Source organism: Vipera ursinii (assembly GCF_947247035.1).
Source record: "Vipera ursinii genome assembly, chromosome: 3".
Taxonomy (NCBI): Eukaryota; Metazoa; Chordata; class Lepidosauria; order Squamata; family Viperidae; genus Vipera; species Vipera ursinii.
In genome coordinates, this window is record NC_139516.1 from 53137134 (window position 1) to 53191120 (window position 53987).

Below are 53987 nucleotides of genomic sequence, written 5' to 3' on the forward strand. Positions count from 1 at the left end.
CTAACTCCACCTAATTCTATTCATTGGGTTTCTGGAGCACAATGTAGCCCAACACTGAACAGTATATCACAATGCATTAAATTAATGTCCGGAATCCCAATTATCCAGCATGTATTGATTATGCAACAGTGAAAAACAACTAGTTTATTCCCATAGAGGCAAGGAAACGTCAGTGGGGAAATGTCAAGATGTCAATAAAATGATAAAGAATGCCCTACTTTCCAGAGACTTAGCATTTTAACACTCTTTCTACAATGTTTCCTGATGATTTGGTTTGCCAGTACCTCTGCATTTGAAGAGGTCACAACATTTTTATTCATTTCAGCAGACAATGGATTCTCTTTTTGTTCTTAGGGTTCAGATTTGACTTCAGACTACTCAGGTAACCTGGAGAAATATGCATAATTATACTTTGATGTCTCCTTTTCCACATGTTACCGTATATTATTTAAGTAAGCCTACTTCTTATGATGTATTATAATCTGAATAGACAATAGAGGTAGCTAAGTTCATATTTCAGTCAGTTTCTGACCTTTTTTAGTCTAGTGATAAAGTATCACATTACTATACAAGCTATTTTATCTGAGTTCTGTAAAAGCAGCAATTTTGCATAAAGAAAGCCATTTTCTGTGATACTTCTACATGTTTCCTAGTCAGAAATAAATCTTTTGGATGTGAGTCAATATAATTCCACTGGAATCAATTAAACTAAATGACTGCTATTGGAAATCTGGTCCAACTTCTACATATGAAAGGATTATAGAACTGGGATAGACTTCATAAATAGGAATGTGTGCCTTTGAGATAAGGTGAGCATCAAGTCTGATCAATGCTCAGTATTGGTCATTCTGGCTAGGGCTGATGGGAATTGGCGTTCACATATATCTGAAGATTCATTTTTTTGATACAGGAAACCTAGTATCTCAGCACCAGCAGTAATCTGCTATGAAGTCTCCCTTAAAAATCTTTAATAAGAAAGTCCACCACCTTCCAGGACATGCATTGGTCCCAAGCAAACAGCTTACTCTGTCAAAGGGTCTTTTCTAATTCTTAATCTTCCTTTTCCTCTTTTTTAAAATCAATCTCTTCATTTAGATCCTATATATAGAAGAGAAAAAGCACATTAGTGTACCACCTGTATTACGGCCCTTGAAATATCTGAAGTTATTGTAATCTCTCAATTACAATAACTTACATTAAGTAAGCCACTTGCTAAAGAAGCAAATGGGTGCCAATGTACGGCACTGTTTTTCCATTTCCACTACAAGGTTGGCCAATATACTCCAACATCCCTTCACTCAGTTATGCAGATAAATTACAACAGGTCAACGATACGAATCAAATAGTATGCAGAAGCATTTTAAGACTAGAGGAACATTTTTTCACTCTTCCAAGTATTATCATGTTAAATTTCCCTATATAGTTCTATATTCTAAAACATGAAAATTTGAAAGAAGACAACAGAAAAACTTGATTCAAAGCAGTTAATGATCAGAAGGAAAAGAATTATGGCAGCTTATGTTTTTGACGATCATATATCCTGATTTGGTGATTATGACAATTGTACAATGAATGTTAAAAAGGCAAGTAGGCTTTTTTGTTGTTACTTCAGGCCTAACTAATTTTTATACATGACTGTGCGCTATAGAGTTTTGCATGCTTCGAAAAAGATTTGAAAGAAGTGCCCAGAAAGAAGTAAAACCCCAATACCTTTAATTCTATTTCTTAAAACAGCCCCAGCTTTTTTTAAAGGCCCCTAGATAAGTTTAAAGAACAGCATCTTTCTTCAGGTTCATGCAGAGCTGAAAAAGCTGGGCTGCTTTAAGAAATTATAGTACTGTACTTGTCTGATTTAGAGCACTGTATCCAATCTGTTTTAAAGCCTGCACAGTTCTATAGACATTAGAAATATAGTTAGGGAGGTTTATTTTTGGGATACAAAGAAAACCACTTCAGAAAGATTGATTAAGAGAGTAATTATGCTAGAATCAATTAATTAGAAGCAGTGCCGCAGTTAAAAATGGTTCAGAGTGGCTTTTCTCTTGGAAAACATTTTTTGTGATGACTGTTTTAGAAATTATTAAGGGTATTAGATGGTTAAGATGTGAAAGACAATCAAGAATGGGCTTGTGGGTTTCATTAAGCCTTCTTACTTTTTCTTCCTTATACTAGAGACACTGACAGCTCTAGGGCAAAGTTTCTTTTCAGAATAGTGTTATAATTAATTGGTTTCAGCAGATTTTTGTTTCCTGTTCTTTGATTCCTCTTCTGACTTCTCTGGATATTCTTGACAAGACTATATGCGGAGATCATGTGAGCTTGTGATATGAGCAATTAAATGGACTGTTTTCATTTTTATAAAGAGATTGTAAACCTTACATTTTAAAGTGAAGGAGATACCACTTGATTTTTGAGGGTTTCAATTTGTGAGTCATGAAAAGGGAATGAATCAAGTAGGGATTAAAAAAAATCTCTGCTAGAATGTTCCATTTCTTTTTTTTTAATTTATTTTGATAGCTTTTTTGTTCTGACTCCCTTAAGGAAAAAATATATAGCTCAGACCCTATCGTCTAGAGATCATGCAAAATGTGAAAAGGCAATCACTGAAGAAGCTAACTGCTGAATACAGAGTTTCCTCTTCCTGTCCATATTGTTCTCTCCTGAATACTTCTTCTTTTGCATGGAAGGAAGTTGTCAGAGATTCCCAGAATTCTTGATTTGATCTGTGCACCTTGGGACATGTTTGAACTGCCATTGGACAGACTGAGCTAATTTCATGTAATGCCCCTTTACTGGCTTCTCAAGGAGAAGCTGTCTAGGGAAGTTTTTCCACAATGGATCCATGACATTTCCTTCCTTTGTGTGTGTGTGTGTGGGGGGGGTATGAATAGTGGCAGTGGGAAGGCAGAGAAACATATATCGTTTGTTTGTACATAAAATATATATATAAAGAGAGAAAAAATAATCTATAGATTCTATTTCTATTGTATATTTATTCTGTAAATTTTGGTGTAAATTCTGTTAAATGCGAAACATATTCCAAAGTGATCAGTGAACTATTTTCATTCTCAGTACTGTACAGATATATTTTATTGTACATTTGATATATTTATAATTTTTTAGTGTCTGATTAGTGACCACATCCTGCTGAGCTGCCCGTGGGGCGGGAGGGAGGGGGTGGCGCACAAAAGGGCACTCCTGTCATTATTTCTGTGAAAATATGTAACAGTATTTCATTGTGGCATTTTGCTAAGCAGCAACTGGGGTGTGATGGGAATAAGTGTTAGATGCCTTGAGCAATTGATCCATTGAGTCTCCCTGTGTTAAGACTCATATCTGCTGTTGTGCTTATCTTGTTCTACTAGAGTTAGTTTTCTTCCTATAATATAATCCGTTTCAAGACCATTCTGTTGCTTTTGTATGGATATTCTATGTCTGTGGACTTGGACCAAGGTAAATGTCTGGCTTATTCTGACAGGAATATTTACTGAAGCATTACATTAATTTGTGTCCTGTGGTCAACTATATTGCCAATAGAATGAGCCCCAAATATGGTCATGTACTGTATGCTGCTAAATTAACACACAGAAAAGGATAGTGGTGGGTGGGGACATCATCTTCTGTCAGCGTAGAATAATGTGTAGGGCCTGTTGCTTAACAGACGTAGGATCACATGTGCCCAATCTTTGTAAAACAAATAGTCAATAGAAGATAATAAATATGCTATATCCCTGCTCACTTGACTGAATGAGCCTCTCCAGCTTGATGCCTTTTGGATTTATCAGAGTTAAATTGCTGTAATCTCAACCAACATTGAACCAACCAATCTCAAAGCTGGAAATTATGGAAAGGGAGATTTAACCCAAGTAGAGTGCTCCAGGTAGGAAAGGCAGACTGTTTTCTTTCATTTATCACTGGGCTACCCCTTAGCTAAGACCTTATCTAGCCACTTGGGATAGGCAAAAAAAATTATAGCACAAACTACTGCTTTTGTAAATACTAGTATCTAGAAGAGAAATGTAAACCATCTGGAACATGTCTGATAAAGAATGAGTCCAATAGTCTAAGAAAATGCTTTTAGCGCCAATACTGCTACTGATCTTATGTGCTTCCAAAGAAAAAGTAGGAGACCATGAGAAGATTGAAATGGCAGGCAACTTCATGTAGGTTCTCCATAAGATTCCAGGAATGAAGCAAGGTCTTTACAGTTTAAAAGTCTTGTCTGAAACAATATGCTATACAGTACATTTACTATATCTTGGTCCAAAATCAAATCTTATCTAAGACGTATAACTACCGGTATTGTCTTAGAAACAAGTCGTGCCCTCTAAATTTTGGGGGCTTCCACTTTGATCAGCCTTTCCAGCATTGGAATGATGTAGTTTTCTTATCAAAAATACCTGATGGGCAATATGCGGACATTGTAAACCACCCAGAAAATGCTGTAAAGCATTATGGGATAGTATTTAAGTCTAAGTGCTATATGGAAGCATGAGTTGCTTGAACTATACTCATGCTTAAGGTCAAAATGGATCCTATAACTATTCCTGGCTCACCTATGACATCATAAATTGAGTCCAACCTTTTGCCAACATGAATTGATCCTTCTAGTCAATGCTGCCGAGATATACTTCACTCTAGGTTCTAAAAAAGACTTATAAACAATGAAGGAAGATATGATGAATCCCAGTATGATGATATGTGGTTAGATTATTATTAGGAGAAATGGAATTATTATGAAAGAAATATAGTAAGGAAGGTGTGGCAATATTATCTGTCTGATTCTATGCAAAGATAGGCATGCTTAGTTACCATATATGACCATGAGATGGCACCATACTTGCCATCTATAACCCATCTAAATTTTGTTGCTCAAATATGGTAACCTTAAATGTGCATCAGATTATTCTGTAAAACGAAAACATAGTGGGATTATTCTATAGCAGTCAGCACCATTGAACACTAATGGCAGCTCTTGAAATTAGCTCAGCCTTCCTCCTGATAGTACCCTTTAGATGAGATGTGGCTGCAGCTACTAGATTCTGTAAGCCACCACACTGTAAACTGAGTTAGTTTAAGATGGTTAGTATTTTCCGGCCCAAATGTTATCAGTCTGAAATTTCAACATCAGAACTGAATCTGGTGCTCATCAGTTCTTCAATAATTCTGTTCTGGATATTCTTTTACCAGTTGATCATTTGTACTTTGCCTCAATGTTCTAATATTCCAGTCAAGCCTCATTGACTGTAATCTTGAAATTAAGCATTGCTTTCAGATTACTGAAACATTCTGCAGTTTTTACAAAACATCTAGCAAGAAAAAATTCTCAACAATATAGCAGGAAGTCGAACAGTGAACCTACGTTCTTAATGCATAATGTTCCCATACAGCTCAGGTGGCTTTATGAAGAATATTTATAACCTATCAAATTTTACTAGGTATTCTTTTTATAGTATTGAATGTTAGGCTTTTTAAAGTGCTACTGGGTCCTATAGGCAGCTACAAATGGTGCCTACCATAACCCTGTGGTAATATTTAACTCTATGGTATAATTTATTGGCTCCCACCAAGGAATTTCCATCAACCTGCTATAGTCCATAGCCTTGTGTCACACAGTATATAGATTGTAACATAGAGTATATTAGACATAGAGAATTAAGGGGGGAACCTTTTTTTTTAAAAAGGAAGTCTCACATATGTCATCTTCATTTACAATAAAAAAACCCTGCAATATTATTGAAACTGCTGTCAAAGAAACTTTGATTGCCTGAATTGACTGATGCCATTCAAAATATCTTTGGGACAGAATAAATATACATTGATTTTGCAGTAATCCAGAAAGATGGAGAAGAATTAAATGCTATACTGTATTAGTCCATCTCATGGGGAAAGAGTCAGGATGAGGATAGTGTAGATTTAAATTTATCTTGCTGCAGTGGATTAGCTGGTTCCCAAATTTGCATCTTGAATCCATGCTAAGAAGGCTAAGCATGAAATGAGGATGCTGAACTTGAGGAGGGAAGCTGCTGGGTCTTCTGAATTGCCTGTATAGAAAAAACTAGAAAGGATCTAACTGATGAAACTGGATTGGGGGTGGGGGTGAATGGGAAGCACAATTTGTAGTGACTTATCTCGTATACACCATAGCCAGTGTAACTATTATCCCAAGCACCCTGTATCAGCAGGAGAATTCTGTTGTATGGGAGAAATACTGTATCAACCCACAGCAGCCTGCAATTAAAAGAGTTTCTTCTTTAACTGGCATTGTCTTCTGGGCTTTTTTGTGTGTCCCTTGTTTCAAAAGGCTTAGGGACAATATTCACAGGTTCTCGATATAGTGTGTAGTGCCATGAAAGTTTCAATGGTGTATTTCTTCTGTCCAAGTTATAAATTAAAGTTGGTTACCCACTCATCAACCCAATCTCAGGAAGCCCATTTGCTTCCACATTATACTATCCACTTTGGCTTACATGAATGTTTCAAAGATATCTCTAAAGAAGCCTTTCCCATCCAAGTGCCTTTCCAGAATAACTAGTGGTTGGCCCAGTGGCTGGGAACCATGGAGGGCATTTAGTTGTACACATGTGCCTTACCAATGGACCTCTATGTTGATAGAAAACCATTTTGCCCTCCCACATCAGAAGGAAAATACTATTCATTCAGTTTTTTCATAAGTGGCATCTGAGATGAGTAGATTAAGATTCCGCAACTAGTAAGCATAAGAGGCTGGCAAAAGACCCTATCGGGGTGGATGGCAGCAGTGTACACAACCTTGATGACAGCTGGGCACACATGCCCTATGTGTCTACTTCTGGTCCCCTCTGGATGTTGTACTACTATCTTTAACAGAAAGCACGATTTGTTCTGAGTGCCTCATATAGGTAGCAATGCTAGGTAGTTGCCTAAAATAAAGTTGTATAGGCTCAGACTGCACAGTCTGGAAAATGTGATACCATTCTGAGATGTAAATAACCAGAAGATGTCTCTCTGCTCCCAGGATGTTGATCAAAGCTCCAACAAAGCTTGTTGATTTTATTCCTTTCTAATTGCAGTTTTGTGACTTTGGCATAACAAATGCAAAAGACCATGTATTTTGTAACAGAAGAGGAGCAAATCTTCTCCAAGATATTCTAATGTTCTGTTGAAGAGTTAAGACAATTAACAACAAAACAACAATTAGCAACAAAGATGATTAGGGGGCTAGAGGCTAAAATATACGAGCAAGCAACGGTTGCAAGAATATCTGCTCTAGTGAAAAGAAGGTCTGGGTGACATGATAACAGTGTTCCAATATTTGAGGGGCTGCCACAAAGAAGAGGGGTGAGGCTATTCTCAAAAGCACCTGAAGGCAGGACAAGAAGCAATGGATGGAAACTAATCAAAGAGAGAAGCAACTTAGAACTAAGGAGAAATTTCCTGACAGTGAGAACAATTAACCAGTGGAATGGCTTGTCTTCAGGAGTTGTGGGTGCTCAATCACTGGAGTTTTTAAGAAGAGATTGGACAGCCACTTAGCCAGCCAACCTTGTTCTTTTCAAGGATAATTCTGTCTATTTCCCTTTTAGTATTTTTCATTCCTTCTTTGCCAGCATTTTATAACTAACATATGCAATATTTGTTGGGTTAATTCCTCCCTAGGGTGTTTTTTTCACCCATACACACAGAAAAAGAAACTTTTTGTAATGATGCAAAACTGGGGTACCTTACATTTGTGCATGGAATTTGCATTGATAGGATCCTAGTTGATAGGATGTTTGATAATCATATCCTCTACAATGGAAGAGAACCTCAGAAGTTTTTAGGAATTAGATCTGGGACTGTTACTGTTGTTCCTCAGCATCTGCTGCTTGAATCAGTTATATTGATTTGCTGATCAAGAGGGCTGCCCTTGACTACCAACATTTTGCTTCGATTAAAATCTTTCCTGCTCAGATTAATGTTTGTCTGCTGTTCTGCTTCCAGAAGCCTATCCCAGAAAACAAGAGAAGTGTTGTTCTAGAATCTTTCGTCTTTGACAAGAGATGCCGTATACACAATCTGACTTGTGTAAGAAAGAGGATGCACCTGTGAGATTTCAGGAAAAGATTAAGGTTTTTTTTATGGAGCTGCTAATAGGGGTGACTTGCATCCTCACAGGCCCTCCTAATAATCTTTTCCTGTTCAAATCAAGATTGAGGTGCAGCTCTACAAGATAACAATTTAAAGCCCAGGGAGGTCAGTTTCACACGCTGCTAAAGTACCCAAAGTCCTCTCATGCTGAGACTCTTCCAAACAATCTCCTTTATGACACAAAATAAATAGGACACAGGTGGGCAGGTAAACAATTGTAGCAAATCTTTACTGCTAGGACAAGTATGATATCAGAGCCAACTGAAACAGGGAGAAAAACAAGCCAATGGGAGAGACTGCAAGAACCTACAAGACTCTGGATGGTTCTCTTGGCCTCCCATAGTGATATGTTCCTGCCTAATTTGAGACAAAAAGGGTCTGGATTCTACTCTATCCAGGCCAGTGTTTCTCAGACTTGGCAACAATAACACATGCAGACTTCAACTCCCAGAATATTCCAGCCAGCAGAACACCCCATGGCAGGCTGGAGAAATCTGGGAGCTGAGGTCCACAGATCTTAAAGTTGCCAAGTTTGAGAAACTCTGGTCTAGGCACTCAGTCACGTCTTACAATAATTACACAGAAATAACCAGACTGAAAAAGCAGCAGCAACAGAGGAAGCTTGTTTTCTCCTGGCTAAGTGGGACATGTTTCACATTTCAGGATTTGTTTATATTTCTGAAGATTAATCAAGCAATTGGCATTTTTGATGGATCTGTGCTTAATCACTGTCATCCCAATCTTTTCTACCCCAATAACCCTTCCATTTTATTAATCCCCTTCAGCCACAGCATGTCTCAATAGAATTTTTCTCATTACGTATACCTAGGCTAGGGACGCGGTGGCTCAGTGGGTTAGGACGCTGAGCTTGTTGATCAGAAGGTTGGCAGTCTGGTGGGTCGAATCCCAAGTGCCGCATAACAGAGTGAGCGCCTGTTACTCGTCCCAGCTTCTGCCAACCTAGCAGTTCAAAAGCACGTAAAAATGCAAACAGAAAAATAGGGACCACTACGGTGGGAAGGTAACAGCGTTCCGTGCGCCTCTGGCGTCTAGTCATGCTGGCCACATGACCACGGAGACGTCCTCGGACAAGCGCTGGCTCTTCGGCTTTGAAACGGAGATGAGCACCGGCCCCTAGTCGGAAACGACTAGCACGCATGTGCGGGGGAACCTTTACCTTTTTATACCTAGGCTACTTCTTATTGACTTGTTTAATTATAGCCTTAAATAAACCTACCTGCTCCCATGTGGCAAATAAATTCTCCAGTGTCAGTGATGTGAAGTTGGTTAAAAAGATGAAAAGTTCCTCAATTTGATCTCAGTCTCTGAAATTCATGTCCCCTTATTAATGTTAAACTTCACAAGACAGATTACAAGTAGTCCTCGACTTACAACAGTTCATTCAGTGACTGTTCAAAGTCACAACGGCACTGAAAAAAGTGATTTATGACCATTTTTCACAGTTACAACCTTTGTAGCATCTCCACGATCACTTGATCAAAATTCAGATGCTTGGCAACTGGTTCATACTTAAGAACATTGCTGTGCCCCAAGGTCATGTGATCCCCTTTTGCCAGCTTTTGATAGGAAAAGTCAATGGGGAAGCCAGATTCACTTAACAACCGGGTTACTAGCTTATCAGCTGAAGGGATTCACTTAACAACTGTGGCAAAAAAGGTCATAAAATGTGGCAAAACTCACTTAACAAATGTCTCACTTAACAACAGAAATGTTGGGCTCAGTTGTGGTTGTAAGTCAAGGACTAGCTGTACTTACTGAGGTGAGTATCAATCTAAAGTTCATATAATTTTGTATCTAAAATTAAGCATATGTACACAAGCAGAACCCTCTACTTTTCAAAAGAAATAATCAAATGTAGTATTATTCATTGACTTAGAACAACAGAAAGTAACTTATGATAGTTCCCTGTAATAATTAAATTTATAGATCTGAAATGTTGCAGCTAACAGCTAGCTATGGCCAATCTCAAATCAGACACCATATAGTCAGGAGGTGATGTTCTGTGGCTACATCTTATGTGGTTGCTCAAAGTTATCTATATGCTCACAGCAGCATTAAAATAATGCAGTACTCTTAGTTCTCAAAATATATAGAAAGGAATCAGCCATTGGGTGTCTGCAATGACCTGCTTTGGGTTAATCCAAATGATGAACTAGTTTACGATACCATTCTGGACACAGTTCATCCAATTCAAAGTTTTCAATTTGCCAAGATTTAGAAACGCTGCCATATCATATTGCTTTTTACCCACACCAGAGAACTCACTGAGTAATTGGGCCTCTCTAACACCAAGCATCTTTGGGTTATCTCAAATCATGCACTCACAGGTCCCGGAGAATAAATCTTGATGTGATGGGACTCATTAAAAGAAACACATCAAAGTTGGGTATACATTGAGTCAGTTAGCTTGGGAAAATAACTATCTATGACAGATAAGCTCTGTGCCCAAATCACACATTCTTTTATAATATCTGTTCATAATACAAGCTATCCTGCACTATTGCATATTTGCAACTCACCACAAGGAAAATTGGTTCCAGCTTTATGAGCCAGCACATTTTAAGCTACACATCAATTTCTATGGGGAAGGATGAAATGGGTTCCTTGGATGATATGCTCCCAACACATATCACTGCCCAATAAAATATGATTATTCCTTCAAGAGCAGTTAGACATGGCTACAACGTTGGCTTTGCCTTTGAATTAGTCAAGGTTCTTATAAATAAAGAGAACTGAGCACTCTGAATAAAAAAAACACCCAAAATGAATAGATAATAATAGTGTATTACCACGGTTACTTCTCTAGGAAAGTCTAAGAAATTTGGTAGGGAAAGACTTATGCTGAGAATTAGTACATAGTGAAGAATATTTTCTTCTGAGAATTTCAATAGTCACTAAACAGTCAGCTTATTGGTAGCCTTTTAATTTAATTTAATTTAATAATTTAATTTGTATACTGCCCTTCTCCCGAAGGACTCCGGGCGGTGAACAGGGCAATATATAATAAAAAACAAGGTACAAAAATTAAAAAGTAATTAAACAGCAATGCCCGTAAATAAATTACTACATATTAAAAGTTAAAACCCAACCCCATCCCATCAGACCAGGCCAGCTTGTTCAAAAAGGAAGGTTTTGAGATCGCGCCGGAAGGAGCGAAGGTCGGGGGCCGTCCGGAGCTCAACCGGCAAGCGGTTCCATAGGTCTGGCGCGCCCACAGAGAACGCTCTCCCCGTGGGGGCCACCAATCGACATTCTTTGATCGGAGGCACCCTGAGGAGGCCCTCTCTGTGGGAGCGCACTGGACGGAGGGAAGTTGACGCCGGCCGCAGGTGTTGCCGTAGGTAATCCGGACCCATGCCATGTAGGGCTTTGTAAGTCATCACTAACACCTTGAACCTCACCCGGAGAGCAACCGGCAGCCAATGCTGCTTGTGGAGCAAAGGTGTAACATGGGAGTATCGGGAAACCCCCAGCACAACTCGCGTGGCTGCATTCTGCACCAGTTGAAGTCTCCGAGTGGACTTCAAGGGCAGCCCCATGTAGAGAGTATTAATGCTATTTTACTGCCAAAGTTGCTGTATCACCCAATTAATTATCTATATTTCTCAACCTGTTGATTTTCTTAAAAAATATGAGTAAATGTAAATACAAACTATATTAAAATATCAAGAGTTAATATATGTAGGGCATTATTCTAAAACTTGGAATTATAATGTCAGGAATTCTGAAGTGGGCTGAACAATTACTTGGGGGGGGGGGGTAGTGAAACACCTTGCTTCCTTAATAGAAAGGTCACTGTATCCTATCACCCACTCAGCCAGAACGGAACACAAAGCGACAGAAGAGCCCACCTCTCTTGGATTTGCAGAACATCTTTTACAGACGGAGCATTTTTCCTAATATGCATCCAAAATCTGCTCCTTGAACTTAAGCCCACTGGATCAATGCTCCGACTTCGTGTGTAAAGTAATTTCCTCTGTGCCATAAGCATTTGTTGTCTGCGAGTCACTGTTTTTTTTTTATAACATGGAGTATTCCATCTGGGGCAGGAATATTAACAAGTCAAAAAGCAACGAAACACAAGGTTATCAAGCGGCGACAAGGAATCGCAGCCGTTACCAGGCAACGCAGACAGCGATCGGCTGGATGGGCCAAAAGCATGGACTTCCAAATCCACCTCTCGTGTTCTTTTTTTTTCCCGCTTCTTCTCCCGAAACGATTCCAGATTTCTCATTTTCTGCATTTGATCGGGGGGGAGGATTAGGATCTCCTTTGGAACTAGCGCATTTGTGCTACTCAGCCCTAGGAGGCCTCAGCGAAATAGGTTTTTTTCCCCCCATTTTCTCCACTCCCAAGAGGCTGGCTGGTTTTGCTCGATAAAATGCAACAAGAAACACGCGGCGAGCTCGGCCCATAATCGTCCGCGCGCCCGGACAAGGCATATAAAGCATCTCGCCAGCAGCTGCTGCTGCTCGACTTGGAAGACGGGCTGGGCAGGGCAGGGCCGGGCCGGGCATAGACGAGCCGAGTATCCGGGCAACAGGCAAGCGCGAAGTCATTCCAAGGCAAACCGGCCAAGGGCTACCATAATTCCCGCCGCCCTGCAGCCGAGCGCCCTCTCAGGGCCGCCAAGGGGAAAGCGCGCCCGCTTCTGTCGGCTTTTGCGCCTCCTGTGGCGTTTCGGGCTCGGGATTGTTTTGTGGCAAGAAGAGCTGCGCGCAGAACTCCCCTCCTTCCGGCTTTCCTGGCGCTGCAACTTGTGGATTGCGCCAAGCTTGCCCCCTCGCCCAGGGGTAAGGCAACCTCGGCTCTTTTATGACTCGTGGACTTCAACTCCCAGAATTCCTGAGCCAGCTATGCTGGCTCAGGAATTCTGGGAGTTGAAGTCCACGAGTCATAAAAGAGCCGAGGTTGCCGACCCCTGCGGCCTCGCCGGCAGCCCTACCCTTCCCCTTCCAGCCCCTCCCCGTCCTGGAGGAGGGGAAGAAGAAGAAGAGAGGCAAGCGAGAGAGAGAGCCCGAGTCGTCCGAGCGGTGCGCCCCTTCCACTCCCCTCTCGCCCTCCCAACAGTTTGAAAATGCCACAGCGCCAAGCGGGCTCGGCTTGCTCCCGCTTCCTCACAAGCGCACCTGACGCCCGACCAGCCCACCCGCCCCCTTTCGCCTGGGCCGTGGAAAGCCCGTTGCTCTCCCGCTTAGACCCCAGGGTCTCCGACGGGGAGCGGATCCTGTCGGAAGCCTGAATCTTCTCGTCCGAGCCAGCTGGCCGGAGACAGCCAAAGCCCCCGCCGCTGCCGCCGCCGCCGCTCGGAGAGCCTCCCGGCCCTCGGCTCTCTGGGATTGCTACGGCGGAGCCGTTCAGCCGAAGAGCCGACTGCCGAGGATGCGCCTTGTGGCGCCGGCTTTTCTTTCTTACCGGCTCCTCGCCTCGGCCAAGGAAACGGCACGGGGGCTTTCTGTTGCGCTGACGAGGTCGGTTGTTTTTTTTTGTGTGTGTGTTTGTGCGCGTGTCTTCCGATCGTCTGGAAGGGCAAGGCGGGCCATCGAACCCGGGGTTTTGGAACGAGAGGGAGGCAAAGCGAGACCCGGCGAATTGGTGGCGTATCTCGGCTGTGCGTGAAGGAGAGAAGAGTGTTTTTCTTTCTTCTTCTTCTTCTTCTTCTTTTTTTTAATCCGAGGAGGTCTTCCGAAGTTTCAAATCGTCTGGAACCGTCACGTCGAGCTCTCTCTTCTCTACTTTGCAAAGACCGGGTCTGTTTACTACCAACCTGCTGAGCCCGGGCAGCGGCGGAAAGCAGAAGAGGCGTTTCTTCCAACTCCTCGGAATCAATTCTCGGGGAAGCGGGTGGGTGGGGGGGCGAGTATTTTGTTCTCCGGTTCCTTTTCCCTTAGCCGGGAGCCCCGGGCCGTAGATCCATTGCCCGCCCCGCCGCTTCAGTTCTGTAGCCATTTGCTTCCAGCCCGCCCAAAATATAAATCCTTCTGCTATCTTGGCTGGCCAGACGAGGGCCGTTTCCTTTCCACCTCGGGGCTCTTGCTCCCGGCGCTAGCGAAAGGCACTTGTTGCAGCTTCACGCTGGGGTTTTGGGAGGCGCGAGAAGACTTTCCTTTTTCCTCCCTCCTAAGTAAGGGCGGCTGTTCAGCCGAGCTCGATCCCGCCAGCCCCCTCAGGGCGCAGCTGGTGCAGGGCCTCTCTCTCTCTCTGCTTCTTTCCCGCTCTTTCTGGGCCAGGAAGGAATAAAGGTTCTTAACAGAAGCGCTCCTGGCCCACCTAACCTAATCTATGATCAGCTCCGTGTGTGTCTCATCTTACCGTGGGCGCAAATCAGGGAACAAGCCACCTTCCAAAACATGCCTGAAGGAAGAGATGGGCAAAGGAGAAGAGTCGGACAAGATCACGATCAACGTGGGGGGCACCCGGCATGAGACCTACAAGAGCACTTTGCTCACCCTGCCTGGAACCCGCCTGGCTTGGCTGGCCGACCCGGATGCCCAGAGCAATTTTGACTTTGACGGGCAAAGCAATGAGTTTTTCTTTGACCGCCACCCGGGCATTTTCTCTTACGTGTTGAATTATTACCGCACGGGCAAACTACACTGCCCGGCGGACATCTGCGGGCCCCTCTTTGAAGAGGAGCTGACCTACTGGGGCATTGACGAGACAGATGTGGAGCCCTGCTGCTGGATGACTTATCGGCAGCACCGGGATGCTGAGGAAGCTCTGGATATCTTTGAGAGCCCTGAGCCTGGCAGTGGGCTGGCTGGGGAAGAGACTGAAGATGATGGGGCCCGGGAGATGACCCTTCAACACCTGGGCATGGAGGATAGGCCCCCTGGGGCCGCAGGAGGAGGAGGAGGAGGAAGTGGCTGTTGCCGCAACTGGCAGCCTAAGATGTGGGCACTTTTTGAGGATCCCTATTCGTCCAAGGCAGCCCGGGTGAGTCATTAAGAGAGGGGCAGGGAAACCGGAGACCCGGTTTCCTAGGGCGGATAGGTGGGTGGGTAGCTGTGTGCCCCCACTTCTAATGCTTAGAATACAATTTGATGCCCTTCTGATACGTAGGACTACAAATCCCATCATTCCTAGGCAACATTACCAGGGACCAGTTTGGGTGAAAGCACTTTTATTGTAGCATATCTGATTGAGGAAGATTGAATTAGTCACTTGGGGCTGGGGACCTGCAAAACAAAAAGGGCCCCCTTCCCCTCTATGTTTTTTTTTACAGATTTAATAGGTGCTTTACATTTCAAGCTCCCAAAGTTTTCACTGGAGCTCTTTACCTGAGAGTGACCTCTGCTTGCTCTGTTGCTTCTCTTATTTTCCCCTTTATTTGCCTTTTCTGATACAGGTAACCTGTCTTGCTCTTGCTCTTTCATTGTGTATGTCTTTTATTGTGCATGGTGAATACCTAGCTATATTATATTCCCAAGTTATTGATCAGTACTACACAACTCTCTGCAGAGAAGAACAAAGCTTATATTTAGGGGTCTCTTTGGAGGTTTGGAAAACTGCTTACCAGAACATCCTTTTTCCTCCCATTGAATCCAATATTTGAAAGAATTTGGAGAAGCCTAAAAAGATTTTTTTTCTTTGTATATTCTTTTTTTTCTAGCTGCAGGATTGCCAGGCAGAATTTACTAGAGGTATAAGATCTAGTGTACATGAGAACAAGGATAGTACTGGTAGTTCCCTTGGTATTAGTCAGACAATTCTGATTCTCCATTGTTAAACAATAATAAGAGTAAAATGATTTTTCTGCTGAAATTAGGCAGCTAAAATACAAGTAAGCTTTATGCAGTCATGAGTGGACTTTTGCATAAAAGAACTGTACTCTGAGTTTAATTCAGTACAGAAGATTTCCTCTTAAACTGAGAGACATCCAACAGGGCTCCACCAAGAAAGCTTTCGTTCATCCAAATCTGTTCATCTCTAGCAAAAAAAAGTTCTATTGTGTTTGCCCGTTTACAGAACTCCACATACACCTGCACAACGAACGTCGAAGAAACTAGACTTAATTTTGTCCTACCTTTTTCTTTCTATTGTGCTATGTTTTCCTATGGTTTCTCCATATCAGAATGAATTCACCCTTAATATTTTCAATAACATGCAAACAAATCAGCAATACCTGGATGGTAGAAATTGAGGTCTAATAGCAATCCCTGTGTTAGTTTTCTATAGAGATTCTGTTTCCTTTCTTTTTTTTTTAAGTAAACACGTCGTTTGTGCATTTTAATAGAACTATTCATTCCCAATCTGTGATTTTTCTCCATGGCTGGGAGATGAAAAGTTGATCACAGATGAGAAAGGAACAATTCTGCTAATAAGGATCACCAATATCAAGCAAATGGAGAGTGAGGACAGCCTCTTTCCAGCTTGTTATGAATCCATAAAAACGTGGCTATTTCATTTCAGTTTTCCCTCAGTAGCTAACTACCTTTTTAAACCTTCCATTTTCTTTTTTTAATAAAGAATCAGTGTTATTAGAAAAATATTTCAACCTGTTGGAGAAGATAAAAATAAGTGATCCAATATAAGGTCAGATAAAGAATCTGGAAAGGGCACAGAGCCATTATATAAGAACATCCAATATTGCCTAAATTAAGGGACACAATATATATATTAACATCTGGCCAGCCTGTCCTGGTTGATTCCACTACACTCTAAAAGAATCGACAACAGTTGGCAATTGAGGTTCTATTCTTCTTCATTTCCAGGCTTCTTTCCAACTATGATAAGGATTTTAAAAAATCTAGAAAAAAAATCAGCAAAGTTATCTCAACATTTATCAAGTACCTATTCTAATATCATCACTGGATTCAAAAAGAATGTTTAAACAATGAGTAAAACATGAATGGGATATCTTGCAAAGTCCTTTTATAATTAACTAGTATAGAAAAACCCTTTTTCCTAAGACGTTCTATTGTAAAGGAAAGGCATAAGAACACTTTGTTGTGATAGCCTCATCCCCAGATTATATCTATTTGATCATAAACTCACTATGGCAGTCTACCTTCCATCCATCCTTCATTAAACAACAGCCATTTTGTTGATTCCCACTCTCTTCCTCTTCCTGTAGGGCATTATTTTTCAAACTTGGCAACATTAAGACACTGGACTTCCAACTCCCAGCATTCCCCAATTACAGTTGATCTTAATGTTGCCGACTTTGAAAAGCATTGCAGTAGATAGAACCACCGAGGGCATAATATAACCTGCCAGACAGAATCTCAAGAAGTCTCCTTCATAAGCCTGATTGTGGGATTTGTTGTTAGTTGTGAAGTCGTGTCTGACCAATCATGACCCCCTGGACAATGTTCCTCCAGGCTTTCCTGTCCTCTACTGTACCATCTTCTGGAGTCCATTTAGGCTCACATCGATTGCTTCAGTGACTCCATCCAGCCACCTCATTCTCTGTCGTCCCATTCTTCTATTGCCCTCAATCTTTCCCAGCATTAGGCTCTTCTCCAGTGAGTCCTTCCTTCTCATTAGGTGGCCAAAGTATCTGAGTTTCAACTTCAGGATTTGGCCTTCTAAAGAGCAGTCAGGGTTGATCTCCTCTAGGACTAACCGGTTTGAACGCCTTGCAGTCCAAGGACCTCGCAGAAGTCTTCTCCAGCACCATAGTTCAAAGGCCTCAATTCTTTGGCGCTCAGCCTTTCTTATGGTCCAACTTTCACAGCCATACATTGCAACTAGGAAGACCATAGCCGTGACTATACACACTTTTGTTGGCAGGGTGGTGTCTCTGCTTTTTAGTGTGTTGTCTAGATTTGCCATGGCTTTCCTTCTCAGGAGCAAGCGTCTTTTAATTTCTTGGCTGCAGTCCCCATCTGCGGTGATCTTGGAGCCAAGGAAAACAAAATCTTTCACTACCTCCATTTCTTCCCCATCTATTTGCCAGGAATTGAGAGGGCCAGATGCCATGATCTTGGTTTTCTTAATGTTAAGTTTCAAGCCAACTTTTGCACTCTCCTTCTTCACCCGTAATGAGAGGCTCTTTAGTTTCTCTTCACTTTCTGCCATTAGAGTGGTATCATCTGCATATCTGAGGTTGCTGATATTTCTCCCGGCAATGTTAATTCCAACTTTTGATTCATCTAGCCCTGCCTTTCTCATGATGTGCTCTGCATATAAGTTAAATAGGCAGGGCGACAGTATACAGCCTTGATGGACTCCTTCCCCAATTTTGAACCAATCAGTGGTTCCTTGTCCAGTTCTCACTGTTGCTTCTTGGCCCTCATATAGGTTTCTCAAGAGAGAAATAAGATGGTCTGGTACTCCCATCTCTTTAAGAACTTGCCACAATTTGTTGAGATCCACACAATCAAATGCTTTAGCATAGTCAATGAAGCAAAATTAGATGTTTTTCTGGAACTCCCTAGCTTTCTCCATGATCCAGCATGGCTTCCTACTTTAGCATTCCAATCCCCCATGATGATAAGGACATCATTTTTTGGTGTTAGTTGTATAAGGTGCTGTAGAATCGGTCAATTTCATCCTCTTCAGCACCAGTGGTTGGGGCATAGACCTGAACTATTGTGATATTGAATTGTTTTTCCTGGGATTCGAACTGAGATCATTCTGTCATTTTGGGGATTGTATCCCAGTATTGCTTTTCTTACTCTTATTATTGACTATGAAGGCTACTCCATTTCTTCTGAGGGATTCTTGCCCGCAGTAGTATACCTGATAGTCACCTGAATTAAATTCACCCATTCCTGTCCATTTTAGTTCGTGGATTCCTAAGATGTCGATGTTCAGTCTTGTCATCTCTTGTTTGACCACGTACATCTTTCCTTGACTCATGGATCTTACATTCCAGGTTCCTATGGAGAAAAAATCTTTACAGCATCGGACTTTCCTTTCACCACCATACACATCCACAGCTGAGCGTCCTTTCGGCTTTGGCCCAGTCGCTTCATTCTTTCTGGCGCTACTAGTACTAGCCCTCTGCTCTTCCCCAGTAGCATATTGGACGCCTTCCGACCTGAGGGGCTCATCTTCCAGCGTCATATCGTTTTGCCTTTTGGTACTGTCCATGGGGTTTTCATGGCAAAGATACTGGAGAGGGTTGCCATTTCCTTCTCCAGTGGATCACGTTTTGTCAGAACTCTCTGCTATGACCTTTCCGTCTTGGGTGGCCCTGCACGGCTTAGCTCATAGCTTCATTGAATTACGCAAGCCCCTTCGCCACGACAAGGCAGTAATCCATGAAGGGGGATTGTGGGGTAGTTTCCCCAAACTGGCAATGGGGAGAAAAGCACTCCTAGCAAGGAAACCAAGCCCTTTCATGGGGGGAAAAAGCATCAGTGAAGGAAGCAGCTGTCCTTCATCACAAGGCGCCCCATAGGGAGTTGACGGGAGCCCAGTAGAGAAAAATGACCAAGGACAGGAACTCAAGCCATATCTTTGACGTCCAGGACAAGCATCCAGGATAGGCAGACCACAGAAAAGAGAGCAGCAAACATCATTCGACTCTTCCATCATGCATATCAACATGCAAGTAGAGCTCTCGTTATTAGGAACCTCAGTATTTGTGTAGATATAGGAGCGAGTGTGTAAAGGTTTTCAGAGTGTCAGCATGAGAGGCACCTTGGGCCGTCTTTCCTCCCCACTGGTATCCTTGATGGCTGGGATGCCAGAACTCCCAAGTGTAAGTTCTGTAATGGAGAATCATGGCAACAGACTGGTTCACCTCTGTTTCCCACGTGATTTGCTTAATTGTACTTTATTGAATGGACCATAGTGTGGGATTCAGAGACCAGTCAACGCAGGGTGTCCCAAATATGTCTGTCTGCCTACGCAGAGTTTATTGTATTTATACAGTTTAACAAGCAGGAAACTACGCACAGCAAAAGCATTGTTTATTGGTGTACTCCCTAGTCAATCTTAAAGAATATCCGAACATCCCAAACCACGGCAGAGTCTTCCTTATCTAGCTAGTTCCTGGCAGTGCTTGGCAAGGCTAATTGGAATGAGCTCAGAGACATGGGAATAACAAGATACTGAGGCAGGCAGTTTAGTGCGCACGTCCCTTCATATCCTTGACCTCCATCTCTACACCATAGTTGACTGGGTTCACAGTTCATGATAAATCTTGAATTATAGTTCACAAATTGCATGGATGAATTCACACAATTATTAAAACTGAACATGTTATGGCTTAGCATGTGGATAAACCTGGTTATTCAACATTGCTAAGCACATTGGTTTGTGCTTAAATTGTAAGCCGCCCTGAGTCTTCGGAGAAGGGCGGGATATAAATAGGATTAAAATAAATAATAAATAAATAAATAAATATGGATTGAGGAAATGGGAGAATAACCGTACTGTAGTCTTATATTTCAGTAAAAACTGATTATCTATGAAATGACTTAAGAGCAAATTATCAATGGTTACCATTTTGGTAAGGAAAGTGCTCGGGCTCAATTCTGCCTGCGGACATGACTTCTAATTTGCACAGTTTGCTCCTAGTCTTAGATTAGGTGAATCCCAGCAGATAGGAATGTTTCTTGTATTCTAGCACAGTTTTCATACCTTTTGAGAGTAAAGCTTGACTTGAAGAAGACTTCATTTATTTTTTGTTATTAGGGTTTTAATCATTCTTTAATTTTAGTCTTGATTTTAAAACTTTTTAATATTTTGTAGTCTTAGCCACTGAAGTAGAAAGACAACGTATAGCTGAATTAAATAGAAACAGTTAAGACTCATATACAGAGTACCATACATTTTAAATGTATACACAAATGTACAGTTATATTTCTTCAAGAAAGTTAAAAACAATATCCCACAATGATTTCAAGTGATTACAGTGTTTGATTACACCAATCATCCTTTTCTAACTAAGCTCAAAAGGGAGAGGGGGGAGCTATTACATCAATTCTGTCCAACTTTTCTCTTTAGTTCAAAAGCACCTCTGAACAGAATTCATTTTTTTTTTTTACAAGACTGATTTGCTGGATGTCCAGCACACCATTGGGTTGATATGTTACAATAGTAAGCAAGTAGTCTCATTTGCCTTGTGCAAGCAGTTTGGGTGTCCATGGAACCACTGTGAGCCATGATGTAAGATAAAGCTTCTCCATTATTGTTTCCAGGATTCGGAACTACCCACCATATAAGCCACTTAGACTAGCCCTTTGGCACACAAAGGTTTTAGTATATGGTTCAAAAGGTCAGGTAGCTTTGGATCAATTATATCTTCCTTTGTGCAGGGTGTACCGTTGGCCACTTCTGAATTACTCGCCAAAGTTTTTGATAAGCAGTTTGTATACGAGTGATGGGTCCTTTGTAGTTTTTGTTGAAAGAAGATGCAAATGGCAAATGGAAGAGCTTTGCTACCTATTGGAGGAGGAGGAATAGTCCAGGCTGGTCTTCTTCAGCTGCCACTACAGATGGTCTTTGTTGAAGGCACCCACCTAGAATCATGATGGCAAGGATTGCAATTTCGACGGGAGAAGGCAGAAGGGGGTTCTAAAATAAAATGAGATGAAACAACCTTGTTTCACATCATGTCATGCCTAGAAGTGAGGGGACCATTTACAACGCCTCTTTGAGGAGGTGGTGCTTCATTGAAACCTTCAGCAAAGCACTCCTTTGAAACTTTGCTCAACCTTTAAATTTAATTAAATTGATAACATTCCAAATTGAGCACTGCAATACTACACTCTCCTGGAGCTAAATAGGAAGGCTATCCACAAGCCCTCATTGCTTCAGAAGGGGACAACTAAGTTTATTGAGTTTATAGAATCAATTTACACCAGAATTCTTCAGCTAACAAGGAGTGTCCATCGTACCTTCCTCTGACTGTATGCTATGTCTCCTCCTCTTATAAACAAAGATGGCTTTAAAAAAATTACAGTTCAACCCAGTGTTTGTTTACAGTGCGCTCTCTGGCTCTGGCTTGTTCATTTGGCTTTGGGTAGCTTGTTTTGACAGAAGAAAATCAAAGTCCCTGGATCAGGCAGCATACTAAATTGCAGATATATGGAATTGTCCAAGGTGTGTTAATTACACTGGTGTCAGGAGGAACAAGTGGATATTGCTCATTTTGAAAACTTCTGGTTTAGTGTGTCATATAAATATAATGGGCAGCATGTTTCCAGATTCAGGAATTGAGCTTTGATTTATAAATGCTATTTATTTCGATGTTAAGGAATGAAAGAAAATTGGACTTGTAATATGCCTTCATCTCATACCAAGTTAGTTTCTTCCTACTGAAAGGGGAAGAATCCCTTGGAAATGATCACGGAGAAGTCACAATGTTAAGGAAGGCAAATTTTTGCCACTATTATTGATACATATTATACTAGTATTAAAAACATATGTTTTGCCAATATTCTGTTTATTTTGGGGCTGCTGATTTTAAATTAATTTTAAAGCAAAAAACAATTTTATGGAAGTGTACACTTTAGCAGAATTATTTTGACCTGTCCTTTTATATAAGTGTATTTACTGAAGGAGAGAGAGAAAAAAAAATCTGATTTAGTATGTCATATAAATATAATGAGTAGTGTGTTTCCAGATTTAAGAACTGAGCTTAAGAGTGCTCAGGTAAGAATTGGGTTGCTGTTTCATGGTTATTTTTTTAGTAAGCTCTTTTGTCGGAGCTTGGAGGAAAAGATAGCATAGAGATAAAGTTACTGGCAATCCTTTCTTCATTTGTACCTTCAGACTACCATTTCCATCCAGAAAATAGAGTTATATTAGTGTCCTTTTGAGTTGATTTTTACAATATGCCACTGTAATTGTTATAGGTTAACCCAAGGGTCTTCAAACCTGGCCCTTTTATGACTTGTGGACTTCAACTCCCAGAATTCCTCAGCCAGGCACCTGGCTGAGGAATTCTGGGAGTTGAAGTCCACAAGTCATAAAAGGGCCAAGTTTGAAGACCCCTGGGTTAACCAATGCCATAGAGCAGACATGTCAAACACAAGGCCCGGGGGCCAGATCCGGCCCGCGAAGTGGTTTCATGTGGCCCGCGAAGCCATCCTGGAAACAGTGAGGGAACGGCCCCCTCTGCCTTGTCCCTGGCCCAGAGACCCTCAGATCTGTCCCACTCCTGCCCAGGCCCCCATAGGCACCTTTCATGCGAACGATGTAGAGCTGGCCATGCCCACCCAGTAAGCCATACGCACTCTAGCCACGCCCACCCAGTAGGCCATGCCCACCCTGGCCACACCCATCTGGCCCCCTGAGGGCAACCGCAATGCTGACACGGCCCTCAGTGAAATTGAGTTTGACACCCCTGCCATAGAGGAGAAATGAAAACCTCTTGGTTTTTGCAACATGCTGGTTACTAATTCAGTAAGAGTGCTTGGTAGGGTTGATGAAAATGGTGCATATTTGTGTGCATGTTTTTGTACTTGTTTTACATTTGTCCCAGTTACGCAGCTTTTGAAATATCCTGCATTTTGAGGAGCTGCAGCCAAGAATTTTTCTTTAGAAGGCAGGCTGGAAATGCTATCAAGGGGGTATCACTGAGTAGGTTCAATGTCAAATGACATTTAAGCAAGGAAAATTGAAACAGCTTATTTTTTAAAGTGTGTTTAAGTCTTATTTTCTTAAAGTCTCAGTGCAATTGATTATAGTGCTAGATCCTGTACTTAATGGTGTTTTAAAATCAGATTAGATATAGAGTTTGCATTTGATTGTTCTGTTACACAATCACTGATTGCTTAATTGGAAATGAGACTTAGTTACCATAAGCCACAGGTTATGAGACCATGTAAGAAATCATTGTGGGGAGAAGGTAGAAAACAGTGACTCTATAATAATAAAATTGGCAATTATTTCCATAACATGGAATAAAACTGTTCTGTTGAGTAATAACCAGCGTTTCCCTTTAGAAATTCCTCATTTTCTAAGGTTGTTTGATATGTGATGTGAGTGATTGTTGATCAGAGGAGGCAAACCTGCAGCTCCCCTGGGTATTTAACTAGTTTTACTATATATATATTGAAATATGTTTGCACATATACAGAAAAAGCAAAATGGAAATACATTAAGTGATAAATAATCACATTTTATAAGTGATATATCAGTTCCATCCAAAAAGCATGTTGTAGGTTTGATTATAAAAGACTTAATTTTTCTAAGTAACATGAAAATTCCAACTAGTAGTAAAACTATTATATAGGGTAGCAAATAGTTTCCTGGATTAACAAATAAGTAACATGATTTTAAATAATAGTTTCCTTATTCTTTTGAATTGTCAGAGCTTTGTGCCACTGTTCATGAAATAAAGCAGAGAAGTAGCTATCTTGCATATTCATGTAAGTGTTAATTCTTCCCTTTGTTGGCAAACTAATCTGCAGAGGAAAATGAACATAAATGAGGCTGGAGCAGAAGCAAATGTAATCAGCCACAGCTGGGCAATTGAATTCTCTGTTTATTGTTAGTATCAGGGGAAGGTGTTAGATTAACCTTTGGGATGGAAGGTAAAACCAAATCTGCCAATAAATTTTACTGTTGCCTGCGAGATGACAAATTTCATGCTGCAAAAGAATTGGACTGAATTAAGAGAAGCTGAATCTCATTTGCTCTGTGTCTAACACGTGGGTACAGATATATTTATTATTATTCCTATTACTGTTGCACAGTTTAGAGAAGCTAACTTAAAAGTAAAATATATAGAACTAGAACATGAATCACTTGTTTCTACCTTATGATTTATGATTGTAACTATAGTTTATGACACACATGTCAAACACAAGGCCTGGGGGCCGGATCCGGCCCGCGAAGTGGTTTCATGTGGCCCGCGAAGCCAACTTGGAAACAGTGAGGGAACGGCCCCCACTGCCTTGGCCAGAGACCCTCCTCCTGCCAGAGACCCTCAGATCTGTCCCACTCCTGCCCAGGCCCCCCTTGATGCAAACAATGTAGAGCTGGCCACGCCCACCCAGTAGGCCATACGCACTCTAGCCATGCCCACCCAGTAGGCCACACCCACCCAGGCCACACCCACCCGGCCCCCTGAGTGCAACCGCAATGCTGATGCGGCCCTCAATGAAATTGAGTTTGACACCCCTGGTTTATGATCTATGACATCACTTTGTTGTTTGTATGTACACTGAGAGCTTATGCACCGGAGACAAATTCCTTGTGTGTCTGATCACACTTGGCCAATAAAGAATATTCTATGAATAGTTCTAATAGATGGGAAGTTTGAAAACTGGGATCCTCAGTTTTGATGATCTACAATGGATCATAGGAAAGAGAAGAAGAGGGCTCTATAAACTGTATAAAGATAAGATTAGGTCTCATCCTAGATTCAAATGAAGCATGCTTCTTTATTCCAAGCTTTCTTTGTAATGGTTAAAATGAAAAAGGTAGAGAATAAAAGTTTTAAAACTTGTAATCTTATTTCTTAGATTACTTTTTTTTCACCCATAGTTCTTTTAACCATTGAGCATGTTTTTCTCTTCTTTTCCAGATCATTGCCTTTGCTTCACTTTTTTTTATTCTGGTATCCATCACAACTTTTTGTCTGGAGACACATGAAGCCTTCATCATAGATACCAATGTGACTGAGACCCTAGTAGTGGGCAACACAACTGAGATTGTTGTAATGCAAAAGATGGAGACAGAGCCTATTCTCACCTGTATTGAAGGAGTTTGTGTGCTGTGGTTCACTCTAGAGTTTCTGGTGCGCATCGTTTGCTGCCCGGATAAATTGATCTTCATTAAGAACCTTCTTAACATCATTGACTTTGTAGCCATCCTGCCCTTCTATTTAGAGGTGGGACTCAGTGGTCTATCATCCAAGGCTGCGCGGGATGTCCTGGGCTTCCTGAGGGTAGTTCGTTTTGTCAGAATCCTCCGGATTTTCAAGCTGACCCGCCATTTTGTGGGACTTCGGGTGTTGGGCCATACGCTCCGAGCCAGTACCAATGAATTCCTCCTTCTCATCATCTTCCTGGCTCTAGGAGTTTTGATTTTTGCTACCATGATCTATTATGCCGAAAGGATTGGTGCCAAGCCATCTGATCCTAGTGGTAGTGACCATACCCACTTTAAGAATATTCCCATAGGATTTTGGTGGGCAGTGGTAACTATGACAACTTTGGGTTATGGAGACATGTATCCCAAAACTTGGTCAGGCATGTTGGTGGGAGCTCTTTGTGCCCTGGCTGGTGTTCTTACCATTGCTATGCCTGTTCCAGTCATTGTCAACAACTTCGGAATGTATTATTCGTTGGCCATGGCAAAGCAAAAGCTCCCAAAGAAGAAGAAGAAGCACATACCCCGTCCAGCACCACTTGACTCTCCAACCTTCTGCAAATCAGAGGACAACTCACCTCACAACAGTATTCAGAGTTACAACAGTCCTATAGCGGCAGCAACAGCAGCTGGGGTGATGGAGAGGAAAAGATCAGGTGAGATGTAAGATTTCAGGCTAATCAAAACCCATAAATAGAGAAAAGTGGTAAGAAGATTCTGGACATAAATTTGTGGATGTGTAAAGCAGTGGCTCTAGAAGAAGTATATGTTATGTAAGATCTATGTATACGTATAGGGCAGGACCTACCAACCTTTTGAGCACTAGGGACCGGTTCCATGGAGAGAGGTTTTTCTGAGGACTGGAGAGTGCATGGTTTTGTGTGCTGCCTGCATCTCGTGGATGGGGCTTTGCTTGTTTGTGTGGACCAGTTGCTGGCATGCCGCGGCCCAGTACTGGTCCACGGACCAGGGGTTGGGGACCTCTGGTGTAGGGTATCATTTGGATAAAGGTATGTTGTTTGGGGGGAGCACAGAGAATTTTTCCTCTAATTATTGATCTTAACTATACTTACAGTAGTGGCCAAACTTGTGGAAACCTTTTGGGAAAAGTATACAGTAGAAATGCCACATTCAGTTAAGTTTCCACCAATTTTTCTTCTAATTTCTTTATAACTGTAACCTTGTTCACTTAATAATACTATTTTATATCGCTTTCTGGGCAACCAGTCAACTCTTTGCACCATTACTTTAATTTTATTACGTTTTACAAGCTCACTAAATGAAAGAACACAAAAAAACCCAACCAACTTGAAAGCGATCACATTACACACTGACAAATGTCCTCCTCTCAGCTTCAATACATGACATCAATAACTGTGATCTGATTGGCTGATTACCAAAACAAGATGACACCTGATTGGCTCTCTAAACACTCATGCTCATTGGCTACAGTCAGATGAAGATATCAACCTAAGCAAGTTGTGCTTCCTTTTTCTGGTTATTTGGCTATAACTTTTCATAGAATACAGTACAGATAATTGAACAAACTTTGTTGCATTAGATTCCTGATTAAATTATCTTTCCATTGATATATAATTTTATGGTACTATGCCAAAAAATTGGTGTTACTAGCCATCAAACCTCAAAAATACACTTTTCCCAAAAGGTTTCCACAATTTTGGCCACTACTGTATAACAGTGACCACAGGGAGAGAATTGGAGAAGTGGGATCACTAGGCCAGAGTGAGTTTTGTCCATTTTAGAAGATGAATAAATACAAGTTGTCTAAAAAGGATAATATCCTACCCTACTTTGAACAACAGTTTACATTCTGCTATCATACTTCACACAATGGTATACATAGGATTTTCAGAGTCAACAAAATTGGTTTATTGGGTGCTTCAGAACATGATTTGGCGTCTTTCAAGCTACCATTTGACACCAATGGTTTTGTTCTTTGGTTCAAAAAGAATTAACTTTAAAAAACTCAGACAGTTATTAAGGAACATTGTTTGCAGACTAGTAATAACTAATAATAGCAATTGGAAACTGAGGATTTCTCCTAAAGATATTTATAAGGTCCCATTTTGAACCTTATATAGAACATGATAGGCAACCTTTTGTCCACCCTAAATTTTGGACAATAGCACCTGTAATTTCCAGACAGCCAGTATTCTGGCTAGAAAGCATCATTATATTCCAAAATACCTGGGGAATCATGGTTGTCATTCATTGCACTACACAAAGGGTTAAATTAAAATTCTTTTTAGTATATGGTTCAAAATGGTTGTTTTTTTCTTTTTGTTTATATTAAAATACCTTGTGATCCAGATCCTACCATAATATGGTGGAAAGATGACTATGGATGACCACTAGGTGGCAATAAAGATACAGAAAAGTTTAACCCTTTCCTGCCATCTATCTATAGTTTGTACCTTATACAACAGACATGATGGCCTTAAAAAGGTAAAGGTTCCCCTGCACATGTATGCTAGTCATTTCTGACTCTAGGGCCAGTGCTCATCTCCATTTCAAAGCCGAAGAGCCAGCACTTGTCCGAGGATGACCGTGGTCATGTGGCCAGCATGACTAGACACCAAAGGCGCATGGAACGCTGTTACCTTCCCACCGTAGTGGTCCCTATTTTTCTACTTGCATTTTTACATGCTTTCGAACTGCTAGGTTGGCAGAAGCTGGGACGAGTAACAGGCACTCACTCTGTTACACGGGATTCGGGATTCGACCCGCCAAACTGCCGACCTTCTGATCGACAAGCTCAGCATCCTAACCCACTGAGCCACCGCGTCCCTAATATGATGGCCTTAGTTAAGCTAAATATAGGCAATTTTTCAATGGTTTGGGTTTATTTTTGACATTTTGGGTGGACTCACGGGGCATAGTTTAAATTACATGGATAGACTCAGAACACTGTGGAGGTTTCTGGCTATGGGAGAAGCTATGGGGATATAGAAATTTTATTTCTTTTTAAAACCATGATAAATGTATTTTGGATGTAATGTTATAATTTTCACGTTTCTTACCTCCAAATGGCAAGAAAACTCTTTAGATTGTTTGGCAGCTGAAATATTGAAATTTAATCCTGTAATTGGAAGAAACACTAGGACACAGAAAAGGGGCTCAAGAGTGAGTCGTTGATTCACAGGTGATTCTTCATATGAAGCCAATCTTTCGTCACTCGTGCTTTTACTCCATTAAAAAGGAGTCCCCCACCAGGGCTGCCATTGCTTCTATTAAGAGCCAGATGAGGCAAGAGATCAGCAGGAAAACACTAGGCTAGGTATAGGAGAAAAAGGTTGAAAATATCAGGTTGCTCCTGACATTGCTGTGCCAGCTTTAAAAGCAAAAGAATCCCACTGGTGGAAGCCAAAGATGTGTTTAATGTTTTGTGAAGCTCTTGTGAAACCTGACAGCTTGAGCTTAAAAGTACCAAACAAAATGCACAGTCTACGTGCCTACTTCCTTTAATATGTAAAGTCATGCTGTTTGCCATCTAATGTTGCATTTAAGTGGTCTACCGTGCCTGCTCTGTTTGAATGATCTCCATTCTTCTTGAGCATCGATTAACCATCTGACCTTTTCTATAGCAATAAGTCTCTGAGGATGGTCTTTGGAGTCCCAAGTCAGTCAGGCAAGTCATAATGGTCTGTTCTCTGGAGTGTGCAGTTAAGAGCCTTCCAGGAAATGACTCCAGAAGGGAGTTCATGGGGGTGTGGTTAGTATGTACATAATTGTACATCTCAGATCAACTCAGATGTGCAGAGGAATGAGAGCAGCTCAAGGCATTTTGGTATGTGAAAGGGAAGAGGAGATGGCGCCTCCTTTTCACACATCTTATCCAAAAGCTGCTCTTTTGACACTTAATACACAAAGTCCCATGATGCTTTTTCTCTGATTAAAACTACTTACTAATAAAGTAAGACTGAGTTCATATGTTTCACTAGCTGTATGCTCATTTGATGTACTTACTTACTCATCCCAATACACTAAACCGTGAAGTAATCATGTGCGCTGAGTTTGTGCAACATTTGAATACTTGGCTCCTTTCTGGTTTCAGTGTGTCATGCAAACACCATTTAGTCATATGGCCATGGGCAGGGGTAGGCAACCTCGGCTCTTTTATGACTCATGGACTTCACCTCCCAGAATTCCTGAGCCAGCCAAGCTGGCTCAGGAATTCTGGGAGTTGAAGTCCATGAGTCATAAAAGAGCCGAGGTTGCCTACCCCTGGCCATGGGCATTCTTTTCATTGTGTCTTAGTATATTGTCTCAATCCAGTTATTATGACCCCTGACCACCATGGCTTGTTCTACTATATTTTAGTGGGATGGTAGATATAGGCTATGATATATATATGCTGAGAATAATAGGGTCTTATTTAAAGAACTCAATGTTAGAAATTGTACTTTAGCTGATGGAAGAAAAAGAGAGTCAGTGGCGGAAAGATTTTGTAATCTTTAGGACCTGTAAGGCTTTTTTGCTACTATCAACCTATTAGACAGCTTGCATCTTAGGACAGAAGGACTAGAAAGTAAACTGTTTTTACTTTTTTATGCTAGTTTATACTGGTTTGATCTGATGCGTTGTGGTAAACAGCAAGGAGCAGAGATGGAAAAAGACAGCTCTTCTTCAGCATGCTAGAGTCTGGACCAAGAAGTAGCAACATTTCTGCTTGAGGGATTCCCAATGGCTGAGGGTACCTCTCCATCATCACCAGTTGTATATATGTGTTGATGGCATATAGCAGCAGCTTAGCAGAATTGCGAAGAAAGTGACTGATTCTCTGGCCCGGGAGATGGGATGGGTTATGACTGCCTGCGGCCCTTCAGGCCATCAGTTAGACAGCAGCAAGGACAGCAGAGTATCAAGGGTGTGCTGAAGCCTTGATCTTCATCTGCCACTGCAAAGGTTGCTTCCTTAAATACAGGGGTCTTCAAACTGGGCCCTTTTATGACTTGTGGACTTCAACTCCCAGAATTCCTCAGCCAGCATGCCTGACTGAGGAATTTTGGGAGTTGAAGTCCACAAGTCATAAAAGGGCCAAGTTTGAAGGCCTCTGCTTAAATACCTCATCGTATGGCCAGGCTGGAATAGACTTGCCTTGAATGGAATGTCTCTATATTTCAATAACAAACAAAATTAAAACTTAAAAAGAAAATCTCCGCTCTAAGGAGCACTTTGTTTTCCCCAGCCCTAGTAGTGCAACACATATAACAGAAAGCAAATTTTTCATTATTTTAAGTTTGCAGTTTCTTCCAATTTGTAACTGAAAGCCAATGAAATAATTTCAGCAATTGGATTAACAGACTGTGCATTGTTGCTGGGTAAACATGTTGACCAAGCCATAGGCCTGATTCAAAAGTCACATTTAATCATTGTTTACTGAATTAGCCCCAGTTAACTAGATTCATACCATGCTAAACTACAAGCAATAATTTATCACTCACAAGGGCTGGTTTCACACAGCACGTAAATGAAAACCAAATAAGTCACATTTGGGCTTAATTCAAATTGTGTACCCAATCTATAACACCTTTCCCCCCACCTATTGTCTTCCCAATGTGCTGGAACAATAAACCGGATTTAGTGTTTTGCACAAATCGTAGGCAGATTCCATCTATTGTCACCTGACAGAAGCTTGATGATTATCCAAATCCTGTGAAATCTTTCTTCATCTTAGGGCTTTGCAGTTGTGTTGGGATTAAAGTAGTCTGGGATTTCAGTACATTTAATATATTAGGCTGAGGAAGGCTGCCCTGTTCCTAATAACTTAAGGCGACCAGATATGGCACAGCTTTCGTCCGTTGCAAAGACTCAGCTTCTGGATGATTCTCCCAGCAAGAAAACCCAGAAGACTGAGACACGAGGTATGAGCAGGTCATTTGTATCATTTTTTCCCAGTCTCAGATAAGGAATATTTATGAGAAGTAAAGATTTAGCCTAGAACAACTTTATTAGTACTTGAATGTTACGTTTACTATATTATGAGTGATATCTGACTATACGTTCATCATGAACAGAATGCTGTTTCTAGAAAACCTCAGTTTCTGTGGAAACCATACTGCAGTCACCATAGCATTAATACACAGTACGTGTTTATAGACATTTTCTATAAGCTGTGTCTCTTGAAACATAGTGGTCTATATAGGACTGATATTTTGATACTTTCCCACCTCAATATTAGTGGATTCACCATCATATATTGGTGAAAGGACTGAACGCCAAACTCCAGTCAAGAAGGTGAGAAATTGATTCCAATATACTTTGGAAATGACACTAAAAATGAAAATGCTGCCTCTCCTGGATTATGTCATATAATCTTTTATACAGTATACAGTATATATAAATTATTCATTTTCCTGTTGCCAAAGCAGGTGCAGATTTGACTAATTCTGGCTTCAAAAGTTTTTCTTTTTTTCTTTCTTTCTTTCTTTCTTTCTTTCTTTCTTTCTTTCTTTCTTTCTTTCTTTCTTTTCTTTCTTTCTTTCTTTCTTTCCTTCTTTCTTTCTTTCTTTCTATCTCTCTCTCTTCTTTCTTTCTTTTTCTCTCTTTCTCTTTCTCTCTTCTTTCTTTCTTTCTTTCTTTCTTTCTTTCTTTCTTTCTTTCTTCCTTCCTTCCTTCCTTCCTTCCTTCCTTCCTTCCTTCCTTCCTTCCTTTCTTTCTTTCTTTCTCCTTCTAAGACACCAAGCAGAATGGAGATGCCAATGTGGTTCTGTCAGATGAAGATCAACCTCTTTCGTCACCGCAAGAGGAAAAGCAGCTCATGAGAGGCTCAAGTACCAGGGACAAAAACAAGAAAGCAGCAACCTGCTTTCTCCTGAGCACTGGGGATTTCTCTTGTGCTGCTGATGGTAGCATCCGGAAAGGTATGAAGGAGGTGATTGCAAGATGTGTGTTGGTGAACGGGGGGGGGGGGGAAGTTGTGAAATATTAAATAATGGATATGGGGCATGTTTTGCAGTTGGCTGTAACTGACAAAACAATGGCAATGCTACTCTCTGGGTTTATGATCGGTAGAGACCCAAGCTATATTTCTACCACCTTTCCTAAGCAACCGTAAACCTAAAAGCTATGGCTTTCCCCTCTCGTTTTGTTTTTGCCTTGGTTCTGTCGGTTGACTTCTTTTTGCACTGGCTCTGGCAAGCAAGAAGGCAAGGACTAAGGGGAAAAAAGATGGGAGAAGCAGCAGTTGCCTTCTCCTCCACTGCATTGTAAATTTTAAATTATTTAAAAATTATAGAATAAGGACCTTGGTTTGTGATGCCCGCATTGCCCCCCCCCAAACACACGTGATGGCTGTGCTCAAGGGAACAATACTTTCCTCTAACCTGTATCTTATTCAAAAGAAGAAGAACCAGTCCATGGTTAAGGCATTCCTAAACCACTTAGACATACAATCTTTTGTTTCATCTTCAGCTGTTGGGTTAGCAAAATCCTATCTAGCTTGCCTTTCAGAAGTTCAGATAACTCTCATGATTCCCAGCTTCATGCTGGTTGAGAATTCTGGAAGTTGTATGCTAGCCTTCACGTCCTGAAGTACCTGGATGCAGAAGCCTTTACAACTTCTAATAGAATTGAATAATTTTTGTCTACCTCTTTCTTTAGTCCTCATGAAACCTTGGGAGATAACATCTCTAATTATGAGATACCAGATGTGTTTTTTCTTCAGATACCTGTTTTTCCATTTCCATTTGTTGTTATTTAATGCCATTTTGCATTGTACTTTGGTGTGTTTTATCCCGTTAGATTAAGCACATATCTGGCACTATGGTAAAACCCAGCAGAGTAGAGGAGGAGAAATACCAGGCTTGGAAGATGGGATAATAGAATAAAAAGATTGCATTGTATGTTCACAAGCATGGGAGTAAATTAAAGATTGCTTAAGAAAAGCATTTTCTGATTTAAAAATAAATCTGAAATTGCATTCTTAAACAAACCAGCACACAGAAGGATACATAGAGGCAAAAGGAATTAGCAATGCATTTGGTTCAAAATCATGTAAAGAGTTTAGAGTAGAGATATGCTTGTCTTAGTGGCATCTTGTCACTTTTCTTTCACCATTTTTTTTAATTTCTGTTTTTAACATTTAATCTTACAAACAAACTTAAATGTTTTTTTTCTTGAAATGTAGTATAGTTTTATGGAATCAGATATGAACAGCCTAGCATCATAGGATGTATGTATTTCTATAAAATCAAGCTTAATTTTGGCATCTCCAGATGGGTCTGAGATAGATTTCCTGTCCCCAAACCTAGAAAGTCTCTGCTGGTCAATGTAGATATTATTGAGCTAAATCACACAAGGCCCGGGGGCCGGATTCGGCCCGCGAAGTGGTTTCATGTGGCCCGCGAAGCCATCCTGGAAACAGTGAGGGAACGGCCCCCACTGCCTTGGCCCTGGCCCAGAGACCCTCCTTCTGCCAGAGACCCTCAGATCTGTCCCACTCCTGCCCAGGCCCCCCTAGGTAGCCTTGATGCGAATGATGTAGAGCTGCCCACGCCTACCCAGTAGGCCATACGCACTTTAGCCACGCCCATATAGTAGGCCACGCCCACCCAGGCCACACCCACCTGGCCCTTTGAGGGCAACCACAATGCTGATGCGGCCCTCAATGAAATTGAGTTTGACACTCCTGAGCTAAAATGAACTGATTGGTTATGAAATGGATTTCTGAGTTCTAAATAAATAATGCAGAGCCTGTTTTAATATCTGTAACATCTAGATATGAAGCTCACTCTATGCAGGACCTTTCTGATTCACGCAGCAAACATGAATGGTCTGTGCAGTCTTCAGAGATGGCATCTCACAATGAAGATTTGTGCGTGCCCTGAAAGTAACAACTTGTAAAGAAACTTTGTAGAATATATTAATACTCAGGTGTGGGTGGGTGAGGGAAGTTGCAATCAAGTCAGAGCGGAACACGACAGAAAAAAATTCAGATTTCATCCTTCAATTAGCACTCAGCTTTAAAACGTTGAAATTAGTCAGGTCAAACCTCTACTAAGAATTAGCTGCTTGGAAGAGGAATAGGTGGACTGCTTAATGTTATCCCTTCCCCAAATTATCCCTAAAGAAATTAGGTTTTTAGGAGATAAATGTTTGCCCATCCATACTTTCATAGGATTGGGTGGTTTGGGACTAACAAATGAAAGAGTAAGACATATTTAGGGGAGATTGTTTTAAATAGCAATAGCTTTTAGACCTCTCTGAGTGGTTTACAGAGTCAGCATATTGCCCCCAATAATCAGGCTTCGCATTTTACCGACCTCGGAAGGATGGAAGGCTGAGTCAACCTTGAGCCGGTCAGAATCAAATGAATCAAAACTCCTGGCAATGAGAGCAGAGTTAGCCTGCAGTACTGCATTCTAACCACTGTACCACCACAGCTCTTTATGGCAGAGGAATTTGAGGACTGAGGATGGCAGATGGGGGCGGGAGGTTTTACACGTAATAGCCTTTTAAAAACTTAAAGATTATTTTATGGACTTTGGCAATTTACATAATTATCATTTCTAAAGGGCAGGTGAACAAACTGAGAATCATATGTAGTCAAATATACAGTGAATGTGCCTGTTTGCATAATCTAATGTACAATATGAATTGCTCAAATTCATGCCTATGAATATAGAAGGATCTGATGTAAGTAAATAGCAGATAAGAGCATATGCATGGTCCTGGCTTCATTTCAAGGCAGGCTTCCTATTTTCATAGTTTTTCATTGTTACATGAAATTATGAATTTTACCAGGTTGTTAATGATGATGATGATAACCTTTATTGTCATTTATTACCGTGGGCACAATGACACACATTAAAAATGAAATTTAGTTTCCTGCTCTCAAACTGTTGATAGCTTCCCACTCTTGTAGGTTTGAGCAATCATAAACTAAAGGTAAATATGTAAGCAGACACATATAGTTACTGAAATGAATGATTCACCATAAGGCTATGTAGTTCATTCCATGTGCATGGGGTCCTATATTACCACTTGTAACTGTGCAAATATGCAGTATGGGTAGCTGCACATGGAGAATGCTGAACTTCTAAAACTGTTGAATATGAGAGAATAATATCCCCTATCTTTCTGTGATGCATCCAAACAGAGGATTCCCAGGAACACTAATGAAAAGACACATCTTTATATCTTGCTATTTAACAGACTTCTTTTAATGGTTAAAAACATAGCAAAAATAGGGAGGGAAAAACAGGAAGTTATTCAGCCTATGTTTGAGGCAGTACACTTACACAATAAAGGATGCATCTAAAAGCACTAATGGTGGCACAGATCTCTTTATGCATCTAGTCAGTTACTTGGCAACAAACAAATGCATTTTTATGCACATAGAATGACTTCTAACTAGCATCTGTACATATTGCTGGGAAAGTTGCTTATCTAACTTGTGCTCTTAAAAATCAGCACAAAAATTATTAAAATGCGCTCTTCGTAACCATTTACCATTTTCCTAACAGGTATGTCAGTGTAGCTTGCTACCAGACCCCTTTGTTTGTCCTCATCCTTTTTGAAATAAACCATATTTTGGAGGTGGTAGGCAACTCGTGGCACTCCGGATTTTGCTGTATTACACAACTCCTATAATTATTGGTCACAGTACCTAGAAATGCTGAGAGTTACTGTATATTTCCACAGCATCTGGAATGTGCTGATTCCCAGGGTTTGTACATGTGTAAATATACAGTTGATTTGATATAAAGATCGTGGTTTTTTCTATGATTCCATGAAAACAGGACAGCTGCTGTTCCAAAGCCTTTATTCCATCCGTTTGCTTCTTGCATTAGTAGGTTGCCTTATAAAACCTAAAGCCACAATACAAATATAAAACTCAATTGGATGTCCATGATGCCAGAGCACAAAATGTTTTATTTTGTTCCTCTACTGCTCTTCTTGCCCACCTTACTGTGCTGTGACTGTTAGTATGATTCAGGACAGACCATGGAAAAGACAAAACAAATTGTCTTTTCTCTTCTCTTCAGACTTAGTGAAGTCTGCCAACACTATTCACTCTTTTCCTGTTCTCTCTCAACCTTCTTCCTCTCTCTTGTCTTTCAGAAGGAAGGAGGGGATGACACTATGGGTCTTGATATGACTCATCTGGCTTTAGGAGGCAATTGTTAAAGGGCTTCTGACTGAGAAGCTGAAAGCCAGTGTTTTAAAGAAGAGCATAAGCTGTGTCTGGTTGTTATTAAAGTCAAGAAGCATAGATAGCATTTTCACCTTAAAGTTATCATTGGGCAGAGACTTTCAACCCCAGAAAAAAAAGTCTGAAAATAATAAAGGCTAATAGGAGATTTGAGTAGAGGATCTCTCAAATTTTGCTCTCTGCCTGCCCTATTCTGTTTTGAAGGTGACCTATGTACACCAGATTCTAAAGGAAGGAGACAAAGATGCAAGATTTTAGCCACGTGTAAAAGCCCTATGCTTTGATAGCTGTGAATGAATTCCTCTGCTTTGTACTGTGAGTAATATGCTGTTTAAATCCAGCAGGTTTGTGAGGCATTTGTTCCATAACGGTGTGTTTTGGCATTGTGTGATTTGACTAATTAAGTGTGTTCATTTGCTTATTAAGCTCTCAATTCTCAGTAGGTAATGAGTCATGCAAGAATTATGCTGAATGCTGTATACTTTATTCAGCTGAGGGAAATAGTACAGTTTCAGATAATCGGTGTAGTGATAAGGCACTGATATATGTGGCTCCTATTTTCATTGGGGTATCTGAGAAGAAAATATCATCATTTGTAATGGGCCCAACTATGGACCAGACTCAGTTTGGGATACTGTTTTGCAGTCTGAAAGCCACATAGCCAGCATTTCATTGCTTCATCAGTTCTGTATGCATGTGCAAGTTCCTTCTGTGCAAGCTTTATGAAACTGAATAGGATTGAAAATAGCATCACTGTAGATTGAAAACATTTCCTTTGGTAGAACCACAATGTATAAACATTTCTGCAAATACAAGGTTAAACACACAAATGGCCCAATTTAACACAAAGGGTAGATTCAGGGTTCTCCTTTATCTGAAAAAGGCAGTGAAATCTTTCTTTCAGCTTTAGATTCAGCCAGCCCAAACATTTTCTGGTTACTCAAGGGAACTGTTCAAGACAAGAGGATAATACCATTAACCACCAAGGTAGAATTTTACCGCCTGAAGTCAACTTTGCAATGTCAGTGCAAATAAAAGCAAAAACTGGAATACATAATCTAATTCCCCTTTTGTTTATAATTCAGTCATGTATTTAATATATCTAATCCAAAGAATGAAGATTATAATACTCAGAATTATAATTCGGCATCCCAGTATCAGTTTTCCAGCCAAGGTCTACTGTTTCCTTCCAAGCCTCTTTGCAAATGTGATTCTGCCGAAAGGACTAAAACCAAAGAATTCATGAGGATTATTCATTCACGTCTACAGTACTCAAAAGGAAAATAAATGTTAGTGAAAGTATTATGGGAATGCAGCCAGAATATGCTAATAATGACTGACTACAAAAGAGAACAGGACTTTTCAGTACCTTACCTGCAATGATTCTTGGCTCTTCAAATCAAAGCATACTTCTTGAAATTCCATTTATTAAATAAGAGTGTCCACTTGTGCATGACAGTGCAAAATGGTTTGAGATGATAGAACATCCTTAATTTAGTTTTAGAATGGCTTGAGTGCTCAGCATTCTTTCTCACCCAATTATACCTTAATAAAATTAAATGTATTTTTCTATAACATAATCGTCTTTTGAAAATAAATTTTTAGGAATTCCAGTGATTTTTTTAAAAATAAATGATTGCTTATATTGTTTTCTTGTTGATAATGTGTGGGATCATTACTGGAATTCCTTAGGACCCTTCCTGCTATTTCTGATTGAGGAAATGTTATTTTAGGAAACCTGTTTGTTCACACTTTTCCTTTGTGCAGCTTCACTGCAATAGGTGCCCTTTAGACCTTTATGTCTGACCAGGATAACAGGATTCTATGGAAGAGAGAAAATACAGTAGGTGCCGTTTAGCGATCAAGTAGCTGACTTGTATAATATCAGACATTCTGTGCCTGCAAATTGGGATGTTTTCACTTTGCAGGATATCAGAGAGCAATTGAGGGAGGCAGCAGCAATCTTTCTCATTTGTATGCAGAGATACATTTTGCCTTTCCTGCGGTTTGGAAAAACAGTTTTGTACAAGCTTAAAGTTGGATTCCGATTTGAAAATCTGCTGTTTTTTAATTTTATGACATTTTAGCCTGGGGGTACTGTAGATTTGTTATATATTATTTTATACAGCTTTACACCCCATTGATTCATAACAAGTTCTTTCAGGAATCTGCATTTTAAATTTCAGCTGTTAGAGAAAACAGTAAAAACAGTTGTCAGCTGCCCTTACATTAAAGCAATCCTATGATTGATTGATCAGTTGATTAGATTTTTATGCTGCCCATTTCTCCTACAAGGTGATTGTTTTACAGCAGACATGTCAAACACAAGGCCCAGGGGCCAGATCCGGCCCGCGAAGTGGTTTCATGCGGCCCGCAAAGCCATCCTGGAAACAGTGAGGGACCGGCCCCCACTGCCTTGGCCCTGGCCCAGAGACCCTCCTTCTGCCAGAGACCCTCAGATCTGTCCCACTCCTGCCCAGGCCCCCATAGGCACCCTTGATGCGAACGATGTAGAGCTGCCATGCCTACCCAGTAGGCCATACGCACTCTAGCCACGCCCACCCAGTAGGCCACGCCCACCCTGGCCATACCCACCCGGCCCCCTGAGGGCAACCGCAATGCTGATGCGGCCCTCAATGAAACTGAGTTTGACACCCCTGTTTTACAGCAACATCTCGCTCTTCTATGTTAGAGACTGCCTTTTGGTCTTGAGTCATAGTGCATTAAATGCTCAGCTGAGTTTTGCTTTGGAGTCTTTGGTGGTCTCCCAGTGTGGTTGTTTGCTTGTAGACATTTCATCATCACTCCTAGTGAGCGTGAGGTTTTCTCCCTTTTTTATTTATTTATTTATTTAGATTTATATACCGCCCTTTCCCGAAGGACTCAGGGCGGTTTACAGGGCATTTAAAAGAAAGTCAATACAAACGTTAAAACAACATGCCAGGTATAGGTTTTTCCCTTGGCAGTTTTTATCAGAAGCTATAAAGGAGAAAACCACACCCCCGCCAATTCTGGCAGGACTGTTGCATATAAACAGGATGCAAACTGACAGATGCTAGAACTGAGGTTACCTAGTTGGATAATAATAATAATAATAATAATAATAATAATAATAATAATAATAATAATAATAATAATAATAATAATAATAATAATAATATTTATATACCGCCCTTCTCCCGAAGGACTCAGGGCGGTGAACAGGGCAAGCATAAAAAATACAGAGTTACAAAAGTTAAAAAAGGATTAAATATATGCCCACTAAAAACAGTAAATACAAATATTAAAATAACAATAAAAAAACCCCACCCATCCCCTATCAGGCCAGGCCGGCTTGTTCAAATAAGAATGTCTTTAGATCGCGACGGAAGGATCGAAGATCGGGCGCCATCCGGAGCTCAACCGGTAACTGATTCCATAGCTCCGGGGCGCCCACAGAGAAGGATCTCCCCCTGGGGGCCACCAATCGACATTCTCTGATTGGTGGCACCCTGAGGAGGCCCTCTCTGTGGGAACGCACAGGGCAAAGGGAAGTTGATGCCGGCAGCAGGTGTTCCCTTAGGTACTCCGGACCCATGCCATGTAGGGCCTTAAACACCATTACTAGTACCTTGAATCTCACCCGGAAGACAACTGGCAACCAGTGCAGCTCACGGAGCAGAGGTGTGACATGGGAGTATCGGGAGACTCCCAACACAACTCTCGCGGCTGCATTCTGTACCAGTTGGAGCCTCCGGGTGGTCCTCAAGGGCAGCCCCATGTAGAGAGTGTTGCAGTAGTCTAGACGAGAGGTCACGAGCGCGTGAGTGACCGTGCATAAGTCATCCCGGCTTAGATAGGGCCGCAACTGGCGCAACATCTGTAAACAACAATAAAGCTTAGAAAACACCAAAGACTCCATTGTTCAACTCTGGGCTACAGATATTCTGTTCCATTGGAAGCTTTGCTTTTGCAGGCTCTGGAAGGCAGATAGGTGGGATGTGAGGAAAGAGAGATTTATGAATTATTGGAGGGCTAGTACACCTGAGTAGTGATAGTTTAATGGCCAGCAGTTGTATAGATTTGGGCTTTCGCTATTCCTTGATTGGTGTCCAGTGTTTTGTACAAAATTGTTTCTTGTACTATTTGAAACAGTAAAACAGAAGGTATGCAAAGACCTGGATTGAATTCAGTCACAGTCGTCTAACTCATTCCTGATTAGACAGCTGTGGCCTTTTGTAAGACAGGAAGTTTAATCAAATTACCTCAGTGAGATTTCACCATTCCGTGTACATGTTTTACAGACCGTTTCCTCATACTAATGCAGGAAGCTTGTAAGGAAGCAAGTAAAAAAAAACACCCAGGAATGATTTTGTTGTGCTAAATGATTTGCCAATCTTTTAAAAAGCAACTTGGATTGTGGGTTGAAGAGGGGCGCATGATAGCAGGTGGGGGAATAATTAGGCTCCACATAGGCAGACAGAGGTTGTTACTTGCTTGGAATCTGGCACCAGACAGAAGTTGGGTGTGAATCTGATCTTTGCTTAAAGCAAGGATGAGCCTTTTTACCCTTTTGACATTTAAGAAACTTTAGTGCACCAAGTATTTTTAATCAGCAAGGATAATATTGTTTGAGCCAGTGTTTATTAGAAGTGACATGTAGCCCCACTATGCAATTTTTAGACTTGGCATTATGCAACTTAGTGTACAAAGTATGACTAATATCCCTGCTGCTTTGAGAACAAAAACTAGAATTGGGGAGTAAGACACCAGAAAGCTTAGCAGAAACTTTTCAATAGTGGTAAGACCAGCCCTGATAAGCGAAGAGAGAGCTCTGTTAGGTATTAATCAAATGGATTCTGTTAATTGTCAGAAGAGTTCTTTGAATTGTTATAAGAAAAGAACTGTTGGAAAGCTAATGGTTGTTGAATCCTAAAACTCTTGAACTCAGAGTTCTGAGAACTTCATTCTGGTATTCTTAAATACGAAAGAGAACAAAAATATATGAATAAATATTTCCACACTACCACTGCTTTTGTTCTTCAGTTTTCCAAAAACAATTCAAAGACAACTTGTGATCATCTTAATTTCTGCTGTCTTCAAATTCTGAAAGCACAAGAACACCTTGAGTCAGTCAGAGTTCATCTCTAAGAAATCAAAAGGACGGTACAAAAATATGAGCTATCATCAGTCCTGGACCAACAAACATGTTTTCATCTCTACTCCATACAAAAGAGAAATGAGTTAAATTGATGGTGTCTATATCCGGCTGTTATTTTCAGCTGGTGTTCTGTACATTTGATTGTTTACCAATAAATGCTGAATGGTTTGACTTTAAGGAAAAATTCTTAGTTGCGAAGATGCCTTTCCTTGGTTGCGCTGAAAAGTCTCCTGCAAGCTATCATGATGAAACTATAGTATGTTAGCATTTCTGCAACCAGGGCTCTCTCCATTATTTTTAAGCATTCTTGCAAGTTTACTAGGGTAGCTTGAGTGGGGATGGGGGGAGTAATAGTTTGGGATGCTTACAGAGAAGTACCAGGAACAGAATATAGAAGCTGCACAAGGGAGGAGCAGTGGAATGATGGCTGCTTTGAGATGAGGTGAGGCAAGGCTTCCCAGCAACAGAAAAATAGGCTACCTATAGAATTAAAACAATTGCAAATGGAAATTTTAGCTGTAGCTGAGCCAGCGACACAGATGACTGTGTGGGATTGTACAGGCACAGAATTGATTTTTGGAATGGTGCAAAGACACTGTGTAAATCAACTGTACCCATATACATACACTGTTTTATGTAGATCTCTAGTAGGAATACAAGGCAGACATGAATTGACAAGCTGATCTAGTGAAGGGGTGCAGAACATCTGTTGATTTGAGAGGCCCCAGCATGCTTTGCCTTGCGTGTTAAAGGCTATTGCTATGGCTATTGCTATTGCTTAACCCTCGATAACTCTACAATATGCAAAAAAGATGCAACATTTTTAGCCTTACTCATTCTTGGTGGATGCACAGAGGGAATGTTGATAAGACAATATTTTTGCATTTCTAATCCCGGTCAACATTATGTTTCCAGCAAATTGTTCAACTGCAATACACATTACAGCAAACATATCAGCCGGGCATGCTAAAGTAACTAGACTTCTGTGTCTTCATCATACCTATCAATCAGAAATGCATCAAGGAGCAGCCTTTGACATGAGTGACATTGACAGAGACTGACTCCTGGAAAATTAGCCTGATCCTTTTAAAAGACAGAATGCAGCCTTTATATATACTATTGTGTCAAGTTACTTTGTCCAAAGGCACAATGTACATGTGAAATAGTTTGCATATGAATATTCAATTCTTAAATACCTTTGTTTTTTCTCAGAGGAGCACAAGGAGAGTGGAGAAAATGGAAATAAGAGGGTGTTAGCTAGTCAGTATGCTTAAATGTCATAGCAGTAATTGAGCTGCCCAGAAATCATCTGTACTAGTGGTTTTTTCTGCCTTGCCAGTAAGATTACTTTTGTGCTTACAGTTTAAAAAAGGACATCAGTTAGTGTTTGCTTATTGTAATAAATAGATTATTTGGATCAAGTACAGTCTTAGCAGAAAAAGCAAGCCTTTAATCCCTCCAGCATTTATGGAAACAGAACTGTCAGTCTGAGTTGTCTCTCAAATGCTCATCCAGTTTTACCCCTTTCAGCAAAAAAGATCACAATCAAGTATATCCAAAAGATTAGGCTACAAAATTACATGTGCGCAAATGTCTTGGTTTGATTGAAATGTATTAATTTTGTATAAAGAGTTGCTAGCTACTGTAAAAAAATGGTCCAAAACTAAAATAGAAATCAGTTCAGTTTGGGGAGTGGGGTTTGAAAAATATAATTTTCTGTATGTTTAGTAGGGAATATCCTGCAGAACATATTTTTGAGGGAACGTGCAGAAGTTCAGGTTGCAGATTCTTTATTCATGCAATCTCCACTCCCTCTTCTGTCCCTCTAATAAAGCAATAGCTTAGAGAGAGTTACCCGGTTGACATGTATCAAAAATCCCAACAGACTCAGCTAAGATTGGAAAGAACTCCAGCCTGGCATTCTAGATTGCTGCTGATGGTCTATACCAGGGGTCGGCAACCTCGGCTCTTTTATGACTCATGGACTTCAACTCCCAGAATTTCTGAGTCAGCTATGCTGACTCAGGAATTCTGGGAGTTGAAGTCCATGAGTCATAAAAGAGCCGAGGTTGCCTACCCCTGGTCTATACAGATAATGAACGACTGTAGACCAATATCTGTCTCAATACAGAAACAGTTTACTGAGTGCAGTGATCCCCATTTATCAGCCACCGCAGTTTTGCAAAGCTCACCCTCTAGCAATTATATGTGAAACTTTAAAATCAAGACAAATGTAATTAAATTACTTTTGGTTCTTATTCTCATTGTAGATTACTTGAATTTAATTGTTCCTAGATGTTTTCTTTCAGTAAAACGGGCATGATGAAAGGAACTGAGGGTTGGTTCACTTTTATAGCACTTGCTTTGTCTGTGCGTAGTTATGTATGACGCATTTGTGTACTCTGTTGTGTATAAAAATACACTGTATTGCTATGGCTAAATAATATTTATATTGTTTTTATGCAAGATAGGGTCTTCTATGTATTTTGAGCTGGTTGACTATTTCTGGTTTGTACTCCCCCCCCCAAAAAAAAATCTTATCTATTACAAGCTGCTCTACTCACTTGGAGTTTTAAGATCACAGATGCTAAGTAAGTCCTTTGATTGCCAAGAATTGCAAATTCGGACTCCTGGGAAATGAACTGATATACCTGTTTCCTCCCTAATCTCCCTCACTCCCCCCCTTCAAGATTTGCCCTTTATTAGCTGTGTGAGATTCTAGAAGCAATATTAGATTTGCATAGATTTCCTCTTTCATAGAGATGTTCCAGTCTGCTTATAGCAAACTCAATACAGCTGTCGACTACTTAGCTTGTGCCTTGTATAAGTGAAACAACCATTAGAGATGAATCACTTGTCATTAGAACTAATGTGCTTTTTAACTGAGGCACTTCATAATGCCAGCTGCAAGCCAGAGTGATTAATCACTGAGTGATGCAATGTTGACATGCATATGTGAATCAGCTGGAACAATTTCTGATCATGACTTGGCTATCATAAAAACTACAGAGGATATTGGGCCAATAATATGAAACTCTGGAGGGTTTAGTCCCCCTTCTTTGCTATTTTTTTCAAGTCTAAATAGCAGCTGTTTAACAGGATGAAATTTAACCAATAAACTTTTCCCCAACAAGGAACTCCAGTTCTGGAGAGAACAGGTTTTGTTCAGCCCCTTGAGGCATATTTTTCCATCAGGAAAAACTTATGTTCAGAGCATTACCTTCTCATAAAAGATAATGCTAGCATAAGATCAGCAATGGAAGGGAGAACCGAGTTATCAGTTAATGGGTTCGTTTTAACTTCAAAGAAAAAGCTGGCCTGCCAATTAAAGCTATGAATTAAAAATCCACTCATTTACTTATCAGCTGGATGTTCTCAAACTTGGGCATAGCACTCCATTTATCTACACCCATTTTTCAAGCTGGTATTATAAGGATAATCTGCATAATAAATTCTCCTTGTCCAAACTGTGAATCTGTATCCTGTACAGGTAGTCCTTATGTTACAACCATTTGTTCAGTGATTGATCAAAGTTACAACAGCACTGAAAAAGATGACTTATGACAAGTCTTCTCACTTAAGACAATTGCACATCCTCACAGTCTTGTGTTCAGAATTCAGGCACTTGACAATTGGCATGTATTTATTGCAGTTGTAGTATCCCAGGGTGGTACATCATCTTTTTCAAACTTTTCAGACAGCTTCTGACAAGTAAAATCAATGGTGAAATCCAGGCACGCTTAATAACTGCATGATTCACTTAAGAAGTGCAATGATTTTCTTAACAACCATGGCAAAAAGGTCATAAAATCAGGTGTGACTGACTTAACCACCTTGGTTAGTAATGGAAATTCTTGCCCCAATTGTGGTCATAAGTTGAGAAATACCTCAGTAGCTTGGGTTACAGTTTCTCCTAAGGGAAAGGATATCTTCAGGGACTAATTCTGTTTAGCCATGGTGGCGCAGTGGTTAGAATGCTGTACTGCAGGTTAACTCTGCCCACTGCCAGGAGTTTGATCCTGACCGGCTCAAGGTTGACTCAGCCTTTCATCCTTCTGAAGTCGGTAAAACGAGGAGCCATATTGTTGGGGGGATATGCTGACTATAAACTGCTTAGGGAGGGTTATAAAGCATTGTGAAGCAATATTAAGTGCTATTGCCTGTGAGCAGTCTTTTTGCACTTGGGGTTTCCTAAATGGTTTAGTCTGCATGGAGTTCTCATTACCTGTTATCAGCATGACCATTTAACTGTTCTGTCTAAAGATGCGAATATAGGAAAGAGCCAGGTTATCAAAGGTTGCCTTACACACTGTTATCAAGTTGTGTTTCCAAAGGAAATTGTAGTAGAATAGAATTCTGAATCCTTTATGAAAACAATGCTCTTTCCAGGGAAGGGAAATTTCATCTTTCTTCAGTGGCAGTACGGTGATATTTCTTCACTTTTCATGGCATTCCATTTAGAGATTGCCTTTTCCTGGAGATGCCCATGCAACCCAATTTGGTCTAGTGGTTAAGGCACCAGGCAAGAAAATGACAGAATGTGAGTTCGAATGCTGCCTTAGTCATGAAAGCCAGCTGAGTGACCTTGGGCCACTAACCCTGTTTCAGCCCAACTCACCTCGCAGGGTTGTTTTTGTGGGGACTATAGGAAGGAGGAGGAGGAGGAGGAGGAAGCAATATTAGATATGTTTGCTGCTTTGAGATGTTTTGTAAAAATAATAAAGGCAGAAATATAACTATAATAAAAATAAATAAAAGATTACAGCTGAAGAGCCTTGGTGGCGCGGTGGGCTAATGCCTCCTTAAGTAACACCAGCTGCCTACAATTAGTGCAGGTTCGCATCCCACCAGGCTCAAGGTTGACTCAGCCTTCCATCCTTCCGAGGTAGGTAAAATGAGGACCCAGATTGTTGGGGGCAATTAAGCTGACTTTGTAATAATGCCGCTTGGGGTGTGTGTGAAAGCCCTAATAAGCAGGCATATACATAGAATGAAGGCTACTACTAAGCTTGTAAGCCGCCCTGAGTCTTCGGAGAAGGGCGGGATATAAATGGAATTAAAATAAATAAAATAAAATAAATAAAGATGTACCATTTCAGATGCAGGTTTGTGTATTTGGTATTTCTATAAACATTAGGTGCCATATTCCAGAACAATATTCGTACAGTCAAAAATGAGTGGGTGGGTGGGGTCACCTTTCTTTTTGTGAGCCAATGCTACCTTGTAATGATTTGATGATCCTTCTACTGGTGGGAGATGGAAATGTGGCATGATAGAAGTTTCTAGATATTGTGTACCTAGAGCTAATAACAAAAATGCTCTGTGTGTAGTTGGTCAGATATGATACTCTCAGTTTCCTCTGTGCTTTTGTCTTCTCCTTCTGGGTCAGCCAAGCCACATCTGGGCATTTTCTGAAGCCTTTAGACAGCCGAATGAATCACTGCTGCTCTTCCCTTTGAAGCAGCTTTGGAACTTCTAGAAGAAAACTCCCATTTTTCTCATTTCAAGTAGCTATAAATAAGTTTATTTTAAATCCATTCAACTCCCGGTAGTCAAGGAGAAGCAAAAAGTATTTAGTAGTGTCACCAGCACCAGATCTGTTCAGTCTAAACTGGAAGAACTAACCCTAACTTTGGCCATGAGACAGAGACAAGAGGGGGATTGGTTGGATTTTATTTTATTGCCTGTTTGTAATCTTTTACTGTGAAAGAATCTGAAAATCCTTGTTTTTTCAGGACTGTTGAACCCTCAATGAGTTTGACTAGAAGCTGGGATTGGCTCAAGCAATTTTCCTGTTAAAAGTGTATACAAGGAGAATGTAAGCTGGAAGGACCCATCTATTTGCTGTAATCCTGCTTGCTGTGTATTCAGTATATAAAAATGTATCTGAGACATCCAGGGTTACTCCATGGTATCAATGTCAAGATGGGCTGACAACCAGTACAAGCATTTGAACTGTTTCATGATCAGCCTTTTACTGTGTGGACCAACTTGTTGGCCAACATTGCTGCTATTTCACCGTAGAAATTTGAATGGTTCCTGGACTTTATTACAGATGGACATTGCTAATCTTAGATACCTTCTGGCAGGCTCCTGCAGATGCTTCAACATGTAAGTGCCAACCTAGCATTGTCTGCAGATAGTATTTTGTTTTAGACTCTACTGTGTGTATTCCTGGCTTCTTCAGTAGGAAATTCCCTTTCTATATATGATACCGGTATTCATGGAACTATTGGGAATTTGAAGCCACAAGATGTTGCAAAGTGAATTTAACTTGTGGATGTATTTAATGAAAAAGAAGAACCATTAGACTGTAGTGCTGTTAGTGCTGTTACTGTATCCCAGACAGTATTTAGTACTATTATCTTCTGTGCTGTACACATGGCTCTTCTTGTCAAACTATAACAAAAGTCTTAATAAAAAGATCTGGGAACTGAATTACAACTTTGGGTATTTTGCTGTTGCCTTTTTAAAAATAACTTGTTTGGTGAGCCGCCGCAACTAGTATAAGGTTTCATTGGATTGTCATGACAGTGATATGGACCTTGATTATCTACACAAGACACTTGCATTCATGTCTACGTAGCCTCTCACACTCTCCAGCACAGTCCCTGAGGAATCAAGCCTCAGAAACCTTGTGATGCATAAACAGGACACTAATCTTCTCAATAACTGCTCGATAGCCCCTTTAATTGAAAGGGTTTGTACACCACTATATGTTAGCTCTTTCTGAAATAGCCCAACAGAACTTAGATCTTCAGCCAAGATTCTCAAAAATGTGACCCTCAGTATGAACAGTTCCAGTGGGACTGCCATAAGTCGCCCAGGAAACAACTGTCTCTTTCCCATTCCATAATGCAAAATATTTCATTTTGATTTTCTCCCAGGGTGGCCAATTGCATTAAGCGGCTGTGCCAGGAGATAATAGAGAATCCTGCTTTGGGCATGGTTTATATATCATGCACTTCCCTAAATAAAAACTTTCAAAGTGCCGTGTGTGTATTCTTCCTTCTGATAGAATGTGAAACCTCATGTTTTGGATGAAAGTGAGCCCTATGAATTACTCTCCTCTCTCAGAAATGATAAATTTCTGATAAATCTCTGAACAAGATATCTCCACATTTTTTTAAAAAAAATGTTGACATAGTTTTGTCAACAGGTTTTGTAGCACTTATCCCAATCCTTCCCACTCTGGCAATTTTCCTTCAGAAACTACAATTTCTTTGGGCTGGGGGGGGGACAGGTAATATATGGTTATCTGCAGATTTTCCCTCCTAGAACAAGAAGCAGTGAGGAATTATTTTAACCACAAAAACAGCTTGTTATAGAAAAATTAACCCTTGGTTCCTGTTTTTACAATTAATATAAAATGACTACTGTAGATACACAGTGCACGGATCTTCCAAATTACATCTAATTTAGTCCATCTAAAAATATATAATCTTCAGTTCACATATGTTGGCAATAGTAATAATAATAAATTTATGTTTTTATGAGGAAATTAAATAACGTTTTAATGCCTTCTATTGTTATCCACAAGGCCATTGGGAAAAAAAAGATTAAGCACATTGCTTAAGCAAAGATTACCCAGTATTTATTAATTTTCAATTATATTTTGTCTTATCTCAAGGAGGTCACAGCTTTACCACTTCATTATTCTCAAAACAGCTGTAACCTAAAAAGGTGGGTTAGACTGAGAATCAACTTGCTCCCAATCTTAGTGGAGATTTTTCTGAATTTCTGGCTCTAATCAAACATGTTGCATTGACACTTTGACCCATACAGTAAATTATTTCCTGTTTTGAAATCTTCAACAAAATGTTGTTCTATAGGTACCCTGTTTCATCCAATCAGATTTGTATTCTAAGATACTTGATTCTGCTCTCTGCTGACATGATCTTCCGCTTGCTTGCAGACCCAGCATCCAGATGCCATGGAGCATGCTCAATATTCACTTGTTGTTTTTTGGAAAATTTCCTCTCAATTTTATTCTTAGTAAAAGTAAAGGTTCCCCCACACATGCGTGCTAGTCGTTTCTGATTCTAGGGGCCGGTGCTCATCTCCGTTTCAAAGCCGAAGAGCCAGCACTTGTCCGAGGATGTCTCCATGGTCATGTGGCCAGCATGACTAGACGCCAAAGGCGCACAGAACGCTGTTACCTTCCCACCGTAGTGGTCCCTATTTTTCTACTTGCATTTTTACATGCTTTCGAACTGCTAGGTTGGCAGAAGCTGGGACGAGTAACAGGCGCTCACTCTGTTACGCGGCACTCGGGATTCGACCCGCCAAACTGCCGACCTTCTGATCGACAGGCTCAGCGTCCTAACCCACTGAGCCACCACGTCCCTTATTTTATTCTTAAAGATGTGTTATTATTCTGAAAAACTTGCAGTTCTCCCAATGCTGTGGATACCCTATTTGGCTGCAAAGGCAAGATCACACAAACCTCTAAAGTCTGGTAGAGGAAGGGATTCCCCTCTAAGGAATAAATACTGACTTTATATGTAGAAATATAAAAATTGTTTCCATTAGATGGGTTCACTGTGATTTCCATTGACTAGATTAATCATATGGAGTGTTATGAGAGACATATTTGGTCCAGTGATTAAAAATACCAAGCTAGAAACCAGGAGACTATGAGTTCTAGTCCTGCATGAAAGCTGGCTGGGTGACTTTGGATCAGTCACGTTCTCTCTCAGCCCAACCACCTCACAGAGTGGCTGTTATGGGGAAAATAGGAGGAGAAAGGAATATTAGATATGTTTGTCACCTCGAGTTATTTATAAAAATATAACTCAAGGTGGAATATAAATAAATGTCTGTAAATATGAAAATCAATTTTTTTTAAAAAAAAAAATACGCCTTTGTGGATCAGGGAGAAGATTCTGTTGCTCTCTGCCAAAACGAAAGTGAAATGAAATGTTTCGAAACATTTAAAACTAGCATTCTCTAACCTGATTCCGTCTCAGCTTGGGGAGCCCATCATTCCAAGCCATCAAAGGCAATTGACGGGAACTATAGTCCAACACGGTTGGAGAGTACCAAAACTGAGGAAAGCTAATTTAGTCAAATATCAGGTTTCAGTTCTTCATCAAAGGCAACACAACCAAGCTACACTGCCAGCTGCATGTTGCAGCATTGGTATATTATTAGAGCAGTTTATATACCTTCCAAAGCTATTATATCACACTGGCTGCCAAGCAGGAGGTCCTTTTACATAATAACATGAACCCAAATTGCTAAGTAAGATGATTGCTTGTTTCCATGTATGTTAAATGCAGAGTCATCCAAGAAATGGGATTGAACCACTGGGGAGCATTGCCTTTTCAACTCCCTACTTAACTGCTTTTTATATTATGACTTGAGAGACGTACATTCCATAGCAGGCATTATTTTCCCTACAGCCTCCTTCTGCCTGGGCTGCTACCACTGAAAATGTTTTGAGTGGCACTGTTGTTCCTCTGTCTGCTTCAGTTATGCTTGGTAGCCTGACTGAAGAGAACGCTGGAAAATGTCAGGACAATATAACTACAGGTGGGATAAAAAAGAACTGTTAGCTTCACAAGGGTCCAATATGAAATGGTTCATCCTAGCTAGAGCACCAATTCCTGGCCAAGAGAGCAATCTAAACCTTCTATTCCAATTCTCCTGCGATAACAATTCTGCTCAGTGGAAAAGTTAAGGGGGGCAGAATTGACTTGTCTCTCACTTCTGATTTAAGCAACAGCAATTATGCTGAAATGAATTCTTTCTATATCGCATTGCCCTAAAACCCCAACACTTGGAAAGCTACCAGTTTGGATGCTGGCACCAAGCCCTCTCATCTGAAACCCCAGCCGTCAATCTGAGGTTAAAAAAAAAAAACACCCAGCATCAAATCGTAAACAATTGCATTGTGGAAGTTGGCCAAGAATCAATTACAGATAAAACTTCTCAATCTAGTTCCACTGAGATGAGGAACAGCCATTTGTAATCAGGATGTCCTGAAAACGGTGTCACTGCTGAATCTGTAATGGCTTTGACTGCATTGCTTGGGCACTAATATATTGCAGGGCCTATTTCTAAGGCCTTTGAACTCTGGTGCTGGAGAAGACTCCTGCGAGTCCCTTGGACTGCAAGGCGTTCAAACCGGTCAGTCCTAGAGGAGATCAACCCTGACTGCTCTTTAGAAGGCCAGATCCTGAAGCTAAGACTCAAATACTTTGGCCACCTGATGAGAAGGAAGGACTCACTGGAGAAGAGCCTAATGCTGGGAAAGATTGAGGGCAATAGAAGAAGGGGACGACAGAGAATGAGGTGGCTGGATGGTTACTGAAGCAGTAGGCGTGAGCTTAAATGGAATCCAGAAGATGGTAGAGGACAGGAAAGCCTGGAGGAACGTTGTCCATAGGGTCGCAATGGGTCGGACACGACTTCGCAACTAACAACAACAACATTTCTAAGTTTGCTACAGATCAATAAGAACAGCTCAAGTTGTCTGTATTTTGAAGAGATGAGAATCATTTTGCATCTGGGACCAGATTCCTTGATGGCTGGGACAAAGATATAATTGCAGGTAGGTCTAAATAGCTCTTCAGCCCTGAATGCAGCTGCACAGGAGTTCTACTACAGCTGGGTAACCAAATGGAGTTTCAGGGTCCTGCTGTCTGTCTCTCACATTTTTATTCGTCAATTGCATTTTATATACATATTAACAATGGCCAGGTCCATCCACTAACAAGTCCATACGTTATGTTAAGTCATGACTTCATTAACGATCATTTGTTAAACAACCCCTATAAAGAATGACATTGCTTAATATATTGCATGAACTCATATATAATCTTCCCCAAACCTGGCTGCCGTCCAACAGATGCGTCCTAGATTTTTAGGCTAGTGCCATGCTAGCTAGTAATTATCATGATCCTAACCCTGAAAGGACATTACATTGGGAACTCTATGGAAGGCTACAATATTTTGTAATCAAGAAAATGACTATTAGTTCTTAGTTCCTTAAACCACCCAGAACTTTGAAAGAACTGCTGTAATAAGCCAGCAAGTTACTTGCCCATCCAGAGAAAGCCATATGCATATGAGTTCAGTCAGCATTCATTTATCTCAAATGTAATCATTTTTCCCCTCTCTTTTTGCCAGTAAAGTCCATAGACACTGGGAGTCTTCTCTCTTACAGTACATGCCAGGGTAGGGAGTGGGAAGATGCCAGATGAGGCGATGAGAACTTCCAAATAATATATGAAGGCAGGAGACAGAGCTAGAGTATGTAGACTGAAAGTTCTATGGGCACAGCCTCCTCTGCTGCTACAAGAATCCCAAATAAATATGAAGCACTTATGTCACCAGACTGTTGGGTTTAACTGTGCCATCAGGTTTCTCTGATTTGTGATTTTAAATCCTAATTATAATAGTCATTATAATAGCTCCTTAGTTTTGTAGTTCTGAATGGAAAGAGAAATGATAGTTAATATGCTTAATGTGTTGAAGACTGAAGAATGCAAGAGGAGACTGTATAGTCCAGGGGTGTCAAACTCAATTTCATTGAGGGCCGCATCAGCATTGCAGTTGCCCTCAGGGGGCCGGGTGGGTATGGCCAGGGTGGGCGTGGCCTACTGGGTGGGCATGGCTAGAGTGCGTATGGCCTACTGGATGGGCATGGCCAGCTCTACATCGTTTACATCAAGGGTGCCTATGGGGGCCTGGGCAGGAATGGGACAGATCTGAGGGACTCTGGCAGAAGGAGGGTCTCTGGGCCAGGGCCAAGACAGTGGGGGCTGTTCCCTCACTGTTTCCAGGATGGCTTCGCGGGCCGCATGAAACCACTTC

At 40.8% G+C, this 53987-nt stretch overlaps 1 protein-coding gene across 5 annotated transcripts; it reads left to right on the forward strand.

Moving 5' to 3' along the window:
• Nucleotides 1-14412: 14412 nt before the first annotated feature.
• KCNC4 (potassium voltage-gated channel subfamily C member 4) lies at nt 14413-50107 on the forward strand (the record flags this gene model as incomplete). Of its 5 annotated transcripts, XR_014491861.1 has the most annotated exons (7): nt 14413-15066; nt 25565-26507; nt 32550-32735; nt 34592-34687; nt 47903-48278; nt 49798-49850; nt 50083-50107. XR_014491861.1 is itself a non-coding variant. In XM_083357329.1 (5 exons), coding segments are annotated over 5 exons (1881 nt in total). In that variant the 3' UTR covers nt 47905-48605. The 5 variants fall into 5 exon arrangements, 4 of the variants coding, with proteins under 4 accessions (XP_083213455.1, XP_083213457.1, XP_083213456.1 ...); XM_083357329.1 differs by lacking the exons at nt 49798-49850; nt 50083-50107 and having other exon boundaries at nt 47903-48605; XM_083357331.1 differs by lacking the exons at nt 34592-34687; nt 49798-49850; nt 50083-50107 and having other exon boundaries at nt 32550-32746; nt 47903-48605.
• Between the last annotated feature and the right edge of the window lie 3880 nt (nt 50108-53987).